The 72,089-nt window shown below is 50.3% G+C and overlaps 2 protein-coding genes across 3 annotated transcripts in view; one reads left to right on the top strand and one right to left on the bottom strand.

The window, feature by feature from the left end:
* LOC135042128 (oocyte zinc finger protein XlCOF6-like) overlaps positions 1–13,160 on the bottom strand; it is a 21,394-nt gene extending 8,234 nt beyond the window's left edge. For both annotated transcript variants that reach the window (XM_063954993.1, XM_063954994.1), the window contains exons 1-2: positions 12,997–13,160; positions 2,999–3,734 (exon numbers count right to left, since the gene is read on the bottom strand). In XM_063954993.1, coding sequence (XP_063811063.1) covers positions 2,999–3,476 — 478 coding nt within the window. In that variant the 5' untranslated portion in view covers positions 3,477–3,734; positions 12,997–13,160. The remainder of the gene's footprint in view (positions 1–2,998; positions 3,735–12,996) is intronic.
* A 37,346-nt stretch (positions 13,161–50,506) lies between these two features.
* Positions 50,507–67,032, top strand: LOC135042126 (zinc finger protein ZFP2-like). Its single transcript, XM_063954990.1, has 7 exons — positions 50,507–50,546; positions 56,860–57,051; positions 58,577–58,768; positions 59,411–59,489; positions 59,608–59,705; positions 59,856–60,402; positions 64,987–67,032. Exons 2-7 carry the CDS (start codon positions 57,040–57,042, stop codon positions 66,039–66,041), a joined length of 1,983 nt encoding a protein of 660 aa, XP_063811060.1. The 5' UTR covers positions 50,507–50,546; positions 56,860–57,039; the 3' UTR covers positions 66,042–67,032.
* Positions 67,033–72,089: the final 5,057 nt, after the last annotated feature.

Raw genomic sequence — 72,089 nt, 5'->3', positions numbered from 1 at the left:
TGTTAATTTACACCCAGTATTGACAGTTGGTGCCGACAGGGTCACCCACATACTACTGTGTCTCCCCTACACCCACATACTACTGTGTCTCCCCTACACCCACATACTACTGTGTCTCCCCTACACCCACATACTACTGTGTCTCCCATAGCGTGTTTACTCTTTGAAAGAATACCACTACCGACCTGCTGACACTTCATTTACTCAATCAAGTACCACAGGAGTCGGCAATGCCAACAGAGATATTCCCATAACTGTTTGCGACAGAGCCCTCACACATGTCGACACATGTGTACTAAAAGCTATAGTGGGTATCTGACAGGGAAAACACAGACACTTATACACAACACACTGACTACACGGCCATGATCTAACATAGTGCTATACTTCTATATTGCACTAATCACTGCCCCACTTTGCTTACACTGCTATGTACACAGAGCTTTTGGCGGGGACTGTTGGAGAGAATGGCGCTGTATCGTGCTGTGAGGGCTAAGCCACGACCCCGTCTTGGCGCGCTTCAGCCCCGCTGTTATTTTAACGGTTCATGCTGGCGGGGGTTCATATACAGTGTCCGTGCACTGTATACATGTCATGCCAGACATAAGGGGAGGAGCCAGTTCACACCCATTCAAAGTCTTATAGTGTGCCCATGTCTCCTGCGGATCCCGTCTATACCCCATGTTCCTTACGGAGTCCCCAGCATCCTCTAGGACGTATGAGAAATCCTGGGAAAACCCAGAGAAAAAATTCCAGATCCCTAAAAGAATTCTCAGTGCTTTCCCTGAAGAGGATAGGAAGAAGTGGGAAAATCCACCTATAATAGATGCTTCTGTATCTAGGCTGTCTAAAAAGGTGGTTTTACCTGTCCCTGTTTTAACCGCCATAAAGGAGCCGTCTGACCGCAAGATTAAGACTACGCTCAAATCACTATACACTGCTACAGGCATGGCTTTAAGGCCCACTATTGCTTGTGCATGGATTTCTAAAGCCATAGTAAAGTGGTCAGGCACCTTACTAGAGGACTTAGATACTATGGATAGGAGTGACATTGACTTGTTTTTACGTCACATACAGGATTCTGCATGTTTCATGGTGGAGGCCATGAAGGACATTGGCCTGCTTCTTCCATGGCTGTCTCGGCAGGAAGAGGACTCTGGCTACGCCAATGGACTGTGGATGCAGTATCAAAGAAAAGTGTGGAGAACCTGCCATTCACAGGTCAGGCACTATTTGGGGACGCATTGGATTCGTTGATTTCCAAAGCGACTACGGGTAAGACATTTCTTCCCACCGCAGCAGCCCCAGCTAGGAAATCTTATCGTACACCTACACTGCAGTCCTTTTGGACCGCAACATTTAAAAAATCCAAACCCCCTCCCACCTTCTTTACAGGAGGTCGGGGAAGATAAAAAAAACCTGCACCAACAGGTTCCCAGGGACAGAATCCAGGTTCTGCTTCCTCCAAATATTCAGCATGATGGTGGACCTCTCAGCCTGGAGATCAGGCAGGTGGGAGCGAGACTAAAAGATTTCAGTCACGTCTGGGTGTCATCATGCTTGCATAGAGGGACAACAGCAGCACTGTGCCCGCTGCCCTACTGCCGCCATCTGAACTGGTTTAGCACTCACCACTCAATTAGGGGTGGCGGCATGCTGTGGGGAAGAGTACACACCGCTGTGGGTGAGCGAAACAACCCGTTTCAGGAGCTATGTACTGTCAGCGGGGATCTGGACTATTAACTGTTCAAGATGTTGGTACCGGTCCCCCCCCTAAGTCTCACGACGCAGGCAGACTGGTGCCAACCCGTCCTTCCTGAAAACAAAAACTAAAATACATTCTAAAAAAACTCGCTGGAGCTCCAGAGAATGCACCCGGCTCCTTGGGCACATTTTTCTAAATGTAGTCTGTTAGGAGAGGCATAGAGGGGAGGAGCCAGCACACACTAATGATTTCTTAAAGTGCCAGGCTCCAATAGACCCAATCTATACCCCATAGTACTAAGACCATCCCAGTATCCCCAGCCTAGAATAGGGGCTGATGGCTCCTGATGTATGAGATACACCAGAGAGTGTGGGGAAGAGACTGGTCAGATCTCTGGGCTGGTAACACACAGTGACATTATGTGAGGTGTAGAGCAGGAGTATAATAGGGGCTGATGGCTCCTGATGTATTAGATACCCCAGAGAGTGTGGGGAGCAGACTGCTCAGATCTCTGGGCTGGTAACACACAGTAACATGATATGAGGGGGGAGCAGGAGTATAATAGGAGATGATGGCTCCTGATGTATGAGACACACCAGACAGTGTGGGGAGGAGACTGGTCAGATCTCTGGGCTGGTAAAACACAGTGACATGATGTGAGGGGAGAGCAGGCGTATAATAGTGGCTGATGGCTCCTGATGTATGAGATACACCAGAGAGTGTGGGGAGGAGACTGGTCAGATCTCTGGGCTGGTAACATGATGTGAGGGGGAGAGCAGGAGTATAATAGGGGATGATGGCTCCTGATGTATGAGATACACCAGAGAGTGTGGGGAGGAGACTGGTCAGATCTCTTGGCTGGTAAAACACAGTGACATGATGTGAGGGGGAGAGCAGGAGTATAATAGGGGCTGATGTCTCCTGATATACGAGATACACCAGAGAGTGTGGGGAGGAGACTGGTCAGATCTCTGGGCTGGTAACACACAGTGACATGATGTGAGGGGAGAGCAGGAGTATAATAGGGGCTGATGGCTCCTGATGTATGAGATACACCAGAGAGTGTGGGGAGGAGACTGGTCAGATCTCTGGGCTGGTAACACACAGTGACATGATGTGAGGTGGTGAGCAGAGAGTATAATAGGGGCTTATGGCTCCTGACTTCCCCACTGGGAAAATAAATATTCCTCATTAGTTTGTACTGACAAAGGAGGATGTAGGATAAGAGATTGCTGTAGTGACTGAGCAAGGAGAATATGTGACTCTTTTCTGTAATAAATGTTTATTACTCACCTGTGCTGATATCTGTAGGGATCTCCTCCTCCTTATACTGCTTATCACCCTTCATATACGTCTCTTCTTCTCCCCCTATATCTTCTGCCTTTATATCAGTCACATACGTCTCTTCTTGTCCCTCTATATCTTCTGCCTTTATATCCGTCACATACGTCTCTTCTTCTCCCTCTATATCTTCTGCCTTTATATCCGTCACATACGTCTCTTCTTCTCCCTCTATATCTTCTGCCTTTATATCAGTCACATACGTCTCCTCTTCTCCCTCTATATCTTCTGCCTTTATATCAGTCACATACGTCTCTTCTTCTCCCTCTGTATCTTCTGCCTTTATATCAGTCACATACGTCTCTTCTTCTACCTCTGTATCTTCTACCTTTATATCAGTCACATACGTCTTTTCTTCTCCCTCTATATCGTCTGCCTTTATATCAGTCACATACGTCTCTTCTTCTCCCTCTATATCTTCTGCCTTCATATCAGTCACATACGTCTCTTCTTCTCCCTCTATATCTTCTGCCTTTATATCAGTCACATACGTCTCTTCTTCTCCCTCTATATCTTCTGCCTTTATATCAGTCACATACGTCTCTTCTTCTCCCTCTATATATTCTGCCTTTATATCAGTCACATACGTCTCTTCTTCTCCCTCTATATATTCTGCCTTTATATCAGTCACATACGTCTCCTCTTCTCCCTCTATATCAGCTGTTTTAATATCAGACAGACGTTCTACCTAAAAAAAAAAAAACACAACACTATAATGACATTTGGAGAAAACAGTATAATATCAGTGTATAAGACACACAGCTTCTCTACAGATCATATAGTGACAGTCACTGTAATATATTGGGTGAGACCCTAAATCCCCCCTGTGGGGTCCTGTGATACTACTCTGTACAATCCTGGGTATACAGAGGACGGGGACATCTCTCTGGGGTATCTCTATTACTGAACCCATCTGAAGGAGACACACAGTGACTGAGTACAGAGTATATAATAAGATTTTACTCACCGGTAAATCTATTTCTCGTAGTCCGTAGTGGATGCTGGGACTCCGTAAGGACCATGGGGAATAGCGGCTCCGCAGGAGACTGGGCACAACTAAAGAAAGCTTTAGGACTACTTGGTGTGCACTGGCTCCTCCCTCTATGACCCTCCTCCAGACCTCAGTTAGGATACTGTGCCCGGAAGAGCTGACACAATAAGGAAAGGATTTTGAATCCCGGGTAAGACTCATACCAGCCACACCAATCACACCGTACAACTCGTGATACTATACCCAGTTAACAGTATGAAATACAACGGAGCCTCTCAACAGATGGCTCTCAACAATAACCCTTTAGTTAAACAATAACTATATACAAGTATTGCAGACAATCCGCACTTGGGATGGGCGCCCAGCATCCACTACGGACTACGAGAAATATCTTGTTTTCTCTAACGTCCTAAGTGGATGCTGGGACTCCGTAAGGACCATGGGGATTATACCAAAGCTCCTAAACGGGCGGGAGAGTGCGGATGACTCTGTAGCACCGAATGAGCGAACTCTAGGTCCTCCTCAGCCAGGGTATCAAACTTGTAGAATCTTGCAAATGTGTTTGACCCCGACCAAGTAGCTGCTCGGCAAAGTTGCAAAGCCTAGACCCCTCGGGCAGCCGCCCAAGAAGAGCCCACCTTCCTTGTGGAATGGGCTTTCACTGATCTAGGATGCGGCAGTCCAGCCGCAGAATGCGCAAGCTGAATTGTGCTACAGATCCAGCGAGCAATAGTCTGCTTTGAAGCAGGAGCACCCAGCTTGTTGGGTGCGTACAGGATAAATAGCGAGTCAGTTTTCCTGAGTCTAGCCGTCCTGGAAACATAGATTTTCAGGGCCCTGACTACATCCAGCAACTTGGAATCCTCCAAGTCCCGAGTAGCCGCTGGCACCACAATAGGTTAGTTCAAATGAAACGCTGAAACCACCTTAGGAATAAATTGGGGACGAGTCCTCAATTCCGCCCTATCCATATGGAAAATCAGATAAGGGCTTTTACATGACAAAGCCGCCAATTCTGACACACGCCTGGCCGAAGCCAGGGCCAACAGCATGACCACTTTCCACGTGAGATATTTTAGCTCCACAGTTTTAAATGGCTCAAACCAATGCGACTTAAGGAAATCCAACACCACGTTGAGATCCCAAGGTGCCACTGGAGGCACAAAAGGGTGCTGAATATGCAGCACTCCTTTAACAAAAGTCTGAACTTCAGGCAGTGAAGCCAGTTCTTTCTGGAAGAAAATCGACAGAGCCGAAATCTGGACCTTAATGGACCCCAATTTGAGGCCCAACGTCACCCCTGACTGTAGGAAGTGCAGGAATCGACCCAGTTGAAATTCCTCCGTTGGGGCCTTCCTGGCCTCACACCAAGCAACATATTTTCACCATATGCGGTGATAATGTTTTGCGGTCACATCCTTCCTGGCTTTGATCAGCGTAGGAATGACTTCCTCCGCAATGCCCTTTTCCTTCAGGATTCGGTGTTCAACCGCCATGCTGTCAAACGCAGCCGCGGTAAGTCTTGGAACAGACAGGGCCTCTGCTGCAGCAGGTCTTGTCTGAGCGGTAGAGGGCATGGGTCCTCTGAGATCATTTCTTGAAGTTCTGGGTACCAAGCTCTTCTTGGCCAATCCGGAACAATGAGTATAGTTCTTACTCTTCTCCTTCTTATTATCCTCAGCATGAGAGGAAGAGGAGGGAACACATAAACCGACCGGTACACCCACGGTGTCACTAAAGCGTCCACCGCTATCGCCTGAGGGTCCCTTGACCTGGCGCAATATTTTTCTAGCTTTTTGTTGAGGCGGGACGCCATCATGTCCACCTGTGGCCTTTCCAAACGATTTGTAATCAGCCGGAAGACTTCTGGATGAAGTCCCCACTCTCCCGGGTGGAGGTCGTGCCTGCTGAGGAAGTCTGCTTCCCAGTTGTCCACTCCCGGAATGAACACTGCTGACAGTGCTAACACGTGATTTTCCGCCCATCGGAGAATCCTTGTGGCTTCTGCCATTGCCATCCTGCTTCACGTGCCGCCCTGTCGGTTTACATGGGCGACCGCCGTGATGTTGTCTGACTGAATCAGTACCGGCTGACTTTGAAGCAGTGGTCTTGCCTGACTTAGGGCATTGTAAATGGCTCTTAGTTCCAGAATATTTATGTGTAGGGACATCTCCTGGCTTGACCATAGTCCTTGGAAATGTCTCCCCTGTGCCTCGAAGGCTGGCGTCCGTGGTCACCAGGACCCAGTTCTGTATGCCGAATCTGCGGCCCTCTAGAAGATGAGCACTCTGTAGCCACCACAGCGGAGACACCCTGGTCCTTGCAGACAGGGTTATCATCCGATGCATCTGAAGATGCGATCCGGACCACTTGTCCAACAGATCCCACTGAAAGATCCGTGCATGGAACCTTCCGAACGAAATTGCTTCGTAAGAAGCTACCATCTTTCCCAGGACTCGCGTGCAGTGGTGCACTGACACCTGTTTTGGTTTGAGGAGGTCTCTGACTAGCGATGACAACTCCTTGGCCTTCTCCTCTGGGAGAAACACCCTTTTCTGTTCTGTGTCCAGAACCATCCCCAGGAACAATAGACGCGTTGCAGGAACCAGCTGCGACTTTGGAATATTCAGGATCCAGCCGTGCTGTTGTAGCACTTCCCGAGCTAGTGCTACTCCAATCAGCAACTGTTCCCTGGACCTCGGCTTTATAAGGAGATCGTCCAAGTACGGGATAATTATAACTCCTTTTTTTTTCGAAGGAGTATCATCATTTCGGCCATTACCTTGGTAAATACTCTCGGTGCCGTGGACAGACCAAACGGCAACGTCTGGAATTGGTAATGACAGTCCTGTACCACAAATCTGAGGTACTCCTGGTGAGGAGGGTAAATTGGGACATGCAGGTAAGCATCCTTGATGTCCAGTGATACCATGTAATCCCCTTCCTCCAGGCTTGCAATAACCGCCCTGAGCGATTCCATCTTGAACTTGCATCTTTTTATGTATGTGTTCAAGGATTTAAAATTTAAAATGGGTCTCACCGAACCGTCCGGTTTCGGTACCACAAACATTGTGGATTAGTAACCCCTTCCTTGTTGAAGGATGGGTACCTTGACTATCACCTGCTGGGAATACAGCTTGTGAATTGCCTCTAGCACAGCCTCCCTGTCCAAGGGAGTCGTTGGCAAGGCAGATTTTAGGAAGCGGCGAGGGGGAGACGTCTCCAATTCCAGCTTGTATCCCTGAGACACTACTTGTAGAATCCAGGGATCCATCCGTGAGCAAGCCCACTGGTCGCTGAAGTTTCTGAGACGGGCCCCCACCGCACCTGGCTCCGCCTGTGGAGCCCCAGCATCATGCGGCGGACTTAGAGGAAGCGGGGGAGGACTTTTGTTCCTGGGAACTGGCTGTATTTTGCAGCTTTTTCCCTCTAACTCTGCCTCTGGGCAGAAGGACGCGCCTTTAACCCGCTTGCCTTTCTGGGGCCGAAAGGACTGTACCTGATAATATGGTGCTTTATTTGTCTGTGAGGGAACATGGGGTAAAAATGCTGATTTCCCAGCTGTCGCTGTGGAAACTAGGTCCGAGAGACCATCCCCAAACAACTCCTCACCCTTATAAGGCCAAACTTCCATGTGCCTTTTAGAATCTGCATCCCCTGTCCACTGCCGAGTCCATAAACTCCTTCTGGCAGAAATGGACATTGCATTTATTCTAGATGCCAGCCGGCAGATCTCCCTCTGTGCATCTCTCATGTATAAGACTGAGTTTTTTATATGCTCTATGGTTAGCAGAATAGTGTCCCTGTCTAGGGTGTCAATATTTTGTGACAGGGAATCTGACCACGCAGCGGCAGCACTGCACATCCATGCTGACGCAATAGCTGGTCTCAGTATAATGCCTGAGTGTGTATAAACAGACTGCAGTATAGCCTCCTGCTTTCTATCAGCAGGTTCCTTGAGGGCGGCCGTGTCCGGAGACGGCAGTGCTACCTTCTTTGATAGACGTGTGAGCGCTTTATCCACCCTAGGGGATGTCTCCCAACATAACCTGTCCTCTGGCGGGAAAGGGTACGCCATTAGTAACTTTTTAGAAATTACCAGTTTCTTATTGGGGGGAAGCCCACGCTTCTTCACATACTTCATTTAATTCATCAGATGGAGGAAAAACCACTGGTAGTTTTTTCTCCCCAAACATTATACCCTTTTTTGTGGTACCTGGGGTAACATCAGCAATGTGCAAGACATTTTTCATTGCCGCAATCATATAACGGGTGGCTCTATTGGAATGTACAGTAGTCTCCTCCTCGTCGACACTGGAGTCAGTATCCGTGTCTGCCATCTGATGTAGCGGGCGTTTTAGAGCCCCTGATGGCTTTTGAGACGTCTGGGCAGGCAGGAGCTGAGAAGCCGGCTGTCCCACATCTGTTATGTCGTCAAACCTTTTATGTAAAGAGTCGACACTATCACGTAATTCCTTCCACATTACCATCCATTCAGGTGTCGGCCCCGCAGGGGGTGACATCACATTTATCGGCACCTGCTCTACCTCCACATAAGCCTCCTCATCAAACATGTCGACACAGCCGTACCGACACACCGCACACACACAGGGAATGCTCTGACTGAGGACAGGACCCCACAAAAGCCCTTTGGGGAGACAGAGAGAGAGTATGCCAGCACACACCAAAAGCGCTATATAACACAGGGATTAACACTATAACTGAGTGATTTTTCCCAATAGCTGCTTATATATATATATATATATATATATATATATTGCGTCTAGATTTAGTTCCCACCCTCTCTTTTTTACCCTATGTAGACTTGAAACTGCAGGGGAGAGCCTGGGAGCGATCCTTCCAGCGGAGCTGTGAGGGAAAATGGCGCCAGTGTGCTGAGGGAGATAGCCCCGCCCCTTTTTTGGCTGACTTCTCCCGCTTTTTTATATGTATATCTGGCAGGGGTATTTTACACATATATAGTCTCTATGACTATATTATGTGTTATTTGCCAGCAAGGTACTCTATATTGCAGCCCAGGGCGCCCCCCCCCCCCCAGTGCCCTGCACCCATCAGTGACCGGAGTGTGTGGTGTGCATGGGGAGCAATGGCGCACAGCTGCAGTGCTGTGCGCTACCTTGATGAAGACCGAAGTCTTCTGCCGCCGATTTCCAGGAACGTCTTCTTGCTTCTGGCTCTGTAAGGGGGACGGCGGCGCGGCTCCTGGACCGGACGACCGAGGCTGGGCCTGTGTTCGATCCCTCTGGAGCTAATGGTGTCCAGTAGCCTAGAAGCCCAAGCTAGCTGCAAGCAGGTAGGTTCGCTTCTCTCCCCTTAGTCCCTCGTAGCAGTGAGTCTGTTGCCAGCAGATCTCACTGAAAATAAAAAAAACCTAAAATATACTTTCTTTTCTAGGAGCTCAGCCGGGCACAAAATTCTAACTGAGGTCTGGAGGAGGGTCATAGAGGGAGGAGCCAGTGCACACCAGGTAGTCCTAAAGCTTTCTTTAGTTGTGCCCAGTCTCCTGCGGAGCCGCTATTCCCCATGGTCCTTACGGAGTCCCAGCATCCACTTAGGACGTTAGAGAAATGTGATTATCAGAGGATGTGTGTATATAGGGGCCCCCATACCTGCTCTCCCCTGTACAATACATGACAGTCTCCTCTTAACCAGTGATGTGAGGGGTCGGTGATTCTTGTACAGACCCCTGTGTTCCTCTATATACTCCCCTTCCTGCATGGAGACATAGACAGTGACATCCTGACACCTTATAGGAACCTGACACACACAGTGATACATTCATCACCCAGACACATCCCCTGGTGTTACTGTATAATGCCCCATTCCCAGCAGTCACCTCTCCAGTCATCACCCAGACACGTCCCCTGGTGTTATTGTACAATGTCCCATTCCCAGCAGTCACCTCTCCAGTCATCACCCAGACACATCCCCTGGTGTTACTGTATAATGTTCCATTCCCAGCAGTCACCTGTCCAGTCATCACCCAGACACATCCCCTGGTGTTACTGTATAATGTCCCATTCCCAGCAGTCACCTCTCCAGTCATCACCCAGACACATCCCCTCGTGTTACTGTATAATGTCCCATTCCCAGCAGTCACCTCTCCAGTCATCACCCAGACACGTCCCCTGGTGTTACTGTATAATGTCCCATTCCCAGCAGTCACCTCTCCAGTCATCACCCAGACACGTCCCCTGGTGTTACTGTATAATGTCCCATTCCCAGCAGTCACCTCTCCAGTCATCACCCAGACACGTCCCCCGGTGTTACTGTATAATGTCCCATTAACAGCAGTCACCTCTCCAGTCATCACCCAGACACATCCCCTGGTGTTACTATATAATGTCCCATTCCCAGCAGTAACCTCTCCAGTCATCACCCAGACACATTCCCCGGTGTTACTGTATAATGCCCCATTCCCAGCAGTCACCTCTCCAGTCATCACCCAGACACATCCCCCGGTGTTACTATATAATGTCCCATTCCCAGCAGTAACCTCTCCAGGCATCACCCAGACACATCCCCCGGTGTTACTGTATAATGTCCCCTTCCCAGCAGTCACCTCTCCAGTCATCACCCAGACACATTCCCTGGTGTTACTGTATAATGCCCCATTCCCAGCAGTCACCTCTCCAGTCATCACCCAGACACATTCCCTGGTGTTACTATATAATGCCCCATACCCAGCAGTCACCTCTCCAGTCATCACCCAGACACATCCCCTGGTGTTACTGTATAATGTCCCATTCCCAGCAGTCACCTCTCCAGTCATCACCCAGACACGTCCCCTGGTGTTACTGTATAATGTCCCATTCCCAGCAGTCACCTCTCCAGTCATCACCCAGACACGTCCCCTGGTGTTACTGTATAATGCCCCATTCCCAGCAGTCACCTCTCCAGTCCTCACCCAGACACATCCCCTGGTGTTACTGTATAATGTCCCATTCCCAGCAGTCACCTCTCCAGTCATCACCCAGACACGTCCCCTGGTGTTACTGTATAATGCCCCATTCCCAGCAGTCACCTCTCCAGTCCTCACCCAGACACATCCCCTGGTGTTACTGTATAATGTCCCATTCCCAGCAGTCACCTCTCCAGTCATCACCCAGACACGTCCCCTGGTGTTACTGTATAATGCCCCATTCCCAGCAGTCACCTCTCCAGTCCTCACCCAGACACATCCCCTGGTGTTACTGTATAATGTCCCATTCCCAGCAGTCACCTCTCCAGTCATCACCCAGACACGTCCCCTGGTGTTACTGTATAATGCCCCATTCCCAGCAGTCACCTCTCCAGTCACCACCCAGACACATCCCCTGGTGTTACTGTATAATGTCCCATTCCCAGCAGTCACCTCTCCAGTCCTCACCCAGACACATCCCCTGGTGTTACTGTATAATGTCCCATTCCCAGCAGTAACCTCTCCAGGCATCACCCAGACACATCCCCCGGTGTTACTGTATAATGTCCCATTCCCAGCAGTCACCTCTCCAGTCATCACCCAGACACGTCCCCTGGTGTTACTGTATAATGTTCCATTCCCAGCAGTCACCTCTCCAGTCATCACCCAGACACGTCCCCTGGTGTTACTGTATAATGCCCCATTCCCAGCAGTCACCTCTCCAGTCCTCACCCAGACACATCCCCTGGTGTTACTGTATAATGTCCCATTCCCAGCAGTCACCTCTCCAGTCATCACCCAGACACGTCCCCCGGTGTTACTGTATAATGTCCCATTCCCAGCAGTCACCTCTCCAGTCCTCACCCAGACACATCCCCTGGTGTTACTGTATAATGTCCCATTCCCAGCAGTCACCTCTCCAGTCATCACCCAGACACATCCCCTGGTGTTACTATATAATGTCCCATTCCCAGCAGTAACCTCTCCAGTCATCACCCAGACATATCCCCTGGTGTTACTGTATAATGTCCCATTCCCAGCAGTCACCTCTCCAGTCATCACCCAGACACGTCCCCTGGTGTTACTGTATAATGTCCCATTCCCAGCAGTCACCTCTCCAGTCATCACCCAGACACGTCCCCTGGTGTTACTGTATAATGTCCCATTCCCAGCAGTCACCTCTCCAGTCATCACCCAGACACGTCCCCTGGTGTTACTGTATAATGTCCCATTCCCAGCAGTCACCTCTCCAGTCATCACCCAGACACGTCCCCTGGTGTTACTGTATAATGTCCCATTCCCAGCAGTCACCTCTCCAGTCATCACCCAGACACGTCCCCTGGTGTTACTGTATAATGTCCCATTCCCAGCAGTCACCTCTCCAGTCATCACCCAGACACGTCCCCTGGTGTTACTGTATAATGTCCCATTCCCAGCAGTCACCTCTCCAGTCATCACCCAGACACGTCCCCTGGTGTTACTGTATAATGTCCCATTCCCAGCAGTCACCTCTCCAGTCATCACCCAGACACGTCCCCTGGTGTTACTGTATAATGTCCCATTCCCAGCAGTCACCTCTCCAGTCATCACCCAGACACGTCCCCTGGTGTTACTGTATAATGTCCCATTCCCAGCAGTCACCTCTCCAGTCATCACCCAGACACGTCCCCTGGTGTTACTGTATAATGCCCCATTCCCAGCAGTCACCTCTCCAGTCACCACCCAGACACATCCCCTGGTGTTACTGTATAATGTCCCATTCCCAGCAGTCACCTCTCCAGTCCTCACCCAGACACATCCCCTGGTGTTACTGTATAATGTCCCATTCCCAGCAGTCACCTCTCCAGTCATCACCCAGACACATCCCCTGGTGTTACTATATAATGTCCCATTCCCAGCAGTCACCTCTCCAGTCATCACCCAGACACATCCCCTGGTGTTACTGTATAATGCCCCATTCCCAGCAGTCACCTCTCCAGTCATCACCCAGACACATTCCCTGGTGTTACTATATAATGCCCCATTCCCAGCAGTCACCTCTCCAGTCAGCAGCTGAATGATCTTGTTGGCGAGTTCCAGGATCTTCTGGTCACTGGTGGAGGCACAGTGATGGGGCTCTTAGTTCTGCTCAGTCCACGTATCACACGGCTATGGCTGCTGGGTGGCTCACACTCACCAGATGTCTTCTTTACTACTGTGCAACCCTGCAAAATGGGGGAGACATCAATATCACTGTAAATACTGACAGATCCCCTCACCTCCCCAGTCATGTCCCTGTATTATTACTATAGATATAAGTGACGTCACTGTGACACTCCCAGATCCCCTCACCTCCCCAGTCATGTCCCTGTATTATTACTATAGATATAAGTGATGTCACTGTGACGCTCCCAGATCCCCTCAACTCCCCAGTCATGTCCCTGTATTATTACTGTAGATAGGGCTAACAGACCAGGGTGACATAGAATCGGAAGACTGAGTGCGGATAAGAGGGTTAGGAGGACAATTGGCTGGGGTTTGTGAAGAAGTGGGCCTTGAGAGCCCATTTGAAGTTTTGCAGAGAGGTGGAGAGTGAGATGGGGAGAGCACGTGCAAAAATAGGTAGGACTGGGAGGAGGTAATCAGTTGACAGGATAAGGCCCCCAATTCTGAGACACACCTAGCAGAAGCCAGGGCCAGTAACATCACCGTCTTCCACGTGAGGTACTTGTCTTCTACCATCACCAGAGGTTCAAACCAGGAAGACTGTAGAAAACGTAACATAACATCTAGATCCCAAGGTGCCATAGGGGGCACAAAGGGAGGTTGTATATGAAGCACCCCTTGCAAGAAGGTCTGAATTCCTGGCAAGAGAGCCAACTTCTTCTTGAAGAAGATGGCAAGAACTGAAATCTGGACCTTAATGGATCCCAGACATAAGCCCTTATCCACTCCAGCCTGCAGGAAACACAGGAACCTTCCTAAGTGGATTTCCGAAGAGGGATATGTGCGTTCTTCGCACCAAGAGACATATCTCCGCAAGATATGATGATTGTGTTTTGACATCACAGGTTTTCTGGCTTGTACCATAGTGGCAATTACCTTTTTGGAAAGCCCTTTGTGAGCTAGGATGTTCCGCTCAACTTCCATGCCATCAAACTAAGCTGCCATAAGTCCGGGTAGACGAACGGTCCTTGTTGAAGAAGATCCCTTCTTAGTGGTAGAGGCCAAGGGTCCTGTACAGACATGTCCAGAAGAGCCGTGTTCCATGCTCTTCAGGGCCAATCCAGGGCAATCAAGATTGCTTCCACTCTTTGATGTCTGATCTGCTTGAGGAAACAGGTAGACCAGCTGGTAAGGCCAAAGCGAAGTCAGCGCATACACTGCATTCGCCTGAGGGTCCATGGTCCGTGAGCAATAGCAGCAAAGCTTCTTGTTGAGATGAGAGGCCATCAAGTCGATCTGTGGGCAACCCCACCTGTGGATGTTCAGTTGGAACACCTGAGGGTGTAGTCCCCACTCCCTCAGGTGGAGGTCATGGCGGCTTAGGAGGTCGCCTCCCAGTTCTCCACTCCCGGAATGAAGATTGCGGACAGCGCTCTTGCATGTTTTTCTGCCTAGAGGAGTATTCTTGACACTTCTCGCATGCAGGCCCTGCTTTTTGTCCCTCCTTGTCGATTGATGTACGCCACTGCCAAAGCGTTGTCCGACTGCACCTGGATTGCCTGTGGCCTTAGTAGAGGAGACGCCTGAAGCAGAGACATTCTGGATAGCCCGAAGTTCCAGAATGTTGATTGGAAGCAGGGCCTCCTGGGCAGACCACCTGCCCTGGAACTGTGCCCCTTGGGTGACAGCTCCCCATCCTCATAGACTTGCATCTGTTGTGAGGAGGGTCCAGTCCTGAATCCCAAAGGTTCAGCCTTCCAAGAGGTTGGAAGACTGTGTCCACCACAGGAGTGAAATCCTGGCCTGGGGTGACAGCCGAATCATCCGGTGCACCGGAAGATGGGAACCAGACCATTTATTCAGGATGTCCAATTGGAAGGGTCTTGCATGGAACCTTCCGTACTGTATCGCCTCGTAGGAGGCCACCATCTTTCCCAACAATTTTATGCAAAGATCAACGGACACTCGAGCAGGTCTGAAGACCATGCATACCATTTCTTGGTGTGCTCTCGCCTTGTCAACTGGGAGGAATACTTTCTATGCTACAGTATCCAGTAGCATGCCCAGAAACAGGAGCCGCGGAGACGGTTCCAGGTGGGACTTCTGTAGATTAAGGATCCACCCCTGGTGAGACAGGTGTTGGATAGTGCGATCTATGTGGAGTAATAGAAGCTCCCTTGATCTTGCTTTTATCAGGAGATCGTCCAGGTATGGGATCACATTGACCCCTGGACCCTGAGCTGAAACATCATTTCCACCATCACCTTCGTGAACACCCTTGGAGCTGTAGACAGGCCGAAGGGTAATGCCTGAAATTGGTAATGATCGTTCAGCAGGGCAAACCTCAGAAAGGCCTGATGAGATGCCCAAATTGGGACATGTAGATAAGCATCCTTGATATCCAGGGATACTAGGAACTCCTGTGGTTCCAGGCCTGCGATCACTGCCCTCAGAGATTCAGTCTTGAATCTGAAAACCTTCAGGTAAGGATTCAAGGACTTCAGATTCAGAATGGATCTCACAGACCCATCTGTTTTCGGTACTACAGACTGTAGTAACCCTGTCCTTGTTGCAACAGTGGTACTGGGACAATGACCTGGGACTGTACCAACTTCTCTATGGCCAGTAGTAGAGTACCACGCATACTTTCCAAAACTGGTAAGCCTGATTTGAAAAATCGTTGGGGAGGAGAACCGTCGAACTCCAGCTTGTAGCCCTGAGTGATAAGGTCCCTTACCCAAGCATCTTGGCAAGAACCGTCCCAGATGTGGCTGAAGTGACGTAACCGAGCTCCCACCACGAGATCCCCCCGGGGTGGGTGTGCACCGTCATGCTGAAGTGTTTGCGGGAGCAGAACTGGTTTTCTGGTTCTGAGACCCAGCAACTGCTGGTTTTATAGGTTTTGCCCTGGAGCCTCTCGCTGCATTGGAGGCTCCTCTGGTTCTGAATCGAAATCTGGAGGACCGAAAGGACTGAGTAGATGGTCCCGTTTAGGAACGTCTAGCAGGAGGGGCACCCGAAGGGAGAAATGTGGATTTTCCGGCCGTAGCCTTCGAAATCCAGGTGTCCAGGTCACCTCCAAAGAGCCATTCACCTGTGAAGGAAATAGATTCCACATTACGGTTTGAGTCAGCATCAGCGATCCACTAACGTAACCATATGGCTCTATGCGCAGACTCAGCCATAGCCGTGGTTCTAGCACTAACAGTGCCAATCTCTTTTAAGGAGTCACAGAGGACTCTTGCCGTCTCCTGAATGAGAGTCAGTAAGGCAACAGTGTTGACTAAGGTCATATTACCCGAGAGACCTTCCTTTATTTGACTAGCCCAGGAATGGATTGCATGTGTCATCCTGCAACCTGCAATGACTGGCCTTTGTGCTACGCCTGCAGCAACGTAAATAGGATTTTAATACCTACTGGTAAATCCTTTTCTCTTAGTCCATGGAGGATGCTGGGGATGCTTCAAGAACCATGGGGTATAGACGGGATGCGCAGGAGACATGGACACACTATAAGACTTTGAATGGGTGTGAACTACCTTCTCCCTCTATGCCCCTCCTCCAGACTCCAGTTATAGGAACAGTGGCCAGGGAGACGGACATTTCGAGGAAAAGGATTTAACATTTTAAACTAAGGTGAGATACATACCAGCTCACACCACCAACACGCCGTACAACATGGCATTCAACAACAACGCATGCAACGGCATGATCAACCTCAGCCACAGACTGACTGAACTCAGCACATGTGCGTAACTACAACCAATAACTGCAGATACCCTCTGCACTGGGACGGGTGCCCAGCATCCTCTACGGACTAAGAGAAAAGGATTTACCGGTAGGTATTAAAATCCTATTTTCGCATACGTCCTAGAGGATGCTGGGGATGCTTCAAGAACCATGGGGTTTATACCAAAGCTCTAGAATGGGCGGGAGAGTGCGGATGACTCTGCAGCACAGATTGACCAAACAAGAGGTCCTCCCCAGCCAGGGTATCAAACTTGTAGAACTTCACAAAGGTATTTGATCCTGACCAAGTAGCAGCTCAGCTGTAATGCCGAGACCCCTCGGGCAGCCGCCCAGGATGAGCCCACCTTCCTGGTAGAATGGGCCTTCACCGACTTCGGTAACGGCAATTCTGCCGTAGAATGAGACTGCTGAATCATATTACAGATCCAGCGTGCAATAGTCTGCTTGGAAACAGGAGCCCCAATCTTGTTGGGAGCATACAGGACAAATAGAGCCTCTGTTTTCCTAACTTGAGCCGTTCTGGCGACATAGATTTGCAAAGCTCTGACCAAGGCATCAGTAGCCACTGGAACCACAATAGGCTGGTTCACGTGAAACGAAGAAACCACCTTTGGCAAAAATTCCTGACGAGTTCTCAACTCCGCCCTATCAGCATGGAAGATTAAATAGGGACTTTTGTGCGACAAAGCAGCCAATTCAGATACCCGCCTTGCAGATGCCAAGGCCAACAGCATGGCTACTTTCCAAGTAAGGAATTTTAACTCAACCTTACGCAAAGGTTCAAACCAATGAGATTGCAGGAATTGCAACACCATGTTAAGATCCCATGGTGCCACTGGGGTCACAAAGGGAGGTTGTATGTGCAGTACGCCTTTCACAAAGGTCTGAACTTCTGGAAGGGAGGCCAACTCCTTCTGAAAGAAAATAGATAAGGCCAAAATTTGTACTTTAATGGAGCCTAGCTTTAGGCCCTCATCCACACCTGCTTGCAAAAAATGGAGCAACCGCCCCAGCTGAAATTCCTCCATAGGAGCCTTCTTGGATTCACACCAAGACACATATTTTCTTCAAATACGCTGGCAATGCTTTGCCGTTACTTATTTTCTAGCCTGAAGAAGTGTGGGAATGACTTCACTGGGAATACACTTTCGGGCTAGGATTTGGCGTTCAACCACCACGCCGTCAAACGCAGCTGTGGTAAGTCTTGATACACGCATGTCTCCTGTTGCAACAGGTCCTCACGAACAGGAAGAGGCCAGGGATCTTCTATGAGCAACTCCTGAAGCTCTGGATACCAGGCCCTTCTTGGCCAATCCGGAACAATGAGTATCGCCTGAACCCTTGTTCTTCTTATAATCTTTATCACCTTTGGAATGAGAGGAAGTGGAGGGAACACATATACTGACGGAAACACCCACTGTGTCACTAGGGCGTCCACCGCTATAGCTTGAGGGTCCCTTGACCTGGAACAATATCTCTGAAGTTTCTTGTTGAGGCGTGACGCCATCATGTCTACTTGAGGAACTCCCCAATGACTTGTCACTTCTGCAAAGACCTTTCGATGAAGACCCCACTCTCCTGGCTGGAGATCGTGTCTGCTGAGGAAGTCTGCTTCCCAGTTGTGCACACCCGGAATGAAGACTGCTGACAGAGCGCTGGCATGTCTTTCCGCCCAGCGAAGAATCTTCGTGGCCTCGGACATCGCTGCTCTGCTCCTTGTATCGCCTTGGCAGTTTATGTACGCCACTGCTGTCATGTTGTCTGACTGAATCAAGACAGGCAGACCCCCGAAGGAGATGTTCTGCTTGCAGTATGCCGTTGTAAATGTCTCTTAATTCCAGAATGTTTATGTGTAGACAAAACTTCTTGGCTCGACCACTTTCCCTGAAAGTTTCTTCCCTGTGTGACTGCTCCCCAGCCTCGGAGGCTTGCATCTGTGGTCACTAGGATCCAATCCTGAACCTGCGCCCCTCCAGAAGGTGAGAACTGTGCAGCCACCACAGAAGGGAGATTCTGGTCCTGGGAGATAGATTTATCTTCCGATGCATGTCCAGGTGAGACCCGGACCATTGGTCCAACAGGGTTCAGTATGGTATGCCGGCAACCAGCATACCGGCGCCGGGAGCCCGACTGCCGGCTTACCGACAGTGTGGCGAGCGCAAATGAGCGCCACGCTTTTTTATTCTCCGTCCAGCGGGGTCGTGGACCCCACGAGGGAGAATAAGTGTCGGTATACAGGCTGTCGGGATTCCGACGTTGGTATACTGTGCGCCGGGATCCCGTCAGTCGGGATACTGAAGACCACCCGGTCCAACAGGTTCCACTGAAACACCCTTGCATGGAACCTGCCATATACGGAATGGCCTCATAGGCCGCCACCATCTTCCCCAGCAACCGAGTGCATTGAAGAACTGACACTTTTGTTAGTTTCAGAAATTGTTTTACCATGTTCTGTAATTCAAGAGCTTTTTCCATTGAAAGAAAAACTCTGCAATTCTGTGTCCAGAATCATACCCAGAAACGAAAGTCGTGTCGTTGGATCCAACTGTTATTTTGGCAAATTTAGGAGCCACCCGTGTTGTTGCAGAATCGTCAGTGAAAGACCCACATTCTTCAACAATTGCTCTTTGGATCTCGCCTTTATGAGGAGATCGTCCAAGTACGGGATAATTGTGATTCCCTGCTTGTGCAGGAGAACCATCATTTCCACCATTACTTTGGTAAAAATCCTCGGAGCCGTGGACAGACCAAACGGCAACGTCAGAAATTGGTAATGACAATCCTGTACCGCAAACCTCAGATAAGCCTGATGCGGAGGATATGTGGGAACGTGTAAGTAGGCATCCTTTAAGTCGACCGATACCATAAAATCCCCTTCATCCAGCGTGGAGATCACTGCACGTAGAGATTCCATCTTGAATTTGAATTTCTTTAGAAAGAAATTGAGGGATTTTAGGTTCAGAATCGGTCTGACTAAACCATCCGGCTTCGGGACCACGAACAGGCTCGAATAAAACCCTTCCCCCCGCTGTGACGGGGGCACTGTGACAATCACTTGACTGTGACATAACTTTAGTATTGCAGCGCTTACTATTTCCCTTTCTAGAAGAGATGCTGGCAAGACCGACTTGAAAAATGGGTGAGGGGGCACGTCTTAAAACTCCAATTTGTACCCTTGGGTTACTATTTCGACTATCCAAGGGTCCAGGTCCGAGCGCACCCAGACCTGACTGAAAAGTTCGAGACGTGCCCCCACCGGTGCGGACTCCCTCAGAGGAGCCCCAGCGTCATGCGGTGGATTTGGCAGAAGGCGGGGAGGACTTCTGCTCTTGGGAACTTGCCACAGCTTGTGACCTTTTTCACCTTCCTCTCGTAGCAAGGAAAGAAGATCCTTGTCCTTTTTTGTATTTATTGGGCCGAAAGGACTGCATTCAATAGTGGGGCGTTTTCTTTTGCTGTGCAGGAACAAAAGGCAGGAACGATGACTTACCCGCTGTAGCCGTAGATACCAGGTCAGTGAGGCCGTCACCAAACAAGACCTTACCGTTAAATGGTAGATTCTCTATCGCCTTCTTAGAGTCAGCATCAGCATTCCATTGATGAATCCACAACGCTCTCCTGGCTGAGACTGCCATGGCATTGGCCATGATCCCAAAAGGCCAATATCCCTCACATCTTTCTTTAAATACGCTGCAGCATCCCTGATGTGACCCAAAGCCAAAAGCACGCTATCCCTGTCTAGGGAATCTACCTCAGATGACAAGTTATCTGCCCACCTTTCAATAGCGCTACTCACCCATGGCACAGCAACGGCAGGCCTGAGCAGTGACCCTGTAGTGACATAAATGGATTTCAGGGTATTTTCCTGCTTACGATCCGCAGGATCCTTTAGGGCTGCCGTGTCAGGGGACGGAAGCGTCACCTTTTTGGATACACGCGATAAAGCTTTGTCTACCGTGGGGATTGACTCCCAGCTGTTCCTGTCCCCAGAGGGGAACGGATATGTCACTGGAATTCTTTTGGGAACATGTATCTTTTTGTCAGGATTTTCCCAAGCCTTTTCAAAAAGCGCGTTCAGTTCATGAGAGGGAGGAAACGTTACCTCAGGTTTCTTTCCTTTAAACATACAGACTCTAGTATCAGGAACAGCCGGGTCCTCAGTGATATGTAACATGTCTTTTATCACCATGATCATGTACTGAATACTTTTAGCCAGCTTTGGATGTAATCTGGTATCACTATAGTCGACACTGGAATCAGAGTCCGTGTCGGTATCTGTAATCTGTATCTGCTATGGAATCAGAGTCCGTGTCGGTATCTGTATCTGCTATCTGGGTAACTGCACGTTTCTGTGACCCCGAAGGGGTCTGGGTCTGTGACAAAGCATCTTCCATGGATTTCCTCCATGTCTGGTTCTTAGACTCAGATTTATCAAATCTTAGTCAACTTAGTCACGTTTGCGTTTAAAACACTCTCCATATATTCATCCAATCATCCGTCGGCGGTGCAAACACGGTCACTCTCACAGTATTTTCTGTCCCCACTCCAGCCTCCTCCTGGGAAAAGCATTCCGCCTCAGACATGTCGACACACACGTACCAACACCCACAACCACACTGGGGCTATAGGAGACAGACCCACAATAAAGCCTGCAAGAGAGACACAGAGAGAGTTCTGCCAGCTCACACCCAGCGCCTATCCCGGTACTGAGGCCAGTGACATGACTGCCCAGACCTGTTCGCGCTTTATATATATATACATACAAATCTGCACCAATTTATTTGTGCCCCCCCCCCCCCCCCGTTTTGCACCCTGTTACTTGTACAGCAGCTATCTTCAGGCTTTGTGAGGGGGGTGGCGGCGCGGCTCCGGGAACGAGCAGCTAGGCGTCCCGTAGTGATCGAACCCTCTGGAGCTAATGGTGTCCAGTAGCCTAAGAAGCAGAGCCCTTGAACTCTTAAGAAGTAGGTCTGCTTCTCTCCCCTCACTCCCACGATGCAGGGAGCCTGTAGCCAACAGGTCTCCCTGAAAATAATAAACCTAACAAAAAGTATTTTCAGAGAAACTCAGTAGAGCTCCTCAGTGTGCATCCAGTCTCACTGGGCACAGAATCTAACTGGAGTGTGGAGCAGGGGCATAGAGGGAGGAGCCAGTTCACACCCATTCAAAGTCTTATAGTGTGCCCATGTCTCCTGCGGATCCCGTCTATACCCCATGGTTCTTGAAGCATTCTGTAGGACGTATGAGAAAATAGATTTTAGAGCGGTCTCTATTTTCCTATCCGCCGGGTCCTTCACCGTAAGGGAGCCCGGAGCAGGGAGCACGGCATTTTTAGAAAGGCGAAAGACTGAGACGTCAACGGCTGGGGATTCTTTCCAGAATTTTCTGCCTTCAGGGGCAAAGGGGAAGGTATTCAGAAACCTTTTCTTCACCTGATATACTTTTGGTTCCTTTTGAGGGAGGAAAAATGACTGCTGAGTACTTGAATCTCCCAGGGGAGCTTTAACACCTCACTAATAGCCAATATGAGGGGTTCAATACCCTTATTCAGGGTGGGATCCCCACTTATGGGGTCTCCATCATCCCCAGCATCTTGTACATCCTCATCATCAGTATCATATGATAGGAGTGCAGGTAGAGCAGGTTTCTGTGAATCAGGGAGCGACGCTTAGCAGTAAGGCTAGCCACTGCCTGTTACAGTTCTTGTGTCGTGTTTGCAGTTGCAGTGAGCTGAGATGACATATCAGACATTATAGTTTTTATAGCCCCCAACCAGGGGGGCTCTGTATTCTCCCCCACATTAGTATCAGCATGAGATGACTGACTACACTGCTCACATGATACTGAGCTGGATGTGCTAGGAGAGAACCTGGCACTACACACACTGCAAGACTTCTGTTTTACCATAGTGTAGTAGAAAATAAGAATTTACTTACCGATAATTCTATTTCTCGGAGTCCGTAGTGGATGCTGGGGTTCCTGAAAGGACCATGGGGAATAGCGGCTCCGCAGGAGACAGGGCACAAAAGTAAAGCTTTTACAGGTCAGGTGGTGTGTACTGGCTCCTCCCCCTATGACCCTCCTCCAGACTCCAGTTAGGTACTGTGCCCGGACGAGCGTACACAATAAGGGAGGATTTTGAATCCCGGGTAAGACTCATACCAGCCACACCAATCACACCGTACAACTTGTGATCTAAACCCAGTTAACAGTATGATAACAGAGGAGCCTCTGAAAGATGGCTTCCTAAACAATAACCCGAATTAGTTAACAATAACTATGTACAAGTATTGCAGATAATCCGCACTTGGGATGGGCGCCCAGCATCCACTACGGACTCCGAGAAATAGAATTATCGGTAAGTAAATTCTTATTTTCTCTATCGTCCTAAGTGGATGCTGGGGTTCCTGAAAGGACCATGGGGATTATACAAAAGCTCCCAAACGGGCGGGAGAGTGCGGATGACTCTGCAGCACCGAATGAGAGAACTCCAGGTCCTCCTTTGCCAGGGTATCAAATTTGTAAAATTTTACAAACGTGTTCTCCCCTGACCACGTAGCTGCTCGGCAGAGTTGTAATGCCGAGACCCCTCGGGCAGCCGCCCAAGATGAGCCCACCTTCCTTGTGGAATGGGCCTTAACAGATTTAGGCTGTGGCAGGCCTGCCACAAAATGTACAAGTTGAATTTTGTTACAAATCCAATGAGCAATCGACTGCTTAGAAGCAGGTGCACCCAACTTGTTGGGTGCATACAGTATAAACAGCGAGTCAGATTTTCTGACTCCAGCCGTCCTTTAAATGTATATTTTTAAGGCTCTGACAACGTCCAACAACTTGGAGTCCTTCAAGTCGTCTGTAGCCGCAGGCACTACAATAGGCTGGTTCAGGTGAAACGCTGATACCACCTTAGGGAGAAAATGCGGACGCGTCCGCAGCTCTGCCCTATGTCGAATGGAAAATTAAATAAGGGCTTTTATAAGATAAAGCCGCCAGTTCAGATACTCTCCCGGCCGAAGCCAGGGCCAGTAACATAGTCACTTTCCATGTGAGATATTTCAAATCCACATTCTTTAGTGGTTCAAACCAATTGGATTTGAGGAAATCTAAAACTACATTTAGATCCCACGGTGTCACCTTAGGCACCACAAGAGGCTGTATATGCAGTACTCCTTTGATAAAAATCTGGACCTCAGGGACTGAGGCCAATTCTTTTTGGAAGAATATTGATAGGGCCGAAATTTGAACCTTAATAGATCCCAATTTGAGACCCATAGACAATCCTGATTGCAGGAAATGTAGGAAACGACCCAGTTGAAATTCCTCCATCGGAGCACTCCGCTGCTCGCACCACGCAACATATTTTCGACAAATACGGTGATAATGCTTCGCGGTGACTTCCTTCCTTGCCTTTATCAAGGTAGGAATGACTTCTTCTGGAATGCCTTTTCCTTTTAGGATCTGGCATTCAAACGCCATGCCGACAAACGCAGCCGCGGTAAGTCTTGAAAAAGACAAGGACCCTGCTGAAGCAGGTCCCTTCTCAGAAGTAGAGGCCACGGATCGTCCGTGACCATCTCTTGAAGTTCCGGGTACCAAGTCCTTCTTGGCCAATCCGGAGCCACTAGTCTTACTCCTCTTTGCCGTATAATCCTCAATACCTTTGGTATGAGAGGCAGAGGAGGAAAACACATATACCGACTGGTACACCCAAGGTGTTACCAGCGCGTCCACAGCTATTGCCTGCGGATCTCTTGACCTGGCGCAATACCTGTCCAGTGTTTTGTTGAGGCGAGACGCCATCATGTCCACCATTGGTTTTACCCAACGGTTTAATAGCATGTGGAAAACTTCTGGATTAAGTCCCCACTCTCCCGGGTGAAGGTCGTGTCTGCTGAGGAAGTCTGCTTCCCAGTTGTCCACGCCCGGGATGAATACTGCTGACAGTGCTATCACGTGATTCTCCGCCCAGCGAAGGATCCTGGCAGCTTCTGCCATTGCCCTCCTGCTTCTTGTGCCGCCCTGTCTGTTTACATGGGCGACTGTCGTGATGTTGTCCGACTGGATCAACACCGGTCTTCCTTGAAGCAGAGGTTCCGCCTGGCTTAGAGCATTGTAGATTGCTCTTAGTTCCAGAATGCTTATGTGAAGAGACTTTTTCAGGCTCGACCACACTCCCTGGAAATTTCTTCCCTGTGTGACTGCTCCCCAGCCTCTCAGGCTGGCATCCGTGGTCACCAGGATCCAATCCTGTATGCCGAATCTGCGGCCCTCCAATAGATGAGCCTCCTGCAACCACCACAGAAGGGATACCCTTGTCCTCGGCGACAGGGTTATCCGCAGGTGCATCTGAAGATGCGACCCTGACCATTTGTCCAACAGATCCCTTTGCATGGAATCTGCCGAAAGGGATTGCTTCGTAAGAAGCTACCATTTTTTCCCAGGACTCTTGTGCATTGATGTACAGACACCTTTCCTGGTTTTAGGAGGTTCCTGACCAGGTCAGATAACTCCTTGGCTTTTTCCTCGGGAAGAAAAACCTTTTTCTGAACTGTGTCCAGAATCATCCCCAGGAACAGCAGACGAGTTGTCGGCATTAATTGGAATATTCAGAATCCATCCGTGCTGCTTTAGCACCTCTTGAGATAGTGCTAAACCCATCTCTAGCTGTTCTCTGGACCTTGCCCTTATTAGGAGATCGTCCAAGTATGGGATAATTAATACGCCTTTTCTTCGAAGAAGAAATATTATCTCGGCCATTACCTTTGTAAAGACCCGAGGTGCCGTGGACAAACCAAACGGCAGCGTCTGAAACTGATAGTGACAGTTTTGTACAACGAACCTGAGGTACCCCTGGTGTGAGGGGTAAATTGGAACGTGGAGATACACATCCTTGATGTCCAAGGATACCATAAAGTCCCCTTCTTCCAGGTTCGCTATCACTGCTCTGAGTGACTCCATCTTGAACTTGAACTTTTTTATGTACAGGTTCAAGGACTTCAGATTTAGAATAGGCCTTACCGAACCATCCGGCTTCGGTACCACAAATAGAGTGGAATAATACCCCTTCCCTTGTTGTAGAAGAGGTACCTTGACTATCACCTGCTGCGAATACAGCTTGTGAATGGCTTCCAAAACCGTCTCCCTTTCGGAGGGGGACGTTGGTAAAGCAGACTTCAGGAAAAGGCGAGGTGGCTCTGTCTCTAATTCCAACCCGTACCCCTGAGATATTATCTGCAGGATCCAGGGATTTACCTGCGAGTGAGCCCACTGCGCGCTGTAATTCTTGAGACGACCGCCTACCGCCCCCGAGTCCGCTTGCGAAGCCCCAGCGTCATGCTGAGGCTTTTGTAGAAGCCGGGGAGGGCTTCTGTTCCTGGGAAGGAGCTGCCTGTTGCTGTCTCTTCCCTCGTCCTCTGCCTCGTGGCAGATATGAATAGCCCTTTGCTCTCTTATTTTTAAAGGAATGAAAGGGCTGCGGTTGAAAAGTCGGTGCCTTTTTCTGTTGGGGAGTGACTTGAGGTAGAAAAGTGGATTTCCCGGCCGTAGCCGTGGCCACCAAATCCGATAGACCGACCCCAAATAACCCCTCTACGCATCGCCTGTCCACTGTCGTGTCCATAAAGCTCTTCTGGCCGAAATGGACATAGCACTTACCCGTGATGCCAGTGTGCAGATATCTCTCTGTGCATCACGCATATAAAGAAATGCATCCTTTATTTGTTCTAACGACAGTAAAATATTGTCCCTGTCCAGGGTATCAATATTTTCGATCAGGGACTCTGACCAAACTACCCCAGCACTGCACATCCAGGCAGTCGCAATAGCTGGTCGTAGTATAACACCTGCATGTGTGTATATACCTTTTTGGATATTTTCCATCCTTGGATCTTTAAGTGCGGCCGTCTCAGGAGAGGGTAACGCCACTTGTTTTGATAAGCGTGTTAGCGCTTTGTCCACCCTAGGAGGTGTTTCCCAGCGCTCCCTAACCTCTGGCGGGAAAGGGTATAAAGCCAATAACTTCTTGGAAATTAGCAGTTTTTTATCGGGGGCACCCCACGCTTCATCACACACGTCATTTAATTCTTCTGATTCGGGAAAAACTACTGGTAGTTTTTTCACACCCCACATAATACCCTGTTTAGTGGTACCTGTAGTATCAGCTAAATGTAACATCTCCTTTATTGCCAAAATCATATAACGTGTGGCCCTTCTGGAAAATACGGTTGATTCGTCACCTTCACCACCGGAATCAGTGCCTGTGTCTGGGTCTGTGTCGACCGACTGAGGCAAAGGGCGTTTTACAGCCCCTGACGGTGTTTGAGGCGCCTGGACAGGCACTAATTGAGTGTCCGGCCGCCTCATGTCGGCAAACGACTGCTTAAGCGAGTTGACGCTATCCCGTAATTCCACAAATAAAGGCATCCATTCTGGTGTCGACCCCCTAGGAGGTGACATCCTCATATTTGGCAATTGCTCCGCCTCCACACCAATAACGTCCTCATACATGTCGACACACACGTACCGACACACAGCAGACACACAGGGAATGCTCTATACGAAGACAGGACCCACTAGCCCTTTGGGGAGACAGAGGGAGAGTCTGCCAGCACACACCAAAAAGCGCTATATATGACAGGGATAGCCTTATGATTAAGTGCTCCCTTATAGCTGCTTTTATATTAATATATTGCCATTTATTATGCCCCCCCTCTCTGTTATACCCTGTTTCTGTAGTGCAGTGCAGGGGAGAGACCTGGGAGCCTTCCTGACCAGCGGAGCTGTGACAGAAAATGGCGCCGTGTGCTGAGGAGATAGGCCCCGCCCCTTTTTCGGCGGGCTCGTCTCCCGCTATTTAGTACATTTAGGCAGGGGTAAATATCTCCATATAGCCTCTGGGGCTATATGTGAGGTATTTTTAGCCTATTTAAAGGTTTTCATTTGCCTCCCAGGGCGCCCCCCCCCCAGCGCCCTGCACCCTCAGTGACTGCCGTGTGAAGTGTGCTGAGAGGAAAATGGCGCACAGCTGCAGTGCTGTGCGCTACCTTTAGAAGACTGCAGGAGTCTTCAACCGCCGATTCTGGACCTCTTCTTGCTTCAGCATCTGTGAGGGGGCCGGCGGCGTGGCTCCGGTGACCATCCAGGCTGTACCTGTGATCGTCCCTCTGGAGCTTCATGTCCAGTAGCCAAGAAGCCAATCCATCCTGCACGCAGGTGAGTTCACTTCTTCTCCCCTCTGTCCCTCGTTGCAGTGATCCTGTTGCCAGCAGGAATCACTGTAAAATAAAAAACCTAAGCTAAACTCTCTAAGCAGCTCTTTATGAGAGCCACCTAGAATTGCACCCTTCTCGGCCGGGCACAAAAATCTAACTGGAGTCTGGAGGAGGGTCATAGGGGGAGGAGCCAGTACACACCACCTGACCTGTAAAAGCTTTACTTTTGTGCCCTGTCTCCTGCGGAGCCGCTATTCCCCATGGTCCTTTCAGGAACCCCAGCATCCACTTAGGACGATAGAGAAAACAGTACAATATACACACACAGGACAGCCTGATATTATATATGACAAGCCTGCCCTATTGCATGTGAGAGGAGACAGAGAAGAGAGGACTCCAGCGCACACAATGGTGACCGGCCCCAGTGAGGCTGTCAGCGGTTGTTACATCTGTGTAACCACAGTGAGATTCTTTATAAAACCCCACAGGGGATTATTGTGCACAATGATAGCGGCTCCCCCCACCCCTATACCCGGTACCAGTGTATACAGGGGCAGTTCTGGAGGAGCTGTGGAGGCTGCTGCAGCTCATGCAGAGGAAGACGCCAATATGCCGCTGAGCCCGCTCTAATGTAGCTCCGCCCCCTGCCATGGTGCCGGAGCTACTGCTGTATATTTATACTGGCCATGTCTCCTTATGTATGTACAACCTCACATAAATGCTTGGTTCACCTGTGTTTAGCCAGTCTCACGCAGGGGCTATAGCGGGTCCTCCACAGGAGGTTCAGCCGCACATTTGTCCGGGGGACCCCCCCTAGCGGGTCCCCCCGGGTGGTACTCACCACTGAAGATCACCTTCAGGCAGTGTCAGGGGTGTGCGGAACGCTGCAGCTGCGACAGACAAGGCGCCATGCCCCGCTGAACAAACAGCCCCTCAGGACGGTGGTCCTGCAGCGGGGAAGCGGCTCTCACCTCAGGAGGCCGGTGACCTTCCCCCCCCAAAAAAAAAATCTCCCATAGTGCAGGTATACTGTTGCCCAAACACCAAACTGAAATAAATAAAAGTTAGAAATAAAAATGAAGGAAAACTCTGGAGCTGCAGAGTGTGCATCCTCTCCCGAGGGCTCTTTATCTAAACTGAGCTGTAGGAGGGGCACAGAGGGGAGGAGCCAGCACACCCAGTGGTAGAATGTTTAAAGTGCATGTGCTCCTTTGGACCCGTCTATACCCCATGGTTCTAATTCTGTCTCCAATATCCCTTATGGATGCTAGAGAAAAGTAATTGCAGCAGAGAGGTGAAGGAGAATAAGCAGAGAGTAGTGACCATTGGATCTGGCAGCATGGAGGTCTTTGTAGACTTCAGCGAGGGCAGTATCAGTGGAGTGGAGAGGACGGAAGCCAGGCTGGAATGGGACAAGCAGTGAGTGTGAGGAAAGACAGGCGGATGTAGACTATACGCTCAAGGAGTTAGGAGGAGAGAGATGGTCGATAGCTGGAGAGATTGGTTGAATGAAGGGAAGGGTTTATAAGAATAGGGGAGACAAGAGCTTGATGGAAGGCAGAGGGGACAGTGTCTGATGAGAGGGAGAGAATGAGATGGGCATGTTGGTAACAGGCAGAAGAAGAGAGGTAGCGGAGGAGGTGGGAGGTGATAGGGTCACATGGGGAGGTGGAGGGGGTGAGGAACGGCTGAGGGCCATGACTTCCACACTAGATACAGAGAATAGAGATGTCAGAGTTGGTAGGAGGAAAGGAGGGGGGGTCAGGAAATGGAGGATGGGGTTGCTCAGGGTCTGGTGGGATGTGATATCCTGCCATAGGGAGTCAATTCTAGATGGGAAGTAGGTGGCAAAGTCAAGAGCAGAGAGTGAGGGGGGGGATGGAGACGAGGCGGGGGGGGGGGGGGGGAGAGAGAGACGAGCGAGTCGACAGTGGAAAAGGGGTTTTAGGACTGGGAGGAGATGAGGTTCTTGATGGAAAGAGTACAGTAGGAATGCATGTGGAGTGCCAGGGTTGCGGTGTCACATCAGGTGAGGGGGATAGAAGGGGACAGGCAGGGGGCGGCAGGTGAGGGGGATAGAAGGGGACAGGCAGGGGGCGGCAGGTGAGGGGGATAGAAGGGGATAGGCAGGGGGCGGCAGGTGAGGGGTATAGAAGGAGACAGGCAGGGGACGGCAGATGAGGGGGATAGAAGGGGACAGACAGGGGGCGTAGGTGAGGGGGATAGAAGGGGACAGGCAGGGGACGGCAGATGAGGGTGATAGAAGGGGACAGGCAGAGGGCGGCAGGTGAGGAGGATAGAAGGGGACAGGCAGGGGGCGGCAGGTGAGGGGGATAGAAGGGGACATGGAGGGGGCGGCAGGTGAGGGGGATAGAAGGGGACAGGCATGGGGCGGCAGGTGAGGAGGATAGAAGGGGACAGGCAGGGGGCGGCAGGTGAGGGGGATAGAAGGGGACAGGCAGGGGGCGGCAGGTGATGGGGATAGAAGGGGACAGGCAGGGGGCAGCAGGTGAGGGGGATAGAAGGGGACAGGCAGGGGGCGGCAGGTGATGGGGATAGAAGGGGACAGGCAGGGGGCAGCAGGTGAGGGGGATAGAAGGGGACAGGCAGGTGAGGGGGATAGAAGGGGACAGGCATGGGGCGGCAGGTGAGGAGGATAGAAGGGGACAGGCAGGGGGCGGCAGGTGAGGGGGATAGAAGGGGACAGGCAGGGGGCGGCAGGTGATGGGGATAGAAGGGGACAGGCAGGGGGCAGCAGGTGAGGGGGATAGAAGGGGACAGGCAGGGGGCGGCAGGTGATGGGGATAGAAGGGGACAGGCAGGGGGCGGCAGGTGAGGGGGATAGAAGGGGACAGGCAGGGGGCGGCAGGTGAGGGGGATAGAAGGGGATAGGCAGGGGGCGGCAGGTGAGGGGTATAGAAGGAGACAGGCAGGGGACGGCAGATGAGGGGGATAGAAGGGGACAGACAGGGGGGCGTAGGTGAGGGGATAGAAGGGGGACAGGCAGGGGACGGCAGATGAGGGTGATAGAAGGGGACAGGCAGAGGGCGGCAGGTGAGGAGGATAGAAGGGGACAGGCAGGGGGCGGCAGGTGAGGGGGATAGAAGGGGACATGGAGGGGGGCGGCAGGTGAGGGGGATAGAAGGGGACAGGCATGGGGCGGCAGGTGAGGAGGATAGAAGGGGACAGGCAGGGGGCGGCAGGTGAGGGGGATAGAAGGGGACAGGCAGGGGGCGGCAGGTGATGGGGATAGAAGGGGACAGGCAGGGGGCAGCAGGTGAGGGGGATAGAAGGGGACAGGCAGGGGGCGGCAGGTGATGGGGATAGAAGGGGACAGGCAGGGGGCAGCAGGTGAGGGGGATAGAAGGGGACAGGCAGGTGAGGGGGATAGAAGGGGACAGGCAGGGGGCGGCAGGTGAGGGGGATAGAAGAGGACAGGCAGGGGACGGCAGGTGAGGGGGATAGAAGGGGACAGGCAGGGGGCGGCAGGTGAGGGGGATAGAAGAGGACAGGCAGGGGACGGCAGGTGAGGGGGATAGAAGAGGACAGGCAGGGGGAGGCAGGTGAGGGGGATAGAAGGGGACAGGCAGGGGACGGCAGGTGAGGGGGATAGAAGAGGACAGGCAGGGGGCGGCAGGTGAGAGGGATAGAAGAGGACAGGCAGGGGACGGCAGGTGAGGGGGATAGAAGGGGACAGGCAGGGGGCGGCAGGTGAGAGGGATAGAAGAGGACAGGCAGGGGACGGCAGGTGAGGGGGATAGAAGAGGACAGGCAGGGGGCGGCAGGTGAGGGGGATAGAAGAGGACAGGCAGGGGACGGCAGGTGAGGGGGATAGAAGAGGACAGGCAGGGGGCGGCAGGTGAGGGGGATAGAAGAGGACAGGCAGGGGGCGGCAGGTGAGGGGGATAGAAGGGGACAGGGAGGGGGCGGCAGGTGAGGGGGATAGAAGGGGACGGCAGGTGAGGGGGATAGAAGAGGACAGGCAGGGGGCGGCAGGTGAGGGGGATAGAATGGACAGGCAGGGGGCGGCAGGTGAGGGGGATAGAATGGGACAGGGAGGGGGCGGCAGGTGAGGGGGATAGAAGGGGACAGGGAGGGGGACGGCAAGTGAGGGGATAGAAGGGGACAGGCAGGGGGCGGCAGGTGAGGGGGATAGAAGGGGACAGGCAGGGGGCGGCAGGTGAGGGGGATAGAAGGGGACGGCAGGGGGCGGCAGGTGAGGGGGATAGAAGGGGACAGGCAGGGGCGGCAGGTGAGGGGGATAGAAGGGGACAGGGCAGGGGGCGGCAGGTGAGGGGGATAGAAGAGGACAGGCATGGGGCTGCAGGTGAGGGGGATAGAAAGGGACATGGAGGGGGCGGCAGGTGAGGGGGATAGAAGGGGACAGGCAGGGGGCGGCAGGTGAGGGGGATAGAAGAGGACAGGCAGGGGGCGGCAGGTGAGGGGGATAGAAGAGGACAGGCAGGGGATGGCAGGTGAGGGGGATAGAAGAGGACAGGCAGGGGACGGCAGGTGAGGGGGATAGAAGAGGACAGGCAGGGGACGGCAGGTGAGGGGGATAGAAGAGGACAGGCAGGGGGCTGCAGGTGAGAAGGATAGAGAGGAACAGGCAGGGGGCGGCAGGTGAGGGGGATAGAAGGGGACAGGGAGGGGGCGGCAGGTGAGGGGATAGAAGAGGACAGGCAGGGGGCGGCAGGTGAGGGGGATAGAAGGGGACAGGGAGGGGACATCAGGTGAGGGGGATAGAAGGGGACAGGCAGGGGGCGGCAGGTGAGGGGGATAGAAGAGGACAGGCAGGGGGCGGCAGGTGAGGGGGATAGAAGGGGACAGGGAGGGGACATCAGGTGAGGGGGATAGAAGGGGACAGGCAGGGGGCGGCAGGTGAGGGGGATAGAAGAGGACAGGCAGGGGGCTGCAGGTGAGGGGGATAGAAAGGGACATGGAGGGGGCGGCAGGTGAGGGGATAGAAGGGGACAGGGAGGGGGCGGCAGGTGAGGGGGATAGAAGAGGACAGGCAGGGGGCGGCAGGTGAGGGGGATAGAAGGGGACAGGGAGGGGGCAGCAGGTGAGGGGGATAGAAGGGGACAGGGAGGGGGCGGCAGGTGAGGGGGATAGAAAGGGACAGGCAGGGGGCGGCAGGTGAGGGGGATAGAAGGGGACAGGCAGGGGGCGGCAGGTGAGGGGATAGAAAGGGACAGGCAGGGGGCAGCAGGTGAGGGGGATAGAAGGGGACAGGGAGGGGGCGGCAGGTGAGGGGGGATAGAAGAGGACAGGCAGGGGACGGCAGGTGAGGGGGATAGAAGAGGACAGGCAGGGGACGGCAGGTGAGGGGGATAGAAGAGGACAGGCAGGGGGCTGCAGGTGAGGGGGATAGAGAGGAACAGGCAGGGGGCGGCAGGTGAGGGGGATAGAAGGGGACAGGGAGGGGGCGGCAGGTGAGGGGGATAGAAGAGGACAGGCAGGGGGCGGCAGGTGAGGGGGATAGAAGGGGACAGGGAGGGGCAGCAGGTGAGGGGGATAGAAGGGGACAGGGAGGGGGCGGCAGGTGAGGGGGATAGAAAGGGACAGGCAGGGGGCGGCAGGTGAGGGGGATAGAAGGGGACAGGCAGGGGGCGGCAGGTGAGGGGGATAGAAAGGGACAGGCAGGGGGCAGCAGGTGAGGGGGATAGAAGGGGACAGGGAGGGGGCGGCAGGTGAGGGGGATAGAAGGGGACAGGGAGGGGGCGGCAGGTGAGGGGGAAAGAAGGGGACAGGGAGGAGACGGCAGGTGAGGGGGATAGAAGGGGACAGGCAGGGGGCGGCAGGTGAGGGGGATAGAAGGGGACAGGCAGGGGACGGCAGGTGAGGGGGATAGAAGAGGACAGGCAGGGGGCGGCAGGTGAGAGGGATAGAAGAGGACAGGCAGGGGACGGCAGGTGAGGGGGATAGAAGGGGACAGGCAGGGGACGGCAGGTGAGGGGGATAGAAGGGGACAGGCAGGGGGCGGCAGGTGAGAGGGATAGAAGAGGACAGGCAGGGGACGGCAGGTGAGGGGGATAGAAGAGGACAGGCAGGGGGCGGCAGGTGAGGGGGATAGAAGAGGACAGGCAGGGGGCGGCAGGTGAGAGGGATAGAAGAGGACAGGCAGGGGACGGCAGGTGAGGGGGATAGAAGAGGACAGGCAGGGGGCGGCAGGTGAGGGGGATAGAAGAGGACAGGCAGGGGGCGGCAGGTGAGGGGGATAGAAGGGGACAGGGAGGGGGCGGCAGGTGAGGGGGATAGAAGGGGACAGGCAGGGGGCGGCAGGTGAGGGGGATAGAAGGGGACAGGCAGGGGGCGGCAGGTGAGGGGGATAGAAGGGGACGGCAGGGGGCGGCAGGTGAGGGGGATAGAAGAGGACAGGCAGGGGGCGGCAGGTGAGGGGGATAGAAGGGGACAGGGAGGGGGCGGCAGGTGAGGGGGATAGAAGGGGACAGGGAGGAGACGGCAGGTGAGGGGGATAGAAGGGGACAGGCAGGGGGCGGCAGGTGAGGGGGATAGAAGGGGACAGGCAGGGGGCGGCAGGTGAGGGGGATAGAAGGGGACGGCAGGGGGCGGCAGGTGAGGGGGATAGAAGGGGACAGGCAGGGGGCGGCAGGTGAGGGGGATAGAAGGGGACAGGCAGGGGGCGGCAGGTGAGGGGGATAAAAGAGGACAGGCAGGGGGCGGCAGGTGAGGGGGATAGAAGAGGACAGGCAGGGGGCTGCAGGTGAGGGGGATAGAAAGGGACAGGCAGGGGGCGGCAGGTGAGGGGGATAGAAGGGGACAGGCAGGGGTGGCAGGTGAGGGGGATAAAAGAGGACAGGCAGGGGGCGGCAGGTGAGGGGGATAGAAGAGGACAGGCAGGGGACGGCAGGTGAGGGGGATAGAAGAGGACAGGCAGGGGACGGCAGGTGAGGGGGATAGAAGAGGACAGGCAGGGGGCTGCAGGTGAGGGGGATAGAGAGGAACAGGCAGGGGGCGGCAGGTGAGGGGGATAGAAGGGGACAGGGAGGGGGCGGCAGGTGAGGGGGATAGAAGAGGACAGGCAGGGGGCGGGAGGTGAGGGGGATAGAAGGGGATAGGGAGGGGGCAGCAGGTGAGGGGGATAGAAGGGGACAGGGAGGGGGCGGCAGGTGAGGGGGATAGAAAGGGACAGGCAGGGGGCGGCAGGTGAGGGGGATAGAAGGGGACAGGCAGGGGGCGGCAGGTGAGGGGGATAGAAAGGGACAGGCAGGGGGCAGCAGGTGAGGGGGATAGAAGGGGACAGGCAGGGGACGGCAGGTGAGGGGGATAGAAGAGGACAGGCAGGGGACGGCAGGTGAGGGGGATAGAAGAGGACAGGCAGGGGGCTGCAGGTGAGGGGGATAGAAAGGGACAGACAGGGGACGGCAGGTGAGGGGGATAGAAGGGGACAGGCAGGGGGCGGCAGGTGAGGGGGATAGAAAGGGACAGACAGGGGGCGGCAGGTGAGGGGGATAGAAGGGGACAGGCAGGGGGCGGCAGGTGAGGGGGATAGAAAGGGACAGACAGGGGGCGGCAGGTGAGGGGGATAGAAGTGGACAGGCAGGGGGCGGCAGGTGAGGGAGATAGAAGGGGACAGGGAGGGGGCGGCAGGTGAGGGGGATAGAAGGGGACAGGCAGGGGGGCGGCAGGTGAGGGGGATAGAAGAGGACAGGCAGGGGGCGGCAGGTGAGGGGGATAGAAGGGGACGGCAGGGGGCGGCAGGTGAGGGGGATAGAAGAGGACAGGCAGGGGGCGGCAGGTGAGGGGGATAGAAGGGGACAGGGAGGGGGCGGCAGGTGAGGGGGATAGAAGGGGACAGGGAGGAGACGGCAGGTGAGGGGGATAGAAGGGGACAGGCAGGGGGCGGCAGGTGAGGGGGATAGAAGGGGACAGGCAGGGGGCGGCAGGTGAGGGGGATAGAAGGGGACGGCAGGGGGCGGCAGGTGAGGGGGATAGAAGGGGACAGGCAGGGGGCGGCAGGTGAGGGGGATAGAAGGGGACAGGCAGGGGGCGGCAGGTGAGGGGGATAAAAGAGGACAGGCAGGGGGCGGCAGGTGAGGGGGATAGAAGAGGACAGGCAGGGGGCTGCAGGTGAGGGGGATAGAAAGGGACAGGCAGGGGGCGGCAGGTGAGGGGGATAGAAGGGGACAGGCAGGGGCGGCAGGTGAGGGGGATAGAAGAGGACAGGCAGGGGGCGGCAGGTGAGGGGGATAGAAGAGGACAGGCAGGGGACGGCAGGTGAGGGGGATAGAAGAGGACAGGCAGGGGACGGCAGGTGAGGGGGATAGAAGAGGACAGGCAGGGGGCTGCAGGTGAGGGGGATAGAGAGGAACAGGCAGGGGGCGGCAGGTGAGGGGGATAGAAGGGGACAGGGAGGGGGCGGCAGGTGAGGGGGATAGAAGAGGACAGGCAGGGGGCGGGAGGTGAGGGGGATAGAAGGGGACAGGGAGGGGGCAGCAGGTGAGGGGGATAGAAGGGGACAGGGAGGGGGCGGCAGGTGAGGGGGATAGAAAGGGACAGGCAGGGGGCGGCAGGTGAGGGGGATAGAAGGGGACAGGCAGGGGGCGGCAGGTGAGGGGGATAGAAAGGGACAGGCAGGGGGCGGCAGGTGAGGGGGATAGAAGGGGACAGGCAGGGGACGGCAGGTGAGGGGGATAGAAGAGGACAGGCAGGGGGCTGCAGGTGAGGGGGATAGAAAGGGACAGGCAGGGGGCAGCAGGTGAGGGGGATAGAAGGGGACAGGCAGGGGACGGCAGGTGAGGGGGATAGAAGAGGACAGGCAGGGGGCGGCAGGTGAGGGGGATAGAAGGGGACAGGCAGGGGGCGGCAGGTGAGGGGGATAGAAAGGGACAGACAGGGGGCGGCAGGTGAGGGGGATAGAAGGGGACAGGCAGGGGGCTGCAGGTGAGGGGGATAGAAAGGGACAGACAGGGGGCGGCAGGTGAGGGGGATAGAAGGGGACAGGCAGGGGGCGGCAGGTGAGGGGGATAGAAAGGGACAGACAGGGGGCGGCAGGTGAGGGGGATAGAAGGGGACAGGCAGGGGGCGGCAGGTGAGGGGGATAGAAAGGGACAGACAGGGGGCGGCAGGTGAGGGGGATAGAAAGGGACAGACAGGGGGCGGCAGGTGAGGGGGATAGAAGGGGACAGGCAGGGGGCGGCAGGTGAGGGGGATAGAAAGGGACAGACAGGGGGCGGCAGGTGAGGGGGATTGAAGAGGACAGGCAGGGGGCTGCAGGTGAGGGGGATAGAAAGGGACAGACAGGGGGCGGCAGGTGAGGGGGATAGAAGGGGACAGGCAGGGGGCGGCAGGTGAGGGGGATAGAAGGGGACAGGGCGGGGGGCGGCAGGTGAGGGGGATAGAAGAGGACAGGCAGGGGGCGGCAGGTGTGTGTGTGCACCGCCCCCCTGTGTGTGTACACCGCCCCCCTGTGTGTGTACACCGCCCCCCTGTGTGTGTACACCGCCCCCTTGTGTGTACACCGCCCCCCTGTGTGTGTACACCGCCCCACTGTGTGTGTACACCACCCCCCATGTGTAAATACTGTTCCCCATGTGTAAATACCACCCCCTGTGTAAATACCACCCCCTATGTGTGTATACCGCCCCCCTATGTGTGTATACCATTCCCCCTATGTGTGTATACCGCCCCCCTATGTGTGTATACCAACCTCCTATGTGTATATGCCGCCCCCCATGTGTGTATACCTCCCACTATGTGTGTATATTGTCCCCTATGTGTGAATACCATCCCCTATGTGTGTATACCATTCCCCTCTGTGTGTATACCGACCTTCTATGTGTGTATTCCGCCTCCCTATGTGTATATACAACCCCCTATGTGTGTATACCGCCCCCTATGTGTATACTGTCCCCTGTGTATACCACCCCCTATGTGTGTAGACCACCCCCCTATGTGTGTAGACCACTCCCCTATGTGTGTAGACCACCCCCCTATGTGTGTAGACCACCCCCATGTGTATATACTGCCCCCCATGTGTGTATAGCACCCTCTATGTGTGTATACCGCTTCCATGTGTATATACTGCCCCTATTTGTATATACCACCCCTATGTGTGCATAGCGCTCCCTATGTGTAACAACCTTGACAACCAGTGAAATCAGTATGTGCACCCCCAGTATAATAATAATAATAATAATAATAATATCTGGACACCACAGACTCCTCCCCCTGTATAATAATAATAACAGGACACTACAGGCTGCTCCCCCTGTATAGTAACACGCCATTACCTGATTTCCACGGACACTGGGAGGCTGCAGCAGTCGATGAAAACTCACTTCCTGCATGTGGAACGCACATTCTGGAAGTAAGGTGGAACGCATAGGCAGGAAGTAGAGCATGATTGGCAAAGGCTGCTTCCTGGTTACTGGCCCCTCCCCTACTACACCCCGCCCACAGTCCATTTATTTGTAATGACTGTTACCACACATGTCCTCAGTGCAGGAGGCCGGCGGCCATTTTCTTGTAGACCAGTCCGGCAGCAGCAATAGGTTCCCTGGCCGTGTAGTGACGTCAGGAGCGGCGGCCATTTTCCCCTGGTCTGAGCTCCGCCTTCCTTCTATCATTCCCACAAGGCAGCAGGAGCAGAGAGCAGCCATTGCTGTGTCTGGCAGCAGGTAATGATATTATTATTATTATTATTCTATAGGCTGAGCAGCTCTGGTGTCAGGTTCTGTACTACAGGGGGAGCAGCCTCTGGTGCCTTGTTATAGTGCAGCTGGAGCAGCCTCTGGTGCTGCATTATCCCTGTACAGGTAACATGACCACCTTCAAGGTGAGAAATTTTAATTCAACCGTTTGAAGGGGTTCAAACCAGTGTGATTTAAGGAACCGTAACACCACATTAAGGTCCCATGGTGCCACTGGGGGCACAAAAGAAGGCTGGTGGTGCAGCACTCCCTTTACAAATGTCTGTAGTTCTGGAAGAGAAGCCAATTCCAAGAATATAGATAGGGCCGAAATCTGTACCTTAACAGAGCCCAACTTCAGGCCCATATCCACTCCTGTCTGCAGGAAGTGGAGAAAATGACCCAGATGGAAATCTTCCGTAGGAGCATTCTTGGTTTCACACCAAGAGACATATTTCCTCCAGATACGGTGATAATGTTTCGCCGTCACCTCCTTCCTAGCCTTTATCAGAGTAGGTATAACCTCCTCCGGAATACCTTTCTCAGCTAGGATTTGGCGTTCCACCGCCATGCCGTCAAACGCAACCACGGTAAGTTTTGGAATATGCAGGGCCCCTGCTGCAACAGGTCCTCCCTGAAAGGAAGGGGCCAAGGATCTTCTGTGAGCATTTCCTCTAAAGATCTGAGTACCAGGCCCTTTGAGGCCAGTCTGGAACAATGAGTATCGACTATACTCCTTTCTGTCTTATCATCCTCAAAATCTTTGCGATGAGAGAAAGAGGAGGAAACACATAGACCGACTGAAACACCCATGTTGTCACCAGGGCGTCTACTGCTACTGCCTGAGGGTCCCGAGACCTGGCACAATACCTCTGAAGCTTTTTGTTTAGGCGTGACACCATCATGTCTATTTGAGGAATTCCCCAGAGACTCGTTATCTCTGCAAAGACTTCTTGATGAAGTCCCCACTCTCCTGGATGGAGATCGTGTCTGCTGAGGAAGTCCGCTTCCCAGTTGTCCACCCCCGGAATGAAGACCGCTGACAGAGCGCTTACGTGATTTTCCGCCCAGCGAAGAATCCTGGTGGCTTCTGCCATCGTGACTCTGTTCCTTGTCCTGCCTTGGCGGTTCACATGAGCCACTGCTGTGACATTGTCTGATTGAATCAGCACCGGTAGCTTGCGAAGAGGGCTCTCCGCTTGTCGAAGGCCGTTGTATATGGCCCTTAATTCCAGCACGTTGATGTGCAGACAGGACTCCTGGTTTGACCATAGTCCCTGAAAATTTCTTCCTTGGGTGACTGCTCCCCATCCTCAGAGGCTCGCGTCCGTGGTTCTCAGAACCCAGTCTTGAATGCCGAACCTGCGACCCACTAGAAGGTGAGCACATTGCAGCCACCATAGGAGAGACACCCTGGCCCTGGGGGACAGTGTTACTTTCTGATGTATCTGCAGATGGGACCCGGACCACTGGTCCAGAAGGTCCCACTGAATGAAGACAGCTGACAGAGCGCTTACGTGATTTTACGCCCAGCGAAGAATCTTGGTGGATTCTGCCATCGCAACTCTGCTCCTTGTCCCGCCTTGGCGGTTCACATGAGCCACTGCTGTGACATTGTCTGATTGAATCAGCACCGGTAGGTTGCGAAGAGGGCTCTCCGCTTGTCGAGGGCCGTTGTATATGGCCCTTAATTCCAGCACGTTGATGTGCAGACAGGACTCCTGGTTTGACCATAGTCCCTGAAAATTTCTTCCTTGGGTGACTGCTCCCCATCATCAGAGGCTCGCGTCCGTGGTTACCAGAACCCAGTCTTGAATGCCGAACCTGCGACCCACTAGAAGGTAAGCACATTGCAGCCACCATAGGAGAGGCACCCTGGCCCTGGGGGACAGTGTTACTTTCTGATGTATCTGTAGATGGGACCCGGACCACTGGTCCAGAAGGTCCCACTGAAATGTCCTTGCATGAAACCTGCCGAAAGGAATGACCTCGTATGAGGCCACCATTTTTCCCAGAACTCGAGAGCATTGATGAACTGACACTCTTTTTGGCTTTAGCAGGTCTCTGACCATGTTCTGGAGGTCCTGGGCTTTTTCCGACGGGAGAAAAACCTTCTTTCGTTCCGTGTCCAGTATCATGCCTAGGAACGATAGTCGAGTCGTTGGAACCAATTGCGACTTTGGCAGATTGAAAATCCAACCGTGCTGTTGGAGCACCCTCAGGGAGAGTGACAAATTCTTCAGCAATTGATCTCTTGATCTCGCCTTTATCAGGAGATCGTCCAAGTATGGGATAATTGTGACACCCTGCCTTCGCAGGATCACCATCATTTCCGCCATTACCTTGGTGAAAATCCTCGGGGCCGTGGAAAGCCCAAACGGCAACGTCTGAAACTGTTAATGACAATCCTGTACAGCGAATCTCAGGTACTCCTGATGAGAGGGATATATGGGGACATGAAGGTAAGCATCCTTTATGTCTAGTGACACCATAATATCCCCCCCCCCCCCTTCTCCGGGCTGGCTATTACCGCTCAGAGCGATTCCATCTTGAATTTGAACCGTTTCAAGTACAGGTTTAGGGATTTTAGATTTAAAATGGGTTTGACCGAACCATCTGGCTTCAGGACCACAAACTGGGTCGAATAATATCCTTTTCCCTGGTGGTTCATGGGAACCCTGACAATCACTTGCCGTTGACACAGCGTTTGAATTACAGCTAAATACTATTTCCCTCTCTGGTAAGGCCAACTTGAAAAACCCGCGCGGGGGCACCTCCTCGAATTCCAGCTTGTAGCCCTGGGAAACAATTTCCCTTGCCCAAGGAGCCACGTCTGACTGAACCCAGACTTGCCTGAAGAGTCGCAGGCATGCCCTCACCGGTGCGGACTCCCGTAGGGGAGCCCCAGCGTCATGCAGTGGACTTAGTGAAAGCCGTGGAGGACTTCTGCTCCTGGGAACTAGCCAAAGCAGGTGTTCTCTTGCCTCTACCCTTACCTCTGGCGAGAAAAGAGGACTTCTGGACTTATGCGACCGAAAGGACTGCATCTGATACTGTGAAGGTTTCTTTTGCTGTTGGGGAACAAAAGGTAAAAAGGTAGATTTACCCGCGGTAGATGTGGAAACCATGGCCCTCATTCCGAGTTGTTCGCTCGCAAGGCGATTTTAGCAGAGTTGTTCACGCTAAGCCGCCGCCTACTGGGAGTGAATCTTAGCATCTTAAAATTGCGACCGATGTATTCGCAATATTGCGATTACAAACTACTTAGCAGTTTCTGAGTAGCTCCAGACTTACTCGGCATCTGCGATCAGTTCAGTGCCTGTCGTTCCTGGTTTGACGTCACAAACACACCCAGCGTTCGCCCAGACACTCCCCCGTTTCTCCGGCCACTCCTGCGTTTTTTCAGGAAACTGTAGCGTTTTCATCCACATGCCCATAAAACGGCCTGTTTCCGCCCAGAAACACCCATTTCCTGTCACACTACGATCGCCTGAGCGAAGAAAAAGCCGTGAGTAAAAATCCTAACTTCATAGCAACTTTACTTGGCGCAGTCGCATTGCGAACATTGCGCATGCGTACTAAGCAGAAAATCGCTGCGATGCGAAGAAATTTACAGAGCGAACAACTCGGAATGAGGGCCCAGGTCCGCGAGACCATCCCCAAACAACACATCACCCTTGTAAGGTAAAAACTCCATATGCTTTTTTGAGTCCACATCACCCGACCATTGGCGGATCCATAAGGATCGTCTCGCAGAAATAGCCATGGCATTGGTTCTGGAACCCAGCAATCCGATGTCTCTTTGAGCGTCTCTCATATATAAGACCGCTTCCTTAATATGAGCTAATGTTAACAAAATAGTATCCCTATCAGGGTATCAAGGTCAGCTGACAGGGAATCTGTCCAAGATGCTACTGCACTACATACCCATGCAGATGCAATTGCCGGTCTAAGTAAAGTACCAGTATGTGTATAAATGGACTTTAATGTAGTCTCCTGCCTGCGGTCCGCAGGATCATTGAGGGCCGCCGTGTCAGGAGACGGCAGCGTCACCTTCTTGGATAAACGTGTTAAAGCCTTGTCCACTGTGGGAGAGGATTCCCAACGTACCCTGTCCTGCGTAGGGAAAGGGTATGCCATAAGAACCCTTTTGGGAATCTGCAGTCTCTCATCTGGAGTTTCCCAGGCTTTTTCACATAACTCGTTAAGTTCATGAGATGGAGGAAAGTTTACTACCTGCTTCTTTTCCTTAAACATGTGCACCCTCGTGTCAGGAACAGAGGGCTCATCAGTGATAAGCAAAACATCTTTTATTGCAATAATCATGCACTGAATACTTTTTGTCACCCAAGGGTGCAATCTAGCTTCATCATAGTCGACACTGGAATCAGAGTCCGTGTCGCTATCTGTGTCCACTATTTGTGACAAGGGACGCTTCTGAGACCCCGACGGGCCCTGTGAGTCGGTCCAACCCGTGGATTGACCCCCTGTCGACTCCCTGGACTCTGCTTTGTCCAGCCTCTTATGTAATGATGCTACACTTGCATTCAACATATGCCAGATATCCATCCAATCCTGAGTCTGCACCACCGACGGGGACTCAGCACTCATCTACTCCACCTCCTCCTTGGATAAGCCTTCCGCTTCAGACATGCCGACACGCACGTACCGACACCCCACACACACCGGGATATAACTATAAGGGGACAATTCCCCAATCAGGCCCTTTGGAGAGACAGAGGGAGAGTATGCCAGCACACACCCAGCGCCAACTGACACTGGAATAAACCCAGATAGCGCTTTTTATATAACAACACTGATTTTCCCACTCACTGCGTGTAATTGTGCCCCGCTCCTCTTTTTCAGCCCTCTGAGCTAGTTTAGCAGGGGAGAGTCCGGGGAGCCAGCGTTCTCTGCAGCTTCAGTGGAGAAAAATGGCGCTGGTTAGTGCTGAGGGATCAAGCTTCGGTCCCACTCTAATTCACAAAAAAATGGCAGGGGTTACTTTATTTACTGCCTCCGCAGTCTAATAAACATTATAATGCCACCCTTGAGGTTTATTGCTGCCCAGGGCGCCCCCCCTGCGCCCTGCACCCATCTGTGCCTTCACTGTGTGTGTTGTGTGGGAGCAATGGCGCGCAGCGTTACCGCTGTGTGCTTACCTCAGTGAAGATCTGAAGTCTTCTGCCGCCTTGAAGTCTTCTTTTCTTCTCATACTCACCCGGCTTCTATCTTCCGGCTCTGCGAGGAGGACGGCGGCGCGGCTCCGGGACGAACCTCAGGGTGAGACCTGTGTTCCGACTCCCTCTGGAGCCAATGGTGTCCAGTAGCCTAAGAAGCAGAGCCTATCATTTAAGTAGGTCTGCTTCTCTCTCCTCAGTCCCACGATGCAGGGAGCCTGTTGCCAGCAGTGCTCCCTGAAAATAAAAAACCTAACAAAATTCTTTACACAGAGGAGAGTTCCCCATAAATGCATCCTATCTCCTCTGGGCACAAGATCTAACTGAGGTCTGGAGGAGGGGCATAGAGGGAGGAGCCAGTGCACACCCATACTAAAAGTTCTTTATAGTGCCCAGGTCTCCTGCGGAACCCGTCAACACCCCATGGTCCTTACGGAGTCCCCAGCATCCTCTAGGACGTAAGAGAAAGTATTTTTGTTAACCAAGGGTGAGATACACAACAGCTCACACCACAACACACCGTACAACATGGGTTTTAAGCAATACCAATTAACAGCATGAACTAAAAACAGCAACAAGCTGAACATAACCGATACACAACCTCCGTTTAACAGAAACAATAACTATCAATACTACTGCAAAAAACAGTCCGCACAGGGACAGGCGCCCAGCATCCTCTACGGACTAGGAGAAAAGGATTTACCGGTAGGTATTAAAATCCTATTTTCTCTTACGTCTAAGAGCTGGGGACTCCAAAACAACCATGGGGTCTATACCAAAGCTCCAGACCGGGCGGGAGAGTGCAGACGACTCTGCAGCACCGATTGAGCAAACACGAGGTCCTCCTCAGCCAGGGTATCAAACTTGTAGAACTTAGCAAAAGTGTTTGAACCCGACCACGTAGCTGCTCGGCAAAGTTGAAGTGCCGAGACTTCTCGGGCAGCCGCCCAAGATGAGCCCACCTTCATGGTAGAATGGGCTTCACTGACTTTGGCAACGGCAATACAGCCGTAGAATGAGCATGCCGAATCGTATTACAGATCCAGCGGGCAATAGTCTTCTTGGAAGCAGGATCCCCAATTTTGTTGGGAGCATATAAGACAAACAGAGCATCTGATTTCCTAATTTGAGCCGTTCTGGTGACATAAATTATCAAAGCTCTGACTACATCGGGAGATTTTGAAACAGCCAAGGAATCCGTAGCCACAGGCACCACAGTAGGTTGGTTTATGTGAAACGAAGAAACCACCTTCGGCAGGAATTGTTGATGAGTTCTCAATTCCGCTCTATCCACATGGAAAATAAAAAAGGGGCTCTTGTGAGACAAAGCAGCCAATTCAGACACATATCTTACGGACGTCAAGGCCAAAAGCATGACCACTTTCCAAGTGAGAAATTTCAACTGAACCTTTCGCAAAGGTTCAAACCATTGAGACATAAGAAATTGCAACACCACGTCAAGATCCCATGGTGCCACGGGTGGCACAAACGGAGGATGGATGAGCAGTACTCCCTTCATGAAAGTCTGAACCTCTGGAAGGGCGGACAATTCTTTTTGAAAGAAAATAGATAAAGCCGAAATCTGCACTTTAATGGAACCTAATTTCAGGCCTGAATCCACACCTGCCTGCAAAAAATGGAGGAAACGACCCAGCTGAAACTCCTCCGTAGGAGCCTTCTTGGCTTCACACCAAGACACATACTTTCTCCAAATACGGTGATAATGCTTCACCGTGACCTCCTTTCTAGCCTTAAGGAGAGTGGGGATGACTTCCCCGGGAATCCCCTTTCGAGCTAGGATTTGGCGTTCAACCTCCACGCTGTCAAACGCAACCGCGGTAAGTCCTGGAAGACGCATGGCCCCTGCAGTAACAGATCCTCTGTGAGAGGATGAGGCCAGGGATCTTCTATGAGCAATTCCTGAAGATCCAGATACCAGGCCCTCTGTGACCAATCTGGAACAATGACTACCGCCTGAACCCTTGTTCTTCTTATGATCCTTATCACTCTTGGAATGAGTGGAAGTGGAGGGAACACATATACCGACTGAAACACCCACGGCGTTACCAGGGCGTCCATTTCACTGGCTTGAGGGTCCCTCAACTTGGAACAATATCTCTGAAGCTTCTTGTTGAGGCGAGACGCCATCATGTCTATTTGAGGAATTCCCAAACGACTTGTCACTTCTGCAAAAACCTCTTGATGAAGACCCCACTCTCCTGGATAGAGATCGTGTCTGCTGCGGAAATCTGCTTCCTAGTTGTCCACGCCCGGAAGGAAGACCGCTGACAGAGCGCTGACATGTTTTTCCGCCCAGCTGAGAACTTTTGTGGCCTCTGTCATCGCCGCTTTGCTCTTTGTTCCGCCCTGGCGGTTTATGTACGACACCGTTACGTTGTCTGACTGAATCAGGACAGGTAGGCCTCGAAGAAAGTGTTCCGCTTGCAGAAGGCCGTTGTAGATGGCTCTTAATTCCAGAACGTTTATGTGCAGACGAGCTTCCTGGCTTGACCATTTTCCCTGGAAATTTTTTCCCTGTGTGACTGCTCTGTGTAACTGCTCCCCAACCTCGGAGACTTGCATCGGTAGTCACCAGGACCCAATCCTGGATCCCAAACCTGCGTCCCTCTAGGAGGTGAGAACTTTGTAGCCACCACAGGAGAGATATTCTGGTCCTGGAAGACAGACTTATTTTCCGGTGCATGTGCAGGTGAGACCCGGACCACTTGTCCAACAGGTCCCACTGAAACACCCGGGCATGAAACCTGCCAAGTGGAATGGCTTCGTAAGCTGCAACCATCTTCCCCAGCACCCGGGTACATTGATGAATCAACACTCTTCCCGGTTTCAGAATCTCCTTGACCATGATCTGGATTTCCAGAGCTTTTTCCGCTGGGAGAAACACTCTCTGCCGTTCCGTGTCTAGGACCGTGCCCAAGAAAGACAGCCGAGTAGTCGGAATCAACTGTGACTTTGGCAAATTTAGAATCCAACCATGTTGTTGCAGGACTGTCAGGGAGAGTGCTACGTTTCTTAGCAACTTCTCCTTTGATCTTGCCTTTATTAGGAGATCGTCCAGGTACAGGATAATTGTGACATCCTGCTTGCGCAGGAGTACCATCATTTCTGCCATTACTTTGGTGAAGATCCTTGGGGCCGTGGAAAGACCAAACAACAACGTCTGAAATTGGTAATGACAATCCTGAACCGCAAACCTCAGGAAAGCTTGATGTGGAGGATATATTGGGACATGTAAGTAGGCATCTTTGACGTCGACTGACGCCATAAAATCCCCCTTTTCCAGACTGGAGATCACTGCTCGAAGAGATTCCATCTTGAACTTGAAAGTTTTCAAATAGATTGGTACAAAATACTTTGGTACGACAAAGAGGCTTGAATAAAACCCTTCTCACAGCTTTTGTATCGCAGCGCGCACTACTTCCCTTTCTGGGATAGAAACTGGTATGGCTGATTTTAAAAACCGGTGGGGGTATATCTCCTGAAACTCCAGTTTGTACCCTTGGGACACTATGTTTAACACCCAAGGATCCAGGCCCGAGTGAAATCAGACCTGACTGAAGAGTCGGAGGCGCGCCCCCACTGGTACGGACTCCTGTAGAGGAGCCCCAGCGTCATGCGGTGGACTTGGCAAAAGCCAGGGAGAACTTCTGCTCCTGGGAGCCTGGCACAGCAGGCAACCTTTTTCCCCTTCCTCTACCCTTAGAGGCAAGGAAAGATGACCCTCTCCCTTTTTTGTATTTATTAGGCTGAAAGGACTGCATCTGATAATGCAGCGCCTTTTTCTGTTGTGCTGGAACATAAGGAAGAAAGGATGACTTACCCGCTGTAGCTGTAGACACCAGGTCAGCGAGGCCGTCACCAAACAAGACACTACCTTTATATGGGAAAGCTTCCATAGCTTTCTTAGAGTCGGCATCAGCATTCCATTGATGAATCCACAGCGCTCTCCTGGCCGAGACTGCCATTGCATTGGCCCGTGATCCCAAGAGGCCAATATCCCTCACAGCTTCCTTTAGGTAAGCTGCAGCGTCTCTGATATAACCGAGAGTCAATAGAATGCTATCTCTAGGGTATCCATGTCAGATGCCAAATTATCTGCCCACTTACCAATAGCACTATTCAAACATGCCGACGCCACGGCAGGTCTGAGCAGTGCACCCGTAGTGACAAAAATGGATTTTAAGGTTTTTTCCTGCTTACGATCCGCAGGGTCCTTAAGGGCAGCAGTGTCAGGAGACGGAAGCGCCACCTTCTTGGACAGTCGTGATAGAGCCTTGTCCACATTGGGAGATGACTCCCACTTTTCCCTGTTGTCAGAGCGGAAAGGTTATGCCATTAGAATTCTCTTGGGAATCTGCCACCTTTTGTCAGGAGATTCCCAAGCTTTTTCACAAAGAGTGTTCAGCTCATGAGAGGGGGAAAACGTCACCTCAGGCTTCTTCTGTAATATGTAAAATGTCTTTAATTGCCACAATCATGTACTGAATACTCTTAACCAGTTTCGGATTTAAACTGGCCTCACTATAGTCGACACTGGAAACAGAGTCCGTGTCGGTATTAGTATCCGCCATCTGAGTAAATGAACGAATTTGTGACCCTGAGGGGGTCTGGACCTGAGACAAGGCGTCTTCCATGTATTTCCTCCATGTTTGGGTGTGAGAATCAGATTTATTCAGCCTTTTAGTCAATAACGCCACATTTGCATTCAACGTACTGAACATATCCACCCAATCAGCAGTCGGCGGTGCCGACAGAGTTACTCCCAGCGCCTTATCCGCCCCCACTGCAACCTCCTCCGGGGAGGAGCACTCAGCCTCAGACATGTCGAGACACACGAACCGACACGCACCAACACACTGGCAACAGGGGACAAACCCAAAGGAAAGCCTGTTAGAGACACACAGAGGGAGTTTACCAGCTCACACCCCAGCGCCTATCCCGGTACTGAAAGCAATACACACTACCTCAGACCTGTTTGCGCTGTTAATATCAATGGGTAGTCGCACCAAATACTGAAACCCCCCCCTTTTTGCTCCCTGTTACTTGTGCAGGAGAGTGGGGTTCCGGGCCAGCGTCTCTGCATCCTGTGAAGATAAAATGGCGTTGGTAAGCTGTGAGGTCTAAGCCACCCCCCCCCCCCCCCCCGACGCGCTGTAGTCCCGCTCAAATGTAAAATATTTATACTGGCGTGGGCTATATCTAGTGCTTAGGCATTTCTGACTTATATTTTGGCCAGATTTATTGTCTAACTCCAGTAATCATGCTGCCCAGGGCGCCCCTGCACCCTGCAAGTGCCGCCATAAGTGTGTGTGGGAGCATGGCGCACAGCACGACCGCTGCCCAGTACCTCATTACTGAAATCTTCTGCCGTCACTGAAGTCTTCTGATCTTCTTTATACTCACCCGGCTTCTGTCTTCCGTGAGGGGGGTGACGGCGTGGCTCCGGGAACAAGCAGCTAGGCGCACCAAGTGCTCGAACCCTCAAGCTAATGGTGTCCTGTAGCCTAAGAAGCAGAGCCCTTAACCAAGAAGAAGTAGGTCTGCTTCTCTCCCCTCAGTCCCACGATGCAGCCTGTAGCCAACAGGTCTCCATGAAAATAAAAAACCTAACAAAAGTATTTCCAGAGAAACTCAGTAGAGCTCCCCTAGTGTGTATCCAGTCTCTCTGGGCACAGAATCTAACTGGAGTCTGGAGGAGGGGTATAGAGGCAGGAGCCAGTTCACACCCATTCAATGTCTTGTAGTGTGCCCATGTCTCCTGCGGATGCCGTCTATACCCCATGATCCTTTTGGAGTCCCCAGCATCCTCTAGAACATAAGAGAAATAATAATAATAATAATAATAATAATAATAATAACAACAGGATACTACAGGCTGTAAAATAATTGTAACAGGACACCACAGTCCGCTCCCCCTGTATTATAATAATAACAACAACAACAGGACACCACAGGCTACTACCCCTGAATAATAATAACAGGACACCACAGGCTGCTCAACCTGTATAATAATAATAACAGGACACTATAGGCTGCTCCCCCTGTATAATAACAATAATAATAATAATAATAATAATAATAGCAGCAGGACACCACAGGCTGCTCCTCCTGTATAATGGTAGTAACAGGTCACCACAGGCTGCTCCTCCTGTATAATGGTAGTAACAGGACACCACAGGCTGCTCCCCCTGTATAATAATAATATCAGGACACCACAGGCTGCTCCCCCTGTATAGTAAGACGCCATTACCTGATCTCCACGGACACTGGGTGGCTGCGGCAGTCGATAAAATACTCACTTCCTGCATATGGAACGCACAGTCCGGAAGTAAGGTTGAACGCACAGGCAGGAAGTAGGGCATTATTGGCAAAAGATGCTTCCTGGTTACTGACCCCTCCCCTACTACACCCCGCCCTTTCTAATGACTATTACCACATATGTCCTCAGTGCAGGAGGCCGGCGGCCATTTTCTTGTAGACCAGTCCGGCAGCAGCAATAGGTTCCCTGGCCGTGTAGTGACGTCAGGAGCGGCGGCCATTTTCCCCTGGTCTGAGCTCCGCCTTCCTTCTATCATTCCCACAAGGCAGCAGGAGCAGAGAGCAGCCATTGCTGTGTCTGGCAGCAGGTAATGATATTATTATTATTATTATTCTATAGGCTGAGCAGCTCTGGTGTCAGGTTCTGTACTACAGGGGGAGCAGCCTCTGGTGCCTTGTTATAGTGCAGCTGGTGCAGCCTCTGGTGCAGCATTATCCCTGTACAGGTGGCTGACACTCTAGTGTCCTATTACTGTAATACAGGTGGAGCAGACCCCGCCGCTGCCGTAATACAGGTGGCGCAGACCCCGCCGTTACCATAATACAGGAGGTGCAGACCCTGCCGTTACCGTAATACAGGGGGCGCAGACCCCGCCGTTACCATAATACAGGAGGTGCAGACCCTGCCGTTACCATAATACAGGAGGTGCAGACCCCGCCGTTACCATAATACATGTGGCGCAGACCCCGCCGTTACCGTGACACAGGTGGTGCGGACCCCACTGTCACCGTGATACAGGTGGCGCGGACCCCGCCATTACAGTGATACGGGTGGCGCGGACCCCGCCGTTACTGTGATACAGGTGGCACGGACCCCACCGTTACCATAATACAGCTGGCGCGGACCCCGCCATTACCGTAATACAGGTGCCGAGGACCCCGCCGTAACTGTAATACAGGTGACGCGGACCCCGCCGTTACAGTAATACTGGTGGCTCGAACCCCACCGTTACCATAATACATGAGGCACAAGACCCCGCCATTACCGTAATTCTATACACGGGACATTACAGGTGTTGTGTCCTGTGGCATTGTGCTGTACAGGGGGAGCGGCCTGTGTTGTCATAGTATACAGGAGGAGAAGCATGTGTTGTCATAATATACCGGGGGAGCGGCCTGTGCTGTCATAGTATACAGGGGTAGCATCATGTGCTGTCATAGTATACAGGGGGAGTGGCCTGTGTTGTCGTAATATACAGGCGTAACATAGTGTTCACTCTAGGAGTGAAATGGGGCAGGGCGCCGGGCTCAGCGGGGGCACACGTGTGCGCGCGGCAAAGCCGCGCGCGCGCCCGAAATGGGGGCGTGACCACGCAAATTAGGGGGCGTGGTCACGCCTCCGTCATTTTAGGGGGCGGTGCGGCCCACAGACGCTACTATAGAGAGCGTCTGTGGCCGGCGACGTCACTGTTGGGGGCGTGCCCAGCACCTCCGTCGGTGCTGGGCTTCCCCCAGCCCTCTCCCAATGCGTAAATGGATGCCGCGCGCATGCGCACGGCATCTATACACGCCGGGAGGGCAGGGAGCGGGCAGCTGTTATAGCAGGGCGCCGCAAAAGGGCAGGGCGGGTTTTGCCTGTTAAAAAACGGGCAGGGCGCGGCGCCCTGCTAAAACAGCCTAGAGGGAACACTAGTAACATCTAGTGTTGTCATAGTATACAGGAGGAGCCGCCTGTGTTGCAATAATATACAGGGGCAGCATCCTGTCTTGTCATAATAGACAGGAGGAGCAGCTTCTGGCATCCTATTCTACAGGGGGAGCAGCCTGTTGTGTCCTGTTATAATTATTATTATTTTTATTATTATATTATACAGGAGGATTAGCCTTGTTCTCTTATTATTATACAAAGGGAGCAGCCTGTGGTGTTCAGTTATTATTTTTATACAGGGGGAGCAGCCTGTGGTGTCCTGTTATTATTATTATTATTATTATTATTATTATTATTATACAGTAGAAGCAGCCTGTGGTGTCCTGTTATTATACAGGAGGAGCAGCCTGTGGTGTCCTGTTATTATTATACACAGGAAGCATTATTATTATTATACAGGTGGAGTATCCTGTGGTGTGCATTTGTTGTTGTTGTTTTTATTATTATTATTATTATTATTATACAGGGGAGCAGCCTGTGGTGTCATGTTATTGTTATTATTATACAGGAGGAGCAGCCTTTGTTGTCCTATTATTAATATTATAAAGAAGGAGTAGCTAGTGGTGTCCACTTATTATTATTATTATTATTATTATTATTATTATTATACAGGGGCAGCAGCCTGTGGTGTCCTGTCATTATTATTATATGGGGCAGCAGGCTGTGGTGTTCTGTTATTATTAGTATACAGGTGGTGCATGTTTTTGTGTATGGTTATTATTATACAGGGACAGCAGCTTCTGGTGTCCTGGTATTATTATTATTATTATACATTGGTAAAGGTGGTGATGTCACAGTGACATCACTTATATCTATAGTAATAATACAGGGACATGACTGGGGAGGTGATGGGGTCTGGGACTGTCACTGTGACATCACTTGTATCTATAGTTATAATACAAGGTCATGAATGGGGAGATGAGGAAATCTGTGAGAGTCACAGTGACATCACATATCTATAGTAATAATACAGGGACATGACTGGGGAGGTGAGGTGATCTGGGAGCTTCACAGTGACATCACTTATATCTATAGTAATAATACAGGGACATGACTGGAAAGGTTAGGGCATCTGGGAATTTCACAGTGACATCTCTTACATCTATAGTAATAATACAGGGACATGACTGGGGGGTGAGGGGGATCTGGAAGCGTCACATTTACATCACTCATAACTATAGTGATAATACAGGGACATGACTGGGGAGGTGATGGGGATGTGGGAGCTTCACAGTGATGTCACTTATATCTATAGTAATAATCCCTGTAGGGACATGACTGGGGAGGTGAGGGGATCTGGGAGTGTCACTGTGACATCACATATCTATAGTAATTATAGAGGAACATTATTGGGGAAGTGAGGGGATATGAGAGCATCACAGTGACGTCACTTAGATCTATAGTAATTATACAGGGACATGACTGGGGAGGTATGAGGATCTGGAAACGTCACAGTGAAATCACTTATATCTATAGTATTAATACAGGGACAACACTATGAAGGTAAGTGGATCTAGGAGCATCACAGTGACATTACATATCTCTAGTTATAATACAGGAACATGACTGGGGAGGTGAGGGGATCTGGGAGCGTCACAGTGACACCACTTACATCTATAATAATAATACAGGGACATGACTGGGGAGATGAGGAGATCTCGGAGCATCATAGTGACATCACTTATAACTTTAATTATAATAATAATATAGGAACATGACTGGGGGGGTGAGGGGGTCTGGGAGTGTCACAGTTACATCTCATATCTATAGTAATAATACAGGGACATGACTGGGGAGGTGAGAGGATCTGGTAGTGTTACAGTGACATCACTAATATCTATAGTAATACAGGGACAGGACTGGGAAGGTGAGGGCATCTGGGGATGTCACAGTGACGTCACTTATATCTATAGTAATAATACAGGGACATTACTGGGGAGGTGAGGGGGATCTGGGAGCGTCACAGTAACATCACTTACATCTATAGTAATAATACAGGGACATGACTGCGGAGGTGAGAGGATCTGGGAGTGTCGCAGTGACATCACTTATGTCTATAGTAATAATACAGGGACATGACTTGGGAGGTGAGGGGATCTGGGAGCATCACTGTGATATCACATATCTATAGTAATAATAATACAGGGACATGACTGGGGAGATGAGGGGGTCTGGGAGTGTTACAGTGACATCAGATATCTATAGTAATAATACAGGGATATGACTGGGTAGGTGAGGGAATCGGAGCGTCACAGTGAGGTCACTTATATCTATAGTAATAATACAGGGATGTCACTGGGGAGGTGATGTAATCTTGGAGCTTCATAGTGATGTCACTCATCTACTATAGTAATAATACAGGGGCATGACTGGGGAGGTGAGGGGATTTTAAAGCGTTAATGATAAGTAACTTCTATCTATAATAATAATACAGGGACATGACTGGGGAGGTGAGGGAACCTGGGAGTGTCACAGCGGCATCACTTATATTTATAGTAACAATACAAGGACATGACTGCGGAGGTGAGAGGATCTGGGAGTGTCACAGTGACATCACTTATGTCTATAGTAATAATACAGGGACATGACTTGGGAGGTGAGGGGATCTGGAAGCTTCACTGTGATATCATTTATATCTATAATAATAATACAGGGACATGACTGGGGAGGTGAGGGGGTCTGGAAGTGTTACAGTGACATCACTTATCTCTAAAATAATAATACAGGCATGTGAATGTGGGGTGAGGGGCATCTGGGAGCTTCACAGTGACATTATTTATATCTATAGTGATAATACAGGGACATGACTGGGGAGATGAGGTGATCTGGGAGCATCACTTATATCTATAGTGATAATACTGGAACATGACTGGGGAGGAGATCAGGGGGTCTGGGAGTGTCAGAGTGACATCACTTATATCTATAGTAATAATACAGGGACATGACTGGGGGTGATGGGGATCTGGGAGCCTCACAGTGACATCACTTATATCTATAGTAATAATACAGGGACATGACTGGGTAGGGGAGAGGATCTGGGAGCATCACTGTGACCTTATATCTATAGTAATAATACAGGGGAGGTGAGGGGATCTTGGAGTGTCACAGTGACATCACTTACATCTTTAGTAATAATACAGGGACATGACCGGGGAGATGAGGGGGTCTGGGAGTGTCAGAGTGACATCACTTATATCTATAGTAATAATACAGGGACATGACTGGGTAGGGGAGAGGATCTGGGAGCATCACTGTGACCTTATATCTATAGTAATAATACAGGGGTATGACTGGGGAGGTGAGGGAATCTGGGAGCATCACTGTGACATCACTTTTATCTATAGTAATAAAACAGGGACATGACTGGAGAGGTGAGAGGAACTGAGAGCATCACTGTGGCATTACTTATATCTAAATTAATAATACAAGTACATGACTGGGGAGGTGTGCGGATCTTGGAGCTATACAGTGAAATTACTTTTATCTATAGTCATAATACAGGGATATGACTGGGGAGGTGAGGGAATCGGAGCATCACAGTGAGGTCACTTATATCTATAGTAATAATACAGGGATGTCACTGGTGAGGTGAGGGGGTCTTAGAGCATCACAGTGACATCACTTATATCTATAGTAATAATACAGGGACATGACTGGGGAGATGATGTGATCTTGGAGCTTCATAGTGACGTCACTCATCTATAGTAATAATACAGGGGTATGACTGGGGAGGTGAGGGGATTTTAAAGCGTTACTGATAAGTAACATATCTATAATAATAATACAGGGACATGACTGGGCAGGTGAGGGGATCTGGGAGTGTCACAGCAAAATCACTTAAATCTATAGTAATAATTCAGGGACATGACTGGGGAGGTATGGGGATCTGGGAGCTGAACAGTGACGTCACTTATATCTAGTAATAATACAGGGACATGACTGGGGAGGCGAGGGGATCTGGGAGTGTCACAGCGGCATCACTTATATTTATAGTAACAATACAAGGACATGACTGGGGAGGTAAGGGAATCTTGGAGCGGCACAGTGATGTCTCTTATATCTATAGTAATAAATACAGGGACATGACTGGGGAGTTGAGGTTATCTGGGAGCTTCACAGTGAGGTCACTTATATCTACAGTAATAATACATGGACATGACTGGGGCGGTGAGGGGATCTGGGAGCATCACTTTGACATCACATATATCTATAGCGATAACACAGGGACATGACTGGGGAGGATGAGGGGATTTGAGAGCGTCACAGTGATGTCACTTTTGTCTATAGTAATAGTACAGGGACATGACTGGGGAAGTGAGGGGATCTGGGAGTGTCACAGTGACATCACTTAAATCTACAGTAATATTACAGGGACATGACTGGGGAAGTGAGGGGATCTTTGAGCGTCACAGTGACATCAGTTATAGCTATAGTAATAATACAGGGACGTGACTGGGGAGGTGAGGGGATCTGGGAGTGTCGCACTGACATTTACTTATATCTGTAGTAATAATACAGGGACATGAGTTGGGGGGGGTGGGGGATCTGGGAGTTTCACAGTGACGTCACTTTTATCTATAGTAATAATACAGGGACATGACTGGGGAGATGAGGGAATTGGAGCGTCATAGTGAGGTCACTTATATTAATAATACAGGGACATTACTGGGGAGGTGAAGGGATCTTGGAGCTTCATAGTGACGTAACTCATATCTATAGTAATAATACATGGACCTGACTGGGAAGGTGAGGGGATCTGGGAGCGTCACAGTGACGTCACTTGTATCTATAGTAATAATACAGGGACATGACTGGGGAGGTGAGGGAATCTGTAAGCAGCACAGTGATGTCACTTATATCTATATCAATAATACAGGAACGTGACTGGGCAGTTGAGGGGATCTGGGAGCGTCACAGTGACGTCACGTCTGGGAGTGTTTATATTGATATTTGATGTCTCCACCATTACACAGGATTACAATATAGTGAAGAAGACGTCTAATGAGTGTGAGACACCCAGCAGCTATCCCTGTGTATCAGGAGGACTGAGTAGAACCTTGAGCCCCATCACGGTGCCTCCACCTCATTCACTGACACATGAGAGACACAATGACCAGAAGATCCTGGAACTCACCAACAAGATCATTCAGTTGATGACTGGAGAGGTGACTGCTGGGAATGGGGCATTATACAGTAACACCGGGAGATATGTGTCTGGGTGATGACTGGAGAGGTGACTGCTGGGAATGGGGCATTATACAGTAACACCAGGGAACGTGTCTGGGTGATGACGGGAGAGGTGACTGCTGGAAATGGGACATTATACAGTAACACCAGGGGACGTGTCTGGGTGATGACTGGGGAGGTGACTGCTGGGAATGGGACATTATACAGTAACACCGGGGGATGTGTCTGGGTGATGACTGGAGAGGTGACTGCTGGGAATGGGACATTATACAGTAACACCAAGGGACGTGTCTGGGTGACTACTGGAGAGGTGACTGCTGGGAATGGGGCATTATACAGTAACACCGGGAGATGTGTCTGAGTGATGACTGGAGAGGTGACTGCTGGGAATGGGGCATTATACAGTAACACCGGGGGACGTGTCTGGGTGATGACTGGAGAGGTGACTGCTGGGAATGGGACATTATACAGTAACACCAGGGGATGTGTCTGGGTGGTGACTGCTGGGAATGGGGCATTATACAGTAACACCGGGGGATGTGTCTGGGTGATGGCTGGAGAGGTGACTGCTGGGATTGGTGCATTATACAGTAGCACCGGTGGATGTGTCTGGGTGATGACTGGAAAGGTGACTTCTGGGAATGGGGCATTATACAGTAACACCAGGGGATGTGCCTGGTTGATGACTGGAGAGGTGACTGCTGGGAATGGGACATTATACAGTAACACCGAGGGATGTGTCTGAGTGATGACTGGAGAGGTGACTGCTGGGAATGGGGCATTATACAGTAACACCGGGGGACGTGTCTGGGTGATGACTGGAGAGGTGACTGCTGGGAATGGGACATTATACAGTAACACCAGGGGATGTGTCTGGGTGGTGACTGGAGAGGTGACTACTGGGAATGGGACATTATACAGTAACACCAGGGGATGTGTCTGGGTGGTGACTGGAGAGGTGACTGCTGGGAATGGGACATTATACAGTAACACCAGGGGATGTGTCTGGGTGGTGACTGGAGAGGTGACTGCTGGGAATGGGGCATTATACAGTAACACCGGGGGATGTGTCTGGGTGATGGCTGGAGAGGTGACTGCTGGGAATGGTGCATTATACAGTAGCACCGGTGGATGTGTCTGGGTGATGACTGGAAAGGTGACTTCTGGGAATGGGGCATTATACAGTAACACCAGGGGATGTGCCTGGTTGATGACTGGAGAGGTGACTGCTGGGAATGGGACATTATACAGTAACACCGGGGGATGTGTCTAGGTGAGGACTATATCACTGTGTGTGTCAGGTTCCTATAAGGTGCCAGGATGTCACTGTCTATGTCATGACTGGGGAGGTGAGGGAATCTGGGAGAGTCACAGTGACGTCACTTATATCTATATCAATAATACAGGAACGTGACTGGGCAGTTTAGGGGATCTGGGAGCGTCACAGTGACGTCACGTCTGGGAGTGTTTATATTGATATTTGATGTCTCCACCATTACACAGGATTACAATATAGTGAAGAAGACGTCTAATGAGTGTGAGACACCCAGCAGCTATCCCTGTGTATCAGGAGGACTGAGTAGAACCTTGAGCCCCATCACGGTGCCTCCACCTCATTCACTGACACATGAGAGACACAATGACCAGAAGATCCTGGAACTCACCAACAAGATCATTCAGTTGATGACTGGAGAGGTGACTGCTGGGAATGGGGCATTATACAGTAACACCGGGAGATATGTGTCTGGGTGATGACTGGAGAGGTGACTGCTGGGAATGGGGCATTATACAGTAACACCAGGGAACGTGTCTGGGTGATGACGGGAGAGGTGACTGTTGGTAATGGGACATTATACAGTAACACCAAGGGATGTGTCTGAGTGATGACAGGAGAGTTGACTGCTGGGAATGGGGCATTATACAGTAACACCAGGGGACGTGTCTGGGTGATGACTGTTGGTAATGGGACATTATACAGTAACACCAAGGGATGTGTCTGAGTGATGACTGGAGAGGTGACTGCTGGGAATGGGGCATTATACAGTAACACCGGGGGACGTGTCTGGGTGATGACTGGAGAGGTGACTGCTGGGAATGGGACATTATACAGTAACACCAGGGGATGTGTCTGGGTGATGACTGGAAAGGTGACTTCTGGGAATGGGGCATTATACATTAACACCAGGGGATGTGCCTGGTTGATGACTGGAGAGGTGGCTGCTGGGAATGGGACATTATACAGTAACACCGGGAGATGTGTCTAGGTGAGGACTATATCACTGTGTGTGTCAGGTTCCTATAAGGTGCCAGGATGTCACTGTCTATGTCTCTATGCAGGAGGGGAAGTGTATAGAGGAACACAGGGGTCTGTACAAGGACGTGATGATGGAGAATCACCGGACCCTCACATCATTGGGTAAGAGGAGACTGTCATGTATTGTTCAGGGGAGAGCAGGTATGGGGGCCCCTATATACACACGTCATCTGTTAGATACATATATACACTGTACTCAGTCACTGTGTGTCTCCTACAGATGGGCCCAGTAACAGAGATACCCCAGAGAGATGTCCCCGTCCTCTTTATTCCCAGGATTGTACAGAGGAGAATCACAGGATGCCACAGGAGGATCAGGTAGGTGGGATTTAGGGTCTCCCCAATATACCAAAGTGACTGTCACTATATGATCTGTAGAGCAGCTGTGTGTGTCAATATATTTGTAATTTTAATCTATTACTGAAATCAACAATAATTACAGTCTTCTTTTATTGATGGTTTACATAGGGTGAAGCCCAAATAAATAATGTTAAAGTCAAAGATACAGAGGAAGAAGAAGAGACGTATATGACTGATATAAAGGCAGAAGATACAGAGGGAGAAGAAGAGACGTATGTGACAGATATAAAGGCAGAAGATACAGAGGGAGAAGAAGAGACGTATGTGACTGATATAAAGGCAGAAGATATAGAGGGAGAAGAAGAGACGGATGTGACTGATATAAAGGCAGAAGATATAGAGGGAGAAGAAGAGACGGATGTGACTGATATAAAGGCAGAAGAGATAGAGGGAGAAGAAGAGACGTATGTGACTGATATAAAGGCAGAAGAGATAGAGGGAGAAGAAGAGACGTATGTGACTGGTATAAAGGCAGAAGATACAGAGGGAGAAGAAAAGACGTATGTGACTGATATAAAGGTAGAAGATATAGAGGGAGAAGAAGAGACGTATGTGACTGATATAAAGGCAGAAGATATAGAAGGAGAAAAAGAGACGTGTGTGAGGGGTGATCAGAAGTGTAAGGAGGAGGAGATCCCTACAGATATCAGCACAGGTGAGTAATAAACACTTATTACAGAAAAGAGTCACATATTTTCCTTTATCAGTCACTACAGCACTCTCTTATCATACACCCTCCTCTGTCAGAACAAATTAGGGAACTGTATTTGCCCAGTAGTGGAGTCAGGAGCCATCAGCCCCTATTATACTCCTGCTCTCCCCTCACATCATTTCTTTGTGTGTTACCAGCCCAGAGATCTGACCAGTCTCCTCCCCACACTCACTGGTGTATCTCATACATCAGGAGCCATCATCCCCTATTATACTCCTGCTCTCCCCTCACATCTGATTTTATGATTAAGAATTCAGACCGCAGACCATCCTCTCAGCCCCCTATACTTATTTCCCAATAAGGTACATTACCCCAAGTTCTCCAGTCTGCCTGTCTGTGATATCGAGATGCCAGATCTGGAAGAGGGGGAGGTGAATGTAAATATGGGGGACGCTAATGTCTCAGGGAGTGGAAGCTCTTATCTACTCTATTTCAGATAAATATCCCTGATAAGGAGACAGACACAGTATTATTATTATTATTATTATTATTACATTTTATTTATAAGGCGCCACAAGTGTTTTGCAGCGCCGTACAAAGTACAGTACAGGGAGACAGAACTTAGCATTACAGTAAATAAATAACAAAAACAGAGTACAGGTAACAAAGAGCACCACAATTCTCAGACATAATACAGCTGAGATGTAAGTAGTGAGGGAGTAATCATTGTACTACTTGGGGCTGGCGGCCATAGATAGAGAGGAGCCTTTACCAGTAGGAGAAAAAGCAGGTAAAGATGGTCGCTGAGTGAAATGTGTCGAGAAGAAGGCTTAGACAACAAGAGGAAATAGGGCCCTGCTCTGTAGAGCTAACAATCTAGTAGGAAGGGACGACAGACAGATGACATGAGGTACAAGCAAGCGGGAGGAGCCTGATGGCAGTATGCAAGCACAGCAAAGATGTTCAAGGCGTGGGGCAGGGGGATGGAGGAGCAGCCTAAGGACTAGGTTATGCATCGGAGGGGTAGGATTTTCAGTGCCCGTTTGAAGCTTTGCAAGGTCGGGGAGAGTCTAATGGAGCGAGGGAGCGCATTCCACTGAAGGGGTGCAGCATGGGCAAAATCTTGAACTCATGCATGGGAAGCAGTGACCAAGGCAGAGGAGAGGCGACGGTCATCGGCTGACCGTAGTGGGCGGGAGGGAGTATGAAGGGAAAGGAGGTTGGAGATGTAGGGAGCAGTGGAATTAGAGATGGCATTGTATGTGAGGGTGAGGAGTGTGAAGAGGTTCTGTAGGGGAATGGGAGCCAGTGTAGATTTTGTCGAAGAGGAGTGTCAGAAGTGGAGCGGCAAAAGATGAGCCTAGCTGTGGAGTTAAGGACAGATTGGAGGGGAGCGAGATGGGAGCAAGCGAGGCCAGTGAGGAGAACGTTGCAGTACTCGAGTCGTGAGATGACCAGTGAGTGGATGATAAGTTTAGTGGCACTCCGGGAGACAAATGGCCTGATGCGAGCAGTGTTGCATAGCTGGAACCGATAGGATTGCGCCAGAGCTTGGATGTGGGGTGCAAAGGTGAGGGAGGAGTCAAGAGTGACACCCAGGCAGCGGAGCTGGGGAACGGGGGAGATGATTGTGTTGTCAACAGTGATAGACATATTTGTAGGGCGTGTTGCTCTGGCTGGGGGAAAGATAATGCATTCAGTTTTGTCCACCTTGAGCTTCAGAGAATGCTCCGACATCCAGGAGGAGATGGCAGAGAGGCAGCTGAAGACCTGAGAGAGGAGATGAGAGGTAGAGTTGTGTGTCATCAGCATAGAGGTGGTACAAAACCTGGTTTCTGTTCCTGGGAACCTGTTGGTGCAGGTTTTTTGGATCTCCCGACCTCCTCTAAAGAAGGTGGTAGGGGTTTGGATTTTTTTAATGTTGCGGTCCAAAAAGACTACAGTGTAGGCGTAGGATACGATTTCCTAGCTGGGGCTGCTGCGGAGGGAAGAAATGTCGACTTACCTGCAGTCGCCGTGGAAATCCACGCATCCAATGCGTCCCCAAATAGTACCTGACCTGTGAATGGCAGGTTCTCCACACTTTTCTTGGATTCTGCATCCGCAGTCCATTGGCGTATCCAGAGTCCTCTGCGTGCCGAGACAGCCATGGAAGTAGCAGGCCAATGTCCTTCATGGCCTCCACCATGAAACCTGCAGAATCCTGTATGTGACGTAAAAATAAGTCTATGTCACTCCTATCCATAGTATCTAAGTCCTCTTAGGTGCCTGATCACTTTACTATGGCTTTAGAGATCCATGCATAAGCAATAGTGGGCCTTAAAGCCACGTCTGTAGCAGTGTATAGTGATTTGAGCGTAATCTCAATCTTGCGGTCAGCCGGCTCCTTTAAGGCAGTCGAACCAGGGACAGGTAAAACCATCTTTTTAGAAAGCCTAGATACAGAAGCGTCTACTATAGGTGGGTTTTCCCACTTCTTCCTATCCTCTTCAGGGAAAGGGAAAGCAATGAGATTTCTTTTAGGGATCTGGAATTTTTTCTCTGGTTTTTCCCAGGATTTTTCAATCAAGGACTTTAATAAGCAGGGAAGTTAAGCGAGGATTTCTTATTTACTGTAATATAAGATCCCTCTACTTGTTTCGGAACCTTCTCAGAAATATGCAAAACATCCCTAATGGCTTCAATCATTAGCTGCACCCCTTTAGCAATGGATGCATCCCCCCCTGCATATCGCCATCACCGTCCCCTGTATCAGAGTCGGTATCAGTGTCAGCTTGCATTATCTGGGCAAGTGTACGTGTTTTGGGGTATGTAGGGGGGGTTTTAGATGAAGTAGTGGGAGCTGAATACTTCAAACCCACTACAGATTGTCTCAAAACCTGCGTCTCTTTCTCAGTATGTGACATCCTTGTTGAAATCTGGGATATCATTCCCCTTAAAGAATCCACCTATGGGGGTTCGGATTCAGAAGGCTGAGACAGCACATTGCAGTCCTGAGTACATGGAATAGACTCCTCAGGAGAAGATAAACACTCTGCAGCACAGGACACAGAGTCTTTAGACATGGCAATGTGGATATAAACACACACACACACACACAGGAAAATGTCAGACACAGTTTCCCCCAGAGTACCTTCAGAGAGTCACAGAGTATAAGGAGCCAGCCACATAGCGCCCCTGTAGGCAGTTATTATGATAAAAGCCCGGCAGTGACTAACTAACCTTAATAGGGAGGGCAGCGCTCCCTGTCAGTGTCCTAGTTCCTATGATCTGCAGGGAGAAAATGGTGAGTGCTGGATCTGCTTGCCCCTTTTAATGGCAAGCGGCTTCCTGCATTTATTCTTTATACTGGCCTGAGGATTTTAGTGTCATCAGCGGGATTAGCCCCTGTTATCTGCGTGACCAGTGTAGGGTTTATCCGCGCTGGCTCAGGACGCCCCTCAAAGCGCCTACACTGTGTGTTGCTGAAATTTCCTGGAGCGCAGCCTGTCAGAGCTGCACTCCCACCCTCGTGCCGCCATAGCCGCCGGGACACTGGCATTATAATCACCACTTTTCTTTCTTCTGGCTCTGTTAGGGGGTGGCGGCCGTGCTGCGGGAATGAGCGGTCACCTCTTGGGCTTGTGATCAGCACCCTCAGGAGCTCAGTGTCCTGTCAGCGGAGTAGAGAACCATTAACTCTTCAGAAAGTTGGTTCCTACTTCCTCCCCTAAGTCCCACAAAGCAGGGAGGCTGTTGCCAGCAGCCTTCCTGTAACCTAACTAACTCTAGAAAATAAAAATCTAAGAAAACTCCTAGGAGCTCCCCTAGCTGTGACCGACTCCTCCGGGCACATTTTCTAAACTGAGTCTGGTAGGAGGGGCATAGAGGGAGGGGCCAGCCCACACTATTAAACTCTTAAGGTGCCAGTGGCTCCCAAAGGACCTGTCCATGCCCCATGGTACTAAATGGACCCCAACATCCTCTAGGACGTAAGAGAAAGTAGATTATAACCTAGCAGATGATGATGATGAGTACAGGGTATCATATGGTATATTGCATGTAAAATAACTTGTTCCACACCTACTCTGCTGTAGCAATATACCTTATATAAGGGTGAGTAACACATGTACAGGCTTACCAGCATATGAGCACACACATAAAGGAATACTACCTTACCGATGCTTCCAGGAGTAACGTTAGGAGACATTTCTCTGATCCATCAGCTCATATGACTGATGTTATTGTTCATCTAGAATCTCCAATTCATACGATATGTTCCCCATCCATTGTTTACATTGGTGCTGGCATAGGACTTGGCGAGTGACTACATCTCCATTTATACTTCATGGTTAGTTACCAGTACAAGAGAGAGATATATCTAAGTCTTATTAGAATATAACATTTGTTATTGTGAGTGTTCTCAGGAGGGTGGACACAATGATAGTTTGAGACACAATATTATAAAGCCTTCATTAAAAGTTATGTTTTATTATACACACACATTTACAATTAAGTGTCCCAGAGAGTCGTCTTCTCCTATTGTTTACAAGATTAATATTGTTACAGAAAATGTCACATTTCCATAATGTATTTTATTTCCAGCAGATGGACACACAAGCAGGAATATCTCAGAAGGACATCTAATGTTATCCCCGGATTGTGACATAAAAGATGATGACAGTAGACAGAATTCTCCAGGAGCTAACCCCATTACCCCAATTATACATCCAGCTCTATCAGCTGATCCCTCTGATCCTGGGAAATGTTCTCCTGATCACTCTGATATTGGTGTATCTGGTACAGCTCTGAGAGTAGATATAGTGTTTCCCTGTTCTATAGATGCCAAATGTTTTACACAGAACACAAAGCATATTAACCCACATACAGGTAAGGCAGGTGAGAGGCCACTGAAATGTTCTGAGTGTGGGAAATGTTTTACCTGCAAATCACAACTTGTTACACATCAGCGAAGTCACACAGGTGAGAAGCCATTTCCATGTTCTGAGTGTGGGAAATGTTTTACACAGAAATCACAACTTGTTACACATCAGCGAAGTCACACAGGTGAGAAGCCATTTCCATGTTCTGAGTGTGGGAAATGTTTTACACAGAAATCAAATCTTGTTATACATCAGAGAAGTCACACAGGTGAGAAGCCATTTTCTTGCTCTGAGTGTGGGAAATTTTGTTTAACTAAATCACATCTTGTTAAACATAACATAAGTCACAGAGGTGAGAAGCCATTTCCATGTTCTGAGTGTGGGAAATGTTTTACACAGAAATCAAATCTTGTTATACATCAGAGAAGTCACACAGCTGAGAAGCCATTTCCATGTTTTGAGTGTGGGAAATGTTTTACACAGAAATCAAATCTTGTTATACATCAGAGAAGTCACACAGCTGAGAAGCCATTTCCATGTTCTGAGTGTAGGAAATGTTTTGCAAACAAATCAGATCTCATTAGACATCAGAGAAGTCATACAGGTGAGAAGCCATTTCTATGTTCTGAGTGTGGGAAATGTTTTACACAGAAATCACAACTTGTTACACATCAGCGAAGTCACACAGGTGAGAAGCCATTTCCATGTTCTGAGTGTGGGAAATGTTTTACACAGAAATCAAATCTTGTTATACATCAGAGAAGTCACACTGGTGAATAGCCATATCCATTTTCTGAGTGCGGGAAATGTTTTGCACGCAAATCAGTTCTTGTTATACATCACAGAAGTCACACAGGTGAGAAGCCATTTCCATATTCTGAGAAATAAATCAGATCTTCTTGCACACAATAGACATCACTCAGGTGAGGAACCATTTTAATCTTCTGGAGTATACTTATCATTGCCATGCGTTATTCTTCAAGATTCTTATCGTATCTCCTATGCTTTTTGCAATACATGTTACCACTGGGTGAAATAATCAGATGTCATGCCCTCATCTACCACTGCTATGCAGATGACCTGTCTTTCGCTCTGGGTACTGAGAACCCAATACCAATCCTAAATGGTTGTCTGGCTGAGCTCCAGGTGTGGGTGATGCCAGTTGGCTGTGACTCAGTCCTGGTGAAACAGGTCCTTATGATAGAAGCTCACCAACAAAGGGCAGGGCTACAGCTCAGCTTTGCAAACAAACCAGACTTGCACTTGGACGTTCAGAGTTACATAATGCTGATCATGTGCGGAATCTTGGTGTCCTGGATGGTGGAGTGACACTTAGACATCAGGTATCAGCCACAATCAGATCCCTGTGGACCATAGCCAGACTCCAGCACTTATTTCCCTCAGAAGATCTACCTGAAGTCATACATGCACTTGTATCATCACACATAGACTACTGCAATGTCCTCTACCTGGGTCTCCCAGCAAAAGAATTGCACCGCTTGTAGCTTGTACAGTATGCAGCAGCCAGGCTGTTACCTAACCAGCCCGTTCCTGCCACATAACACCTATTCTCTGCTCCCTTCACCGGCTGCCTGTAAGATGGTGATTTACATAATCTTACTGACTCTCCCAATCCTACATGACCAGGGTCCATGGTACCACAAGTAGCTTCTGCCTCCTTACTGCCCAGTTACTTCCATCTGCAGATGAAGGACTGTTACCAGCAGTACCAAGAATCCCCAAGCAGTGCTGAGATGTCAGGGGGGAGACAGGGCAGTGGCAGTAGTGGGGGGAGATGGGGTGGTGGCAGTTGTTGGGGGGAGACTGGGCGGGTGACAGTAGTGGGGGGAGACGGGGCAGGTGACAGTTGTGGGGGGAGACTGGGCGGGTGGCAGTAGTGGGGGAGATGGGGCAGGTGGCATTTGTGGGGGGAAACTGGGCGGTGACAGTAGTGGGAGTGAGACAGGGCGGGTGACCATAGTGGGGGGGGGAGACATGACTGATGGCCGCAGTGCAGTACCAGGGGATGCTGGAGGCAGTAAAGAGGTGTATGGGTCCCACACAGAACCAGTTGATAATTAGACTTAATAAATATTATTTCTAATTAATCCCTTGTATGTGTTATGGTTATTTGCTGTGTCAGCCTTTATGTGTGTTCTGTGTAATAATCCTGAAAGTAGTGCTGCTACCGATCTCATATCATTTGTAGTAACTTGGAAAAGATGAGATATGAGGTGCACTCTGGAAGCTTATAGGGGGTTAATCAGAGATGATCGCAGTTGTGACATCACGCAGCCCCCCGGAAAATTATCCTGGCCCACCCGCGTTCACGCCTCAGGGATGCGGCCACAATGTGTGTGTCTGCGCGGCCGCTGCGCATGTGCATATTGCCACCACCAGCAAACTGCTGCAGGCCGCTATTGTGGCTGGGTCTGAATGACCCCCATAGACCTTTGGCTCTCCTGATGTGTATCTGTTTTACTTTCCTGAAATACTATAATGTAACTTGAATTGTTTCTGTGCTTTAAAGGATATTTTATCCATGATGTGCAGAGTAAAGTATTTTTTAAGTTTAAATATATAGAAAAATCTGTATTAAAGATATGTAATAAAGTCATTTAAAAACAAAAGATTTCCGTTGAGTCTTTTTATGTGTCTGTGTATTATCTTATTTCCAGATAATTGTAGCTATGGTGACAGAAACAATTTCCTGTTAATGTGTCACTTGTATTATTACTTTTGTGTCCAGTGAGTGGGCTCGGAAATGTTATCCTTTTCCTCGCAGCCCCAGTTGCTGGAGAAAATGAAGGAGGAGCTGTTGACGGGTCACGTTCCGCTTGAGTTGACAATTTTCTCACCAGCAGGTCTTTCCACCTCTGCAGACTTGTGTCCGGAAAGAGAGATACAACATAGGCTTTAAACCTAGGATCGAGCACGGTGGCCAAAATGTAGTGCTCTGATTTCAACAGATTGACCACCTTTGAATCCTGGCAAAGCGAATGAAGGGCTCCATCCACAATTATTCCCAGGGAAGACGTTAAGTCCGAGAGACTATGCACAGGCCCAAATGATAATTGTTTTATGATCCTTCTATGTATGAACCAACCGATAGAGGGAATAATCCAAAAGTGTTAATACCAAAGATTAGCTAATCTGGTTGGAGGTGCGCCATTAAGCAAATTGCAATGATTGGTTAGGGGGTTTAGAAAAAAAAACGCTAGTGGGCTTATATCTAAAGAAGCCTTAATGTGTGGCGCACTCTTTTTTCTTTATGTTTCATGAATAAATTAAAACATAACTTTTATTATTTTAATTTAAGATAGATTTTTCAATAGGCATGACATAAGGCAATTGAGTGTCAGCCTGGAAAGACCAAAAATGAATGAAAGATATAAAATAATTTATATACCAGCACTACCTATGTATGGGTATATGGGTAGAGCAATAACTGATATAAGCAAGTGAAGTATAAAATTAAATTAAACACAGGTTTTATTTATCAAATTTATGAGATCCTTTCACAATGGGATTGTGATCTCAGTAAAAACCTGTTTTACCCCTGCGCCCTGCAGAGCGTTACTACTGCATACAACCTAAGTGCTCCCTGCAGAGCGTTACTACTGCATACAACATAAGTGCTCCCTGCAGAGCATTACTACTGCATACAATCTAAGTGCTCCCTGCAGAGCGTTACTACTGCATACAACCTAAGTGCTCCCTGCAGAGCATTACTACTGCATACAACCTAAGTGCTCCCTGCAGAGCGTTACTACTGCATACTGTCAAAGTCAAAAAATATCATAATACATATGCCTTGTACTAACCCCGTGCACATGCCCGCTGCTCGTGCACTCAGTCCGCCGTGCGTGCACATATCCGCAATTTGCGTAGGATCGCTCCGGCGATCATGCGCATGATATGGGTATTTACGGCGGAGTTTGTTAGCACGTAGCGGGTTATTAGAACATTACATATTTAACCCAAATAGTGCATTTTGTACCTATAGTTCCCTTTTACCATGTAAGCGAGTATTAATAGTTTAAACAGTTCCTGGACAGAGGGATTCGCCTTTGCATGATAGGAAGGGTCAGATAAAGGTTGGAAGGTGATGTCTAGTGTCCAGCTGTGGGGTATTTTGAGGGTAACATTCCGGTGTTGGTTAGAGAAAGATCGCTTGCTCCTGCGTATAGTTATGTACAAAAGTAGATTATGAACATTAACTGTATTTACTGTAAATTACATATGCAGCGGGAATCCAGAGGATACCACCCACAAGAGCAGTTGGGGAAAGACATCGCCCACCCTTTCAAATCCACCTATGACCTTTTCTGTAATGTAGAGACACATCCCTGTGTCCAATGGACAATGAGATTACAGTGACCATTGTATTGTGTATGCATGTTGTGTATAAAAGGACCATTGTTGCCTGGCCGGAGAGAGAAGACTCTAAACGCTATCTGTATGACCAGCGGAGGACCAAGCCAGGTTGCGCTTGCGAAACATTCTCACGTACATTCTCTGTAGCCATTATTCTGTTTAGATTTACTTGTAAGCCTGTAGTGTATAAATTGTATTGTTTTTATCTTTTGGAATCAATCCACTGTGGCCTTAGAACCCGGTGGTTTCAACTACAAATCGGTGTTGTGTCCTCACTTTCCTGCCTGGGCTTTAAAGTAGATTTATCTGTATAAGGTGTATCAGCATTGATAAGGTGTACGCACTCCGGGTACTTTGTATCACCAGCGCTACGTAAGGTTTAAAGGTATAACATCATTGCAGTACTTTACTGTTAAGGATTTAAAGTGTAAGCATATCATTACATTGTATCATTAACAAGGTTTAAAGGTTATCCATTGTGTGTGCGCACGCTGAGCGTACTCCGTACACTCAGCGCAGCGTGTGTACGCCAAGTGCGTACCACTTGCAGGGCTCTGTATGCAAATAGCGTACAAAGTGTGTAGCACGTGCATTCAGTCTAGTGGCCATAGTGGCTCAACGGTAAAAGTGTATTTAGAGGTATAGCTTTGCGGTCTAAGATAATACCGACATTATCAATTGGGAGCTCGTCCGGTTCCTTCTCATACCCGCAGCCTAGCGCAGTTTTCGCAGACTTTATCAGCAAAGGGCGGAGAGATATCCCCTGTAAACCTTCACTTGGTCGGGGGATACAATAAGTGCTGATCAGATAAGCGTCTGCCATGCATGGTTTGAAGGGATGCTGGAGGGATCCGTCAGGTAAGAATGCAAAAGCTATTTTTACATCTGTGAAATTTCTTTTTGGCGCCAAATGCGCACACATCACACGCACACACCTGTATTTTGTACTTTGCATATCTGCTCACACTATTGCCATAATTACTGATTTATTTTGACCTGTACTGGAAAATTTGTTGCTATTTAGTTAACATATAGAGTTAATATTTAAGGGATTAAGTGTAAGACGCACACACAGCCTGGTTTATACAGCAGAAACTGTGTGTGTGTTTAGTAAGTGATTATAGTTAAATATTGCTTACATTTATAGAAGTGTGGGATTTGTAGTACTGCGGACGTACGGCCTTTGTACTAGAGATGTGCACTTGAAATTTTTCGGGTTTTGGTTTTGGGTTCGGTTCCGCGGCCGTGTTTTGGGTTCGACCGCCTTTTCGCAAAACCTCACCAAATTTTTTTTGTCGGATTTGGGTGTGTTTTGGATTCGGGTGTTTTTTTCAAAAAACACTAAAAAACAGCTTAAATCATAGAATTTGGGGGTCATTTTGATCCCAAAGTATTATTGACCTCAAAAACCATAATTTCCACTAATTTTCAGTCTATTCTGAATACCTCACACCTCACAATATTATTTTTAGTCCTAAAATTTGCACCGAGGTCGCTGGATGACTAAGCTAAGCGACCCTAGTGGCCGACACAAACACCTGGCCCATCTAGGAGTGGCACTGCAGTATCACGCAGGATGGCCCTTCCAAAAAACACTCCCCAAACAGCACATGACGCAAAGAAAAAAAGAGGCGCAATGAGGTAGCTGTGTGAGTAAGATAAGCGACCCTAGTGGCCGACTCAAACACCTGGCCCATCTAGGAGTGGCACTGCAGTGTCACGCAGGATGGCCCTTCCAAAAAACACTCCCCAAACAGCACATGACGCAAAGAAAAAAAGAGGCGCAATGAGGTAGCTGTGTGAGTAAGATAAGCGACCCTAGTGGCCGACACAAACACCTGGCCCATCTAGGAGTGGCACTGCAGTGTCACGCAGGATGGCCCTTCCAAAAAACACTCCCCAAACAGCACATGACGCAAAGAAAAAAAGAGGCGCAATGAGGTAGCTGTGTGAGTAAGATAAGCGACCCTAGTGGCCGACACAAACACCTGGCCCATCTAGGAGTGTCACTGCAGTGTCACGCAGGATGGCCCTTCCAAAAAACACTCCCCAAACAGCACATGACGCAAAGAAAAAAAGAGGCGCAATGAGGTAGCTGTGTGAGTAAGATAAGCGACCCTAGTGGCCGACACAAACACCTGGCCCATCTAGGAGTGGCACTGCAGTGTCACGCAGGATGGCCCTTCCAAAAAACACTCCCCAAACAGCACATGACGCAAAGAAAAAAAGAGGCGCAATGAGGTAGCTGTGTGAGTAAGATAAGCGACCCTAGTGGCCGACACAAACACCGGTCCCATCTAGGAGTGGCACTGCAGTGTCACGCAGGATGGCCCTTCAAAAAAATACTCCACAAACAGCACATGACGCAAAGAAAAATTAAAGAAAAAAGAGGTGCAAGATGGAATTGTCCTTGGGCCCTCCCACCCACCCTTATGTTGTATAAACAGGACA

This window comes from Pseudophryne corroboree, unplaced genomic scaffold, assembly GCF_028390025.1.
Source record: "Pseudophryne corroboree isolate aPseCor3 unplaced genomic scaffold, aPseCor3.hap2 scaffold_821, whole genome shotgun sequence".
In the NCBI taxonomy this organism is placed as follows: domain Eukaryota; kingdom Metazoa; phylum Chordata; class Amphibia; order Anura; family Myobatrachidae; genus Pseudophryne; species Pseudophryne corroboree.
This window is presented reverse-complemented; position numbering and strand designations above follow the sequence as displayed.

What these genes read in the sequence shown, in the direction of transcription:
- LOC135042126 (XM_063954990.1), top strand. An exon ending in CCGGACCCTCACATCATTGG is followed by an intron (nt 59,490 to 59,607) that starts GTAAGAGGAGAC and finishes TGTCTCCTACAG; the next exon opens with ATGGGCCCAGTAACAGAGAT. An exon ending in CCCTACAGATATCAGCACAG is followed by an intron (nt 60,403 to 64,986) that starts GTGAGTAATAAA and finishes TATTTCCAGCAG; the next exon opens with ATGGACACACAAGCAGGAAT.